This window comes from Pimephales promelas, chromosome 4 (assembly GCF_988280905.1).
Source record: "Pimephales promelas chromosome 4, fPimPro1.hap1.1, whole genome shotgun sequence".
NCBI classification, from domain to species: Eukaryota; Metazoa; Chordata; class Actinopteri; order Cypriniformes; family Leuciscidae; genus Pimephales; species Pimephales promelas.
The window spans coordinates 24218534-24290622 of record NC_142772.1 but is presented as its reverse complement, the minus strand read 5'-3'; the positions used below and the strand labels follow the sequence as shown (position 1 = coordinate 24290622).

The following is a 72089-nucleotide window of genomic DNA, read 5'->3' as shown; positions in this document are numbered from 1 at the left end:
ATCTTCTCAAAACTCTGGATTCTGATAGAGGGCCATGAGACATACACCTGAGTGCAACAATGGAGGCTCTAAACCCTTCCAGAGCTGAGATATCGAAAATCAAAATTTCGACCCGTAAAAAAAAACGACAGTGTTACCCCTTACGTTTTTTTTTGGGGGGGGGGCGAAAAAATAAGTATCCCCAATCTTCTCAAAACTCTGGATTCTGATAGAGGGCCATGAGACATAGACCTGAGTGCAACAATGGAGGCTCTAGACCCTTCCAGAGCTGAGATATCAAAAATCAAAAATTCGACCCGTAAAAAACAACAACAGTGTTAACCCTTACGTTTTTTTGGGGGGGCGAAAAATTAAGAATCCCTAATCTTCTCAAAACTCTGGATTCTGATAGAGGGCCATGAGACTTAGACCTGAGTGCAAAAATGGAGGCTCTAGACCCTTCTGGAGCTGAGACATCGAAAATCAAAATTTCGACCAGGAAAAAAACCGACAGTGTTACCCCTTACGTTTTTTTTTTTTTTTGGGCGAAAAATTAAGTATCCCCAATCTTCTCAAAACTCTGGATTCTGATAGAGGGCCATGAGACATAGACCTGAGTGCAACAATGGAGGCTCTAGACCCTTCCAGAGCTGAGATGTCGAAACTCAAAATTTCGACCAGAAAAAAAAACGACAGTGTTACCCCTTACGTTTTTTTTTGGGCGAAAAATTAAGTATCCCCAATCTTCTCAAAACTCTAGATTCTGATAGAGGGCCATGAGACTTAGACCTGAGTGCAACAATGGAGGCTCTAGACCTTTCCAGAGCTGAGATATCGAAAATCAAAATTTCGACCAGAAAAAAAAAACGACAGTGTTACCCCTTACGTTTTTTTGGGGGGCGAAAAATTGAGTATCCCCAATCTTCTCAAAACTCTGGATTCTGATAGACAGCCATGAGACATAGACCTGAGTGCAACAATAGAGGCTCTAGACCCTTCCAGAGCTGAGATATCGAAATTCAAAATTTCGACCAGAAAAAAAAACGACAGTGTTACCCCTTACGTTTTTTTTTTGGGGCGAAAAATTAAGTATCCCCAAACTTCTCAAAACTCTGGATTCTGATAGAGGGCCGTGAGCCTTAGACCTGAGTGCAACAATGGAGGCTCTAGACCCTTCCAGAGCTGAGATATCGAAACTCAAAATTTCGACCCGAAAAAAAAAAACGACAGTGTTACCCCTTACGTTTTTTTTGGGGGGGGGTGAAAAATTAAGTATCCCCAATCTTCTCAAAACTCTGGATTCTGATAGAGGGCCATGAGACTTAGACCTGAGTGCAACAATGGAGGCTCTAGACCCTTCCAGAGCTGAGATATCAAAAATCAAAATTTCGACCAGAAAAAAAACGACACTGTTACCCCTTACGTTTTTTTGTTTTGGGCGAAAAATGAAGTATCCCCAATCTTCTCAAAACTCTGGATTCTGATAGAGGGCCGTGAGCCTTAGACCTGAGTGCAACAATGGAGGCTCTAAACCCTTCCAGAGCTGAGATATCGAAAATCAAAATTTCGACCCGTAAAAAAAACGACAGTTTTACCCCTAACGTTTTTTTTGGGGGGGGCGAAAAATTAAGTATCCCGAATCTTCTCAAAACTCTGGATTCTGTTAGAGGGCCATGAGACTTAGACCTGAGTGCAACAATGGAGGCTCTAGACCCTTCCAGAGCTGAGATATCGAAATTCAAAATTTCGACCAGAAAAAAAAACGACAGTGTTACCCCTTACGTTTTTTTTTTTTTGGGCGAAAAATTTAATATCCCCAATCTTCTCAAAACTCTGGATTCTGATAGAGGGCCATGAGACATAGACCTGAGTGCAACAATGGAGGCTCTAGACCCTTCCAGAGCTGAGATATCGAAATTCAAAATTTCGACCAGAAAAAAAAACGACAGTGTAACCCCTTACGTTTTTTTTTTTGGGGGGCGAAAAATTAAGTATCCCCAATCTTCTCAAAACTCTGGATTCTGATAGAGGGCCATGAGACTTAAACCTGAGTGCAAAAATGGAGGCTCTAGACCCTTCTAGAGCTGAGATATCGAAAATCAAAATTTCGACCAAAAAAAAAAAACCGACAGTGTTACCCCTTACGTTTTTTTTTTTTTTGGGCGAAAAATTAAGTATCCCCAATCTTCTCAAAACTCTGGATTCTGATAGAGGGCCATGACACATAGACCTGAGTGCAACAATGGAGGCTCTCTAGACCCTTCCAGAGCTGAGATATCGAAACTTAAAAATATAATTTGACACAAGAGGGCAGTATAGCCCTATTTATGGTTTTGTTAAACTGTGACATCTACACGTTTTCCAAAGTGGACCAACGTGATTATTTCATGTCTTGTCGTGATACCGGGTGCGGCTGGCTTGACCGTGTATTTTCCATGTGCGGCCCACTTGACCGCAGTCTCAGAACAGCGCATCAGCAGTGAACGCAAACATGTTTAACCGGCAAGGCTTTAAGCATATGCAAATTAACTTTTGTGAACTCGCTGAACTGATGTAACGTTAGCCGTTCCTCTGCGTTAATATTGCGAGTATTTGTCGCGTTGTAAGTTACACTAATGGCAGTGCTGTTGAGACGGAGGTGTCAGAACTGCAACTGACAGAATGCACGATATTTCTACAAAAGCAGTCAGCAGCTTGATTGGAGCAAGAATCATAGCGCAAATTTGAACTATATCGATATATCGCCCAGCCCTGGTGACCTGTGATGTTCTTGTCAACTGACGACGATACTCAGCGCGAGAGCGACTGATACGAAATTGAGCAGGTGAACAAGCTGAACCAATTAGACATTCTCTCTATAGACATTTCACAAGATGTAAACAACACTGGTCCAGAAGCACTTCCTGTTTCAGTTTGTAACTGCTTTCTTTATTTCACATGTAAAGAAAACATCTTAAAAATGTTTGTTTAACTTTTTTATTCAGTTTTACATGTTCTGCTGGTTGTATTTTATCCCAGCTTTTATGTAGTGTTAAAAAACTGAAACAGGAGTGCTTCTGGACCAGTGTTGTTTACATCTTGTGAAATGGTCTATATACGTCCTTGTTGATACTTTGAAAGGAACTTTCTGTACGTCAGTCAGCCAGTTATGGGTTATGTGCTCTTATTCTCTCCTTTTCAGTCCGGCTGCCGACACCAGTCCCCCTCCTCTTTTTTTTTTTTTTTAACAGATCTGCATGATTCACGTAGGCCACAATTTTAGGTCGGAAAATCCGGAATTCCGGATTAATCCGGAAAAATCACATCCCTGATCAATAAAATAGTAAATTAAAATCCGCTGGGGGTGGATGGGACTAAACGTGATAAACAATCAGCCAAGGTCCAATATTCAAGCAATGTCTGCCTGTGCGTTGACTGCCTCGGAGAATGGAAAATTAGAATAACTTGTGCAAAGTGTCCATAGCAAAGGATGGGGCTGGTGATTGATTTCTGGTAATTAAAGGGATAGTTTACTTTGAAATTAATTTTTGATATGTTTTAGCTTACCTCAAGGGCATCCAAGATGTAGGTGTCTTTGTTTCCACAGTATTTTCAATTTTGACATTTTGCCATCATCATTCTGCCAGTCATATAATGGAGGTCTATGGTCACCACCTCAAAGAGCATGCACAGAGAAGTCCAAATTAAACATGATTTAATGACTCGTAAATGTAAGTACACATTGATGGCCTAAGACACGAAATGAGCGGTTTGTGAGAGAAAACAAACAGTATTTATATCGTTTTTACCTCGTGTAGCCACAGCCATGTCCAACTGAACCGAACTGAACCGTGTCCAACGTCCCGCCGGAAGTGATTGCTTTCGTGTGTACGTCACTCATTGTTTACACAAAGATTTCGGAAGTTTTACCTTTCACTGTGAAGATCTAAACATATTTAGATGTACAGAAAATCGCAATGGAAGACGATTTTGATATATTTAAATATGTTTAGTGAAAGGTAAAACTCCTGAAATCTCTGTGTAAACAATGAGTGACATACACACGCAAACGATCACTTCTGGCGGGACATTGGACACGGTTCAGTTCAGTTCAGTTGGACATGGCTGTATTATATGACTGATAGACAACAACGGTTTGACCGAAAAATATTAAAATTTAAACTACTGTGGAAACAAAGACACCTACATCTCGGATGCCCTTGAGGTAAGCTAAAACATATCAAAAATTAATTTTAAAGTGAAATATCCCTTTAACAATTACAAAATAACAGGACAGAGATGGGAGTGAGGGAATGGTTAATTTATTTGTATGCACTGCAAGTTGTACTCACATCAGACATAAGCATCCAGAACCTTCCCCACTCCTGGTGTCTTCTGCTGTTGGAAGTACTATGATGTTCTGACTCCTGTTGTCTACGGCATCTGGCAGCTTCTCCTGGATAGGAATTCGGTCAGCTCACTGAAATGCGAGAACAGGCCCATGACGCGCTTTACGTCAATAACAGGACAAATACATACAAAGAGCCATAACTACTTGTATAGGTAGTTTATTTAAGTTCAAACCTATTTGACAACATATTACCACAAAAATAAATAAATCAACAGACCACACAGAGCAGACCTCGCTCGCTCGCTCGCACTCACTCTTTTTCTCTCGTGTTCACCCTCATCACTCTCTGCATAACGGTTTAAACAAACAACAACAATAAATAAATGTTGTGTGCCGATCAAGAGTTTTGTGCAAGCAATTTAAGGTCGCGACGCTTGTCCCATAACGTTACCCAGACAGCAAACTGACATTGAATCAACGTGGAAACGACGTCTCTCATGACATTGAAACAACGTTGATTTTGCTCATCGAATTAACGTTGAACCAACGTCAGACGCGGCATTCTTCAAAGCTAAATGAAAATCAAAAATTGGTTTGCTTTCATAACGTTGAAACAACGCGTTGATTTCAAGTTGATTTTCCGTTAGTTTTGAAAGAATGACGCGTCTGACGTTGGTTCAACGTTAATTCGATGAGCAAAACAATGTCAGATCAACGTTGTTTCAATGTCATATTTCCACGTTGATTCAATGTCTGTTTGCTATCTGGGTAGCTGGCTTCATTCGGTGATTGAAATAAATATTATTAACATTAATTCAAGTTTTGCAGTATAGAGAAACGATATTGAACGCTCCGAGCGAGCTTGTAACTTTTTCTTGGCATGAAACAGTAAATAACCAAACCAGTGGAAGCCTGCAGTGCATGAAACTGTTGTAACTAACTTAATCAAACCTATCATGCAATAACTAAGTTATACCCAGTCTATGGTTATACCAGGCAACAGCGCGCCGCGCCCAGTCGGAAAGCAGACAGCCGCGCTACCGCGGGGGTGTTTTTCCACATTCGAATATTCATTTTCAGTTTTTAAAACTTTTTGAATATATATTCGGATTTAGAACATTCTTTGACAGCCCTAAATGAGATTCGAGCTAGCTAGCCAATCCATCCAAACAGTGAAATAAACATATGGACATTAACGTTACTTCAGGCAGATTAAAATAGCATCAATTTGTGAAGAACAAGGTTGCAAATGTTAGCAATTACCAGTAACGTTACGTACCCGATTTCAACCCAGATAGCAAACTGACATTGAATCAACGTGGAAATATGACATCGAAACAACGTTGATCTGACATTGTTTTGCTCATCGAATTAACGTTGAACCAACATCAGACGCGTCATTCTTTCGAAACTAACGGAAAATCAACTTGAAATCAACGCGTTGTTTCAACGTTATGAAAGCAAACCAATTTTCGATTTTCATTTAGCTTTGAAGAATGCCGCGTCTGACGTTGGTTCAACGTTAATTCGATGAGCAAAATCAACATTGTTTCAATGTCATGAGAGACGTTTCAACATTGATTCAATGTCAGTTTGCTGTCTGGGAATGGACTGATGGAAGAATAATTGTTATCTAATCAAAGCAGACGAAACCGTCCATCCACTCAGATAACGAGAACTAATAACGTTGTATTTACGCTATAAAAATACATGTGTAACGGTAACAGTAAATTACATAACGTGAAGATAACTTACCTTCGTCCCAGAATTGCTTCTTTTCCGTCTTCTTGAATGACGGCTTACTCCCAGAATGTACGTTTAGAACTAACTGCCTAAAAATTAAAAATTCAGACCGCGAAGATCCCATGATGCAACGCGGTGGCTGTAAAACCATTGTAAAACTCCGTGAATACAGTGAAATTACAATAATAATACAGGACTGTCCATTAATTTCCCATGGTGCATTGCCTTTTACAGGTAAAACGCAAATACAATACATTGTTGTAAAATTTCCTGTAAAAATTACATCAATTGCTAACAGTGTGCAGTTAAAGAAGTTTGAGATCAGTTGAAGCAATAGTTTATGAACTATTAACTGATGTAAGCAAGTTGATAGTCTCTTCACATCCTGATAATTACTAAGTTAATTGGTCTAAAAGTATGCATGTGTATGATCTGTGGAAGGCGTAGGACCACAAAATGTTAGACTCAATCCCAATTCACCCCTTGGCCCTACCCCTTAGTGTCCCGATTCTACATAGCCCTACATAGCCCTCAAAACTGAGATTTTTCAGAGGCACACTCCAAACGGAGGGCTAAGAGAAAAGTTCACGGAATGCATCGGAAATCACCGGCGAGATGGATCGTAAACGGTTAAACATTTAAATTTAGCGCCAGATGATTCCACCACGCACTTTATTTACTCTTATAATAACACTATAGTCGTTTAAATTAAGAAATGGTATAATAAATTACCTTTCCGATCAGAAAAGACATACATTTCGAGGAAGGGATGTTATAATCATCATGTTTGTTCACAGTTAAGAGCAGTTGAGCTGTTTGTCAGTTGTTGTCATGGAGAAATCCTGTACAAACTCTGTAACGGCAGAGCCATCGCCGACGACTGATGACGTATCGGGTTCATGAAGGGTTGTTCCATTTCGTAGGGGAATATTTCAACCCCTTTGGGATTGAATTGGGATTCAGCCTTAGTCCAATCATTGCATGTGATGTTCAACCTGCCTGTTAACATAATTATTTCCATACCTCCATGAACCTGGCTGGCGCAGACATCACACATCTTCAGTGCGTTTCATGCTATTCGGAGTTAGACAGACCTCAGTCAATGAGTCCTGCAACTGAAACAGCAGCCATCTTTTACAGTTCGTCCTGAACCAAAAACATTGAGCTTATGCTGCGTTCACATCATAACTACTGTAATTTAGAAGAAAGCTAACTCGCTATTGTTTACCCTATACCTTTAAATCAGATTTACAAAAATGTGCAGCACATTATTACTATTTAAAGGAGCTTTATGCAAGAAATGTATTTCAATTAATCATAAATATTCCCTGATATGTCACTAGACATAAAGTATGTTCATTTCAAATACTTATTTCACTGACAACAGTTAGTCCGGCCAGTATATTGTCATTTAAAAAGGGAAGTTGCAGCCCTCAACTGATGTTGATGTTGTCAAGTTGTGTTTTGTTCTGATGCACCTCTCTCCACTGATCTACCAATCACAGACTCAGTAGTGTTGTGGCATTTGGGTTGCCTGCTCTTCTCTAGTTAGAAGAATTTGAAGACGGATGTCAACGTTGCTAATTTTCTGCTGGACAGGATGTTTGGCTGACTTGTAGTTGATGTAAATAGACATTTCAAATATTCATGACAGTCAAACAAAGTTATGCATGTTCATGCAAAGTAACATTACGTTAGCTCATATGGAGGATGTGGGTCATCTAATTGAAAAGGTAAGGAATTGTTTGGGTAATAAAAACGGTGAGTCTGTTATGTCCGTTCAGGACAAATCAATCTGTGTTTATTTGGTAACACCTTGATGCATGTTGAGTATGCAGCTGTTTTGGTCTGAAAAGAGAGTTCCGAAAAGTAAAGTGAGTTGTGTGCATTAACCTCTTGTCCAGCGTCCTTTTTTATATACAACATTTTGGCGATGAGGATGGCTGAATTTTCTTTTCCTCCTCCACCCCCTTTCCTTGCACTTCCCAGTGAGCCCACAATACCGTGGAATCGCTGGTATCATGCTTTTAAAACGTACTTTCAAGCTATGGGACTAGCCGACATGAGTGCAGTTCGGAAAACAGCTTTGCTGAGGCACTGTTTAGGAGTCAAGGGACAACACGAACTGGAGACATTAACAGGCAACGGAATAGATAGAGACTATGCAGAGACAGTACAACTTGTAAAAGACCAGTTTGCTGCCCCACAGAGTGCCTTATTGAGACGGTTTATGTTTCAACATAGCATGACTTTTGCGCAAACATACACGCCACTTTCAAGACAAGTGGCGTGTTATCTATACGTATTTTGAGCTATCCGCTCAATGCGTGTATGTACTCGCCGTTAAATGTCTGAGCGAAACGAAGCAAAATGTACATCTACATCTGGGGAGCGATATTTTTTTTCTAGGATGGTAGGGGAAGACTCATAAATGGTATTAACCCCAGTGACAGGTAGGTTTAGGGATGGGGTTGGGGTAGGTGATAAATAACATTAATGTTATATATTTACCTTTATGATGTGGTGGTGGTACATGGTGCTACTACTGCTAAGTGTGTTCGAAGCCCTAGCCAAGAACAGGTTAACCCTCAATGGTAGCATATGTGTTTTTTGCGGTGACGGCCATTGAATATGTAGGCTTCCGACTTTCCACTGAAGTCATCTCTCCCCTTCAATCTAATGTGGAGGCCATCCTCTCCGTTCCTGAACCGACCTCGGCTGTCCAGCTCGCTTCATTTCTGGATATGATGAGCTACTACATGAAGTTCATGCCCCAGTATTCAGCCATAACAGCCTCACTGCGCCAGCTGCTTCGGAGAGATGAGCCGTGGGTCTGGTCTCTAGAATGCACCAAGGCAGTGCAAACTCTTGAAGCTCAAATTACCTCACCTCCAGTGTTGACACATTTTGACATATCTAGTCACACCCTAGTCACATGTGACGCCTCGGCCTTGGCAATGGGTGCCGTACTATCACAAGTACAGAATGGCGTGGAGAGGCCTGTGGCATTCGCCTCCCGGGCTCTGAACCAAACTGAACAAAGCTACTCAGTTGGTGTGAGTGAGATTATTCACATGCTACACAGTCCACTCGAGTCCACGGTCACTCTAGAGGAACTGAAAGCAGCCTCAGAACAGGATCCAGTCATCTCCCAGCTCTGCACCTATATTCATCAGGGATGGTCAAGAGAACTACCAGGAGCTGTTGGCGTTTTCTTGGGTCAAGCAGGAGCTCTCTTGTTGGAATGAGACAAGTGTGGCACGTGGGTTTTGCACTGTGATTCCACGGGCTCTTCGCACCCGCGTGCTGGCCATGGCACACGAGGGCCACCTGGGCATGGTAAAGCTTAAACAGAGATGCTGCGACCTGGTGTGGTGGCCAGGCATAGACAAAGAAATTGAGACTCTCGTTAAAGAATGCCCAGCATGCGTTGTGAGTGGAAAAATCATGCGCCGACCCCCACCACCCCCGCAACCACTGACCTGGCCCTCAAAGCCATGGGAGCATCTGCAATTAGACATATGCGGTGAAATCCACAGTGCCCCCCACTATCAGCGGTTCTTGGTCGTAGTGTATGACTGACACTACCGGCTCTGTCACTTCCCAGGTCATTGTGGACTTTCTGGAGTCCCTTTTCCCGCTGGGGCCTTCCACAGACCATTACCACTGACAATGGTCCACAGTTTGTATCTTTGGAGTTTACTTAATACCTAGAGAACAGGGGCATTCGACACATCCACACGGCCCTGTATCATCCACTATATTGTACTGTCAAATACAAGAGTACATCTTTACGATTATATTTAGCTAATCGCTAGTACATTTTTGCGATATATAATTACTTTTCAAACCATCTCTCATTTGAAGCATAAACCTAATTAACAGAAACAAAAAAACAAACGGTTACCTAACGTAACCTCGGTTCTCTCTAGATGAGGGAACGAATATTGCGTAAGCTAGCTAACGCTACGGGAAAGATTAATCTTTTCTGAGCTATTGAAGCCCAAAAATTATCCTTAATTTTTGTATCCATTGTCAACGCAGTGCAGCAGCTGCAGACCATGAGGGGGCTAGCTAGCGAACTCATTGGTTGCTATGCAGCAAACTGCTGCAGGTCATAGACGAACTTGAGTGAACTCACTTCCAATGAGAGGCATTTTTGCCGTCATTGAATCATAGCCCGCCAGAAGGGGCATGGCTGGAGTGTATATAAGCGCGGTTCACAGGCTGCATCCCTGGTTTTCATTGAATGAAGCGAAAGTCGCTTGTGGCGCGAGCACGGCCGGCTACGCAATACTCATTCCCTCATCTAGAGAGGCCGAGGTTACATTAGGTTACCAATTCGTTCTCTTACGAGAGGTTCTCTCGTATTGCGTAAGCTAGCTTACGCTACGGGAACCCATTGTCAACGCCGTGCGCGCCAAGCATCCACTCTATCCTGAGTCCTGAGGGGGTGGGGGACCCCGGGGAGCCCTTATGAGTGGGGAATAATAATATATGTAGCCGGCAAGAGTGTGGGCCAGTGTGTGTAATACATAAGCACATAGTGGGAAGGGAAAAACAGAGCGGCGGTGCCGGTCTTTGTGGAATGTGTCCCATCAGTGCAGCTCACTAGGAAAGCTGTAGCGTACTAGACCGCTAGTAATTTTGCCTGCAGGGCGGGCACTTCCAGATTGTAAAATCTGACAAAGGTGGAGGGGGAAGCCCATTCCGCCGCATGGCAGGTCTTTTGATGCGTATTGAGCAGCAATAGCTTCCACTATCCATCTAGACAGTGTCTGTTTCGAGGCGGCGAGACCTTTAGTGTGCCCTCCGAACGAAACGAAAAGCTGCTCAGTGTGTCTGAAAGGGGCAGAGCACGCAGTATACAATCTCAGTGCTTTAAATGGGCAGAGGAGATTGGTGTTGCGTTCGCTATCGGATACTGGCAGAGCCGATAGGGAAATGATCTGAGCCCTGAAAGGTTTTTTTCGGAACATAACCGTGTCTAGGCTTTAAAATGACCTTGGAGTCATTTGGTCCAAACTTAAGACATGCAGCACTGACAGACAGCGCGTGAAGGTCTCCCACACATTTAACTGATGACAGGGCAGTCAGAAAAACGGTTTTATTTCAAGTCCATGGAATGAAGTGGTTCGAAAGGAGGGGATTTCATTGCTACGAGTACTATAGAAAGATCCCAGATAGGAGCCGATGGGGGGCACGCAGGGTTCATCCTTCTAGCTCCTCTGAGGAAGCGGATGACCAGCTTGTTTTTCCCAGCGACTGGCCGTGCAGGGGTTCAGCGAACGCTGCGACGGCCGCCACGTAAACTTTGAGAGTGGATGGGGACCTGCCCTTATCCAGCAGCTCTTGTAAAAACACAAGCGGTGACGACACACTACAAGTCCGTGGTTTCAGATCTTTGTCGGTGCACCATTTAGAAAACACAGACCATTCGGATGCGTAGAGCCTTCTTGTGGAAGGAGCTCTAGCATTTATGATAGCAGATGGCACTGGGACTAACTCAGTATGCGTTCTGTCAAATGGAAGAGGTTACCTCCCCTCAGTTCAAAAATATGAGATCTAAAATCGGTTGTGCCGTGGCGCTGTGAGGGGGCTCGTGCAGGAGGCTGGTCACGTGGACGGCCTGCAGAGGAGCTAGCGCGATGAGGCAGGAAGAGGTTCATGGCTTGAGTGGCTTTCTGGACTTCGGAGAAATGGTCAACAATGCCACTCATTGTGGAGCCGAAAAGACCGGAAGGAGAGAGTGGCACATTCAGATTCTCCCATGTCGGCTAGCGTTAGCCACAGATGTCTCTCGGGGGTGGGGGGTGCTGGTGAAGATACACCGCTTTAAACTCTAATTTATAAGTAATTACATTGCCAGTTTTGGCCACAATCTTGCATACAGCTCCTTTAAATAGTTAATTCAATCAGTGCATATTTGTTTGTGTGTTTAGACATTATAGTATATATCTTCCTCGTTCTTCATTATGACAGGATGGGCCAAGTTGCTGGCATGTGTACATTAAAAAAGTAAGAAAATGAACTGGGAAGTGTCAACCTGATTTAATGGGAAAACAGCTATTTTGGCAATATCATATGAATTTGTACGATGTGAAGCTTGTGCATTTATACTGACTCGCTACTTACAGTGCTCCCTTCTCTAGGTTTCAAAATGCAATGACTTGAGACTTTTGTCCTCATTTGTTTTCTTCAGTGCTTTAAAATGTCTGTATATTTTGTCTGCTTTCAGCTACAGAGCAAAACAGTTGAAAACATGATGCTTTACTGAGAATTTTGCCATCTATTACAAAATCAGCTGCACTGTAAGTGGCTCATCACTCTAGGAGGGTTACTATTGTCATAAAAAGCAGGTTTTTCTGTTCCACATATCCTCAAACAAGGTCAATAATTTGTGTGGATATGGCACCTCAAGGCTGGTCTTGAATTTTAATCAGAGTTATGAGATGCAGTGTATTTTCACTGTGCACCCAAGAACCCTTCTTACAAAACCAAAGATGTCAATCCTTTACTTCACCCTTTACTTCTGAGCACAAGGACATGCTGTTTCCACCTTGGCTATAAATGGTACAGGGTTATAGAACCTTATTTTATATTTTATAATGTGAATTGCTGTTGTGAGGATGGACTTTGACAAGAACACACATCTTTCAAAATTATTTTATTGTTGCCTTTTTTAGTCTGAGTATTATCACATTGTCTCCTTTAAAAACATTCTCATTCACTAACTGAGCATATGCAAGTATCTGAGCTTAAAATCATCATTCATTAATTAGTCTGCACAAAAATCTACAATGTGTTATAATTTGAATTTGTAATTTTTAAATATAATTTTTATATTATTATTACAAAAATAACTAGGTAACTTATAATAATAAAGTAATAATAAACCAAACATAAAATGCACAAATAAAAAATGAGAGGTCTGAAACACAATCACGTGTAACTATTTATTGTCCAACTGATTGTGTTTTAAAGTTGCCATGAAACAATAATGATCATCTTTTTTTTTTTTTTTTTTTTTTGGTTTCGTCCATTGGGAATAGATCAGATCATTGTGCAGCAACACAGTGTCATTAGAAGTTATTTATTCATACAATATGCACAAGTGTACACATTTCTACAAGCTGTAATGCATGTGTTGGAATGCAGCTCAGTGCTGAAGTGCTACTCTTCCTAGCATGTTTATTTTTGTTGAACATAAACATATTGAAAAATGATTGAAAATATCATTCACCAAAATGCTATATGTCTTTTAGAGTAACAAATAACATTATTTGAATCAAATCTAGTCTCCTTTGTCTTTAGCTGTGACCTTGATGTGCTGTGAAAATCACTCAAGAGTGGAAGGTATGCCAGTAATATTGAATGAATAAAAATGGCTCAGAATTTTTTCTTGCACAAAGAGAAAACAGCTCAAATCAGTCAATTCACACAAAGGGTTGTGAGAAAAGGGAGAAGGTTGACCTGAGTAGACTAAACTTTTACTTTACCTGTGTATTTTTCTCATTAATAAAATGTCATGGAAAATAGAGCTTATGTGACATGCAATTTTGTTCATCTTTCAGAGCCCCTGTCAGATTCTTATTGGGAGTGAAGAATGACATTGGCTGGCCTCAGAGTGATAATTGCAGAAAGCACAGGGGGTAGACAGATGTTATTTTCTTCCTGGAACAACAGCACAGTGACATAAAAAAAAAAAAAAAGTTTTGCTTGAATTCTTTTCAAGACAAGCAAGACTGCAACTCCCCGTAAACAATTCAGCATAAGAGCATAGTAATCTCTCTCAATGGAAAGATGAGAATTGTGACAATGATCAGACACTAACTTTTACTGTGGGTTTCCTGTAATTAAGAATCCTCCGGCTCCAAATAAAAAAAAGAGCATCAGATAAGGTTTTAGTTAATTTAGCTGAGCTTTCATCAACAGTTATTTTAAAATGACATAGACATAATGTTCTAGAACACTTATATATATATATATATATGAAGAGTTCAGATGCAAAAGCCTTTAAATGCCATTTGAAATTTTCTTCTTTAATGATGATTTTTATCAAACTTGTATATTTCAGTTCAGTAATTTCACTTAAATAACAATTAATAGGTAATTATCATTGCCATTTAAGTGAAATCACTGAACTTAAACATACAAGCTTGATAAAAAATGGTCATTCTAGAAGAAAATTTCAAATGGCATTTAGAGGCTTTTGCATTTGAACTCTTCATATATATAAATAAAAAAAAAATGTACCAGCCCAAAAATGCATTTCCCCGCCTAAATGTGTACAATTTGAAATTAGTATAATTTAAAATGATGGGATACAAAACACCTTGATGGTGAGCAGTGACTAGATTAACTGCATGAGAAGTTTTGATGAGAAGTGCATGAAAAGATTGCCACAACAGCAACACAGATTGGCTGGGGATAGCTTACAGAGAGCAAAATGAAAAACGTCTCGGTTACGGATGTAACCCTCGTTCCCTGAGTAGGGAATGGAGACGTTACGTCGGATGACAACGAATGGGGAATTTGCAAGGCGTAACTCCTCCCCATCGCATGGGTATAAAAGCAGAACGCCGGCAATATGCAGATATGTTTCTTCACTGAGGAGCCAAGACTGAACTCCGTTGTTCCAGTGGCATAGCGGAAGTGGCAGGAAGACGTAATGTCTCTGTTCCCCACTCAGGGAACAAGGGTTACATCCATAACCGAGACGTTCCCTTTCTTTGTCACTCTGAGTTTCGTCGGATGACGATGAATGGGGTTACCAGTCTAATCACGCCACCTTCACAGCTGTCTTCCAGTGCCCTGTGTAAATCTGAGATCCCTGTCGTGAGACCAGTATGGACAATGGACTCCTATTTAGCACAGGAATACCATGTTACACTGGGGAGCAGTGCTGGAGGAACTCAGGGCTTGAGGAGGAAGCTTACCTGAGGAAAATTTCGCACATATCCAGTTCGTGTGGTGGAATGGCAAGCAAGCGAAGACACCTGAGCGGGTCCATTACTAGCAGGTTGAAGCGAGTACATGAGACAACACAAGCTCCACTCAGAAATTGTAGAATCTGGCGAAAGCCTTGGGTGTCGCCCAGCCGGCCTCTCTGCAGATGTCTGTTAGCGAGGAGCCATGCGCTAAAGCCCAAGATGATGCCACACTCCAGGTGGAGTGGCAGTTAGTGTTGCTTTCGTCAACGAATACTAATACTAAATATTATCGTCAACGAATCTTTATCACGTGACGAAAACGAGACGAGACGCAACGTAAATGCTGGTCGTGTGACGATGACTATAACTAAATGTATAATGCAATATCGTTGACGAATAAAAACGAGACTAAATGTGGTTTACAAAAATAAAAACTATGCTAAAATGTCTCTTTATTTTCGTTGACCAAAACGAGACGAGACGAAATGTTAACGTTATCTCGTCTCGCTTAGCCTACTTGCATTATTAGTATGCAGCATTTCTGTTTCCTGTGTCACTTCAGGGGCTGCATTAGATCGCACTGTGCAAACGCATGCGACTTCAGATCCTCAAGCCCCACTCGCGGCATTATTTAGAAGAAGCATTTGCGTGAGTTACAGCTGTTTCACACACACTCCGTGTGTAGCGTGTATGCGGTGCGTGTTGCAGTGTGTATGCAGGAGCAGCGCACGTTATTGCTTTCACATGTGCTGCGTTTGCAGTGCGCAACTGATCTACTGCTGTACCATAATCACAACATGTATCCTCTATGTTTTATTTCAAATCAGTATTTTAAATTAGCCTACATCCATTTTGTCGCGTTGTTGAGGTAGTGTGTAGATCTCTGCTCTGCTGTTATGCACGCACCGCTCCAAGAGCGCGCGGTATGAGCGCTAATCATAACTGTAACATGGGTGCGGGAAAAATACGCACTGCAAATGGGTATGTGTGAAACAGGCTTTAGCATAAATGACAACAAACAAAGTTAAGTCTGTTACAGAGAAAGGGATTCGTCTTTGGGAGAAAAAGAAAAAATGACATTTGGAAAAACTTTAATTTCATCATGTGTGTAGGCTACTAACATGTTTGGTTGGTAAAATAAATATGTAGTAAATTCAATTCAGAGCATCTTCCTGGATGCATTCTTGAGTCTATAAGGTAACAATAATATAAGAAGATAACTATAAGAAGATAAGATTGTTTGAAATGGGTTTGGCTAAAAGAAAAAAATTGGTTTCGTCTATAGGCTAGCCTACTACTAGGTAGGCTTCTTATATATTGACTGGGTTAAATAGAATTGCCTACGAAAAAGAGACTAAAATACAATTTTCATTGACTAAAACTAGACTATGTCTTTCGTTGACTAAAACTAGACTAAAATGTCATCGGTTTTCGTCGACTAAAACTAGACTAAAATGTCATCAGTTTTCGTCGACTAAAACTAGACTAGACTAAAAAGAGTATGAACATGACTAAAACTAACAAAAACTAAAATGTCAGCTTGACACAAAGACTAGACTAAAACTAAAATTAAAACAGGCCGCCAAAAACAACACTAGTGGCAGTCACGTGGCACGGTAGACCATGCTGCTGGTAAGCCAAAACAATGGCGTCCGCTATCCAGTGAGACAGCCTTTGCTTGGAGAGCCTTCTCTCATGTGAGAGTTAGCCGGCCTGAACTCCAGGCATGCTTTGTCAACAGAGAATACGTGCAAGACAAGTCCCATGCCCTCTTGATGGAGGCCAGTGCAACAAGCAGAACTGTCTTCAAAGACAGGAAATTAATCTCCACTGATTGCAGAGGCTCAAAGGGAGAACTCTGCAGGGCAGTTAGAACAACTGAGAGGTCCCAAGAGGGAACGAGAGGAGGGCGAGGAGGATTCAGTCTCCTCGCTCCTCTCAGGAACCTGACAATCAGGTCGTGCTTCCCTACTGACTTACCTACGGAGACAGCCTTCACTCCAACCCATCTTGAAGGAAGAAAAGTACGACACTGATCGAACACCTCCGGGATCTTCTCGGCGAGAAGAGCACCAGTTGATGAAGAAGTTCCACTTCAACGCGTTGGCGTGTCTCGTGGACAATGCTCTAGAAGAAGTGATATAAGTCAACACAGCAGGTGGTACTGTAGGGTACTCAAACATCAAACCTGAGGGTGTCATAGGGTGCCCCGTCCCTGAGAAAGGAGGTCCTTCCTTAGAAAAATTGGCCAGGGGGGGGGGGAGGAACTGTCGCGAGGAGTATGAATTCGGAGAACCGCAGGTCCGGGTGGGCCAGTGCGGCACGACGAGAATGACCTGCTCCTCGTCCTTCCTGGTCTTACACAGTCTGCGTCTGCGCAAGAAGGCCCCAGCCTGTGGTGGAGTCATCTGATGAGACAACAAGATGCCGGAAAGCTTGTTCCAGGGGCACTACAGCCCATAGAAAATTGAGGTCTGACCACGGGAGGAAGGTCTGATTGCAGGTCGGAGTAACTGGTACTCGACTACTCCATTTCTTCCTTGTAGGCCTGAGACGAGAGTTCAAGAGATTTCCACGACGCATGCGTGAGAATTGCGATCTTCTTCAACTCTACTTCAGTTCAGTTCTTGCGCATGCGTCGTGGAAATCTCTTGAACTCTCGTCTCAGACCTACAAGGAAGAACAGGAATATTTGAATAAAGTTGTTATTTTTGTTTGTTTTTTCGCACAAAAAGTATTCTCGTCGCTTGATAAACTTATACTTGAGCCACTTTTGTCACATGGAATATTTAAACATTTTCTTCATTGACTTTCTGGGCCGTCAAGTTTCGCTTAGGCAGCTTATGTGGTAGTGATCAACCTCTCAAATTTAATCAAAAATATCTTCATTTGTGTTCTGAAGATGAATGAAGGTCTTACGGGGTTGGTACAGCCTGACGGCGAGTAAATAATGACTAAATTTTGATTTTTTGGGTGAACTAAAATTTTAAGTTTGGCCCATGGCATCAATCCTCAGCGTGTGCCCGACAATTTCATAAATTCGTAATAATTCATTGAGGCTGCATGAACCCCTCCTACTCTCCAACATCCTTATCACAGCATCCATGTCTCCCAGAAATGCCTTCATTGGTGACAGCCAGGTAACAAACTTTTACCCTAAACTTTGGCACCATTTGTCACAGCTGTGAAATTAAACCACTATTAAATGCACAGAAAAATGTTTTTCATTGAAATTTCCTTTGTTCTTTCACAATAAAGACTTCTCTATGGGAGTCAATTATTTCACTCAGGCAAACATTTTATTGCAACATTAAATTACTTGAGAGCACTACCCTGCTGCTGCATATAGTATTCATATAAAAGTATAACCTGTGCTCCCAATTCATTTTCTAGCTCCACAATTTGTACATTCAGGCTACAAATTGCTATATTGTGGGAGGCTTTCATTTCTAAGACACATTTAGATTAATGAGCCAAAATTTTATTTAATGTCATGCCAGAATCATGCTAGAAAGGTGATGATACACAGGGCAACTTTTCGAGCGATTGCTGCTTGGGCACTTTCCCATTGAAAATGGTTAATAAATGTAGGCTATATCTGGATAATTTAGATCGGTAGTGGGCCCTGCGTCTCATCTGGTTGCCCGCTGATAGCAACATTAATTGCCCAGCAACATTGCTCAAAAAGTTGCCCTGTGTATCATCACCTTAAGATCACTTAAAAAAATGTAAAAGGACATTCTAAATAAAATGCATAGCATCTCATAGCATAATTGCAAAATGTGATATTAATTTTATGCTACAGTTAAATAAACAATAAGCTGATTGTATGAATTGACAATTTTTAGATACAAAATGATCAATTCTCATTCTGCTGACTAGAATAGTTCTAAACTGTCACAGTCTGTCGTCCTCACCTGTTTTGTCCCGTCATCTGCACCACACTTCCCCGGATCCTTTTGTTCCTCGCCCGGACTCACTCCCCAATCAGCCACCTGTTCCTCGTCCTGTCTTCATCATTCTCACCTGTTTGCACCTCGTTTAGTTTGATTCTTGCTTGTATTTAGTTCTCCCTCTGTCAGCCTGTGTTTGTCGGTCAATGTTTAATGTTACTGGGTGAATCCCGTCTTCCTGCCTGAATTTATTTAATAAATCGATGTTCTTCGTGATTTTGGACTCAGCCTGTCCTTCTGCCCGAACCCGCACCGTGACAGATTGACCGACCCAAAAAACTACATGGACGCCGTGATCTTCCGGGGGATCCCCTACCCGGTCCTGCGACCCCGGTTACGGCTTGTTCCCCGGAAGTCTGCGCTCACCGTCAGCCCTGCCGAGCCCGCACTCACCGTCAGCCCTGTCGAGTCTGCGCCCACCGTCAGCCCTGCTGAGTCAGCGCTCACCGACAGCCCTGTCGAGCCCGCGCTCACCGTCAGCCCTGCCGAGCCCGCGCTCACCGTCCGTCCTTTTGAGCCTGAATGCTCTTCACCGCTGGTTCCGTCCAGCTCTCCAGAGACTGTATGCTCTTCACTGCTGGTTACGCCCAGCCCTCCAGAGACTGTATGCTCTTTACAGCTGGTTCCGTCCAGCCCTCCAGAGACTGTATGCTCTTCACCGCTGGTTCCGTCCAGCCCTCCAGACAACAGGGACGTCGTGATCTTCCGGGGGATCCCCTACCCGCTCCTACGACCCCGGTTACGTCTCGTTCCCCGGAAGTCTGCGCTCACTGTCAGCCCTGCCGAGCCCGCGCTCACCGTCAGCCCTGCCGAGCCCGCGCTCACCGTCAGCCCTGCCGAGCCCGCGCTCACCGTCAGCCCTGCCGAGCCCGCGCTCACCATCAGTCCTTTTGAGCCCGAACGCTCTTCACTGCTGGTTCTGTCCAGCCCTCCAGAGACTGTATGCTCTTCTCTGCTGGTTCCGTCCAGCCCTCCAGAGACTGTATGCTCCTCACTGCTGGTTCCGTCCAGCTCTCCAGAGACCGTCCAGCCAGCACTAGAGACCGTCCAGCCAGCGCCAGAGACCGTCCAGCCAGCGCCAGAGACCGTCCAGCCTGCGCCAGAGACCGTCCAGCCTGCGCCAGAGATCGTCCAGCCAGCGCCAGAGACCGTCCAGCCAGCGCCAGAGACCGTCCAGCCAGCGCCAGAGACCGTCCAGCCAGCGCCAGGGACCGTCCAGCCAGCGCCAGGGACCGTCCAGCCAGCGCCAGAGACCGTCCAGCCAGCGCCAGGGACCGTCCAGCCAGCGCCAGGGACCGTCCAGCCAGCGCCAGAGACCGTCCAGCCAGCGCCAGAGACCGTCCAGCCAGCGCCAGAGACCGTCCAGACCGTCCGGCCAGAGACCGTCCGGCCAGAGACCGTCCAGACCGTCCGGCCAGAGACCGTCCAGACCGTCCGGCCAGAGACCGTCCAACCAGAGACCGGGATCCCACCCAGCCTCCCTCTCCCGCCTCCTCTCATCTGTCCTCCCTCTGCTCTCCTGCCCTTCAGCTCCCCGAAACCAGCCTGGTCTGTGTATCCCCGGTCTTCGCCTCACACCTCCTCCTCTGAGACACTTCCTCGGCCCCCGGTCCCATCGGCTCCCCCGTGGCTGCTACCTCCCTTAGCTCCTCCATGGTCCCACAGTCCACCAGCTCGGCCAGGCTCCCTCGTCCCTCCAAATTCCCTGCACTCCCTCGTCATCCTCCCCTCACCTATGGACTTCCTTACTTTGGCTCCGCCCCGTTTTGTCACCCCTTCGGTTCAGTTGGACTCCTCACTCCCTCCAGTCACCCGTCAGCCCTCACGCCCTCTGACCTCACCGTGTCCCTCTGTGCCCCTGTCAGCACTTCAGTCACCAGAGCCTACAGTGTCCCCATGTTCCCTCGGCCCCTCCTCAGCACCCATTGTCGTCTGTCCCTCAGCTGCACCCTGGTCTCCTCTCCCATCCGCTCCGCCCCTGTCAGTCGGCCCCCTGGTGTGGTCAGCCCCACTACCATCGGCTCCACCAGGGGTCCTCCCTCCAGCTGCTCCCCCCTGGTCTCGCCCTCAGCCTGCGCCACCCTGGTCTCGCCCTCAGCCTGCGCCGCCCTGGTCTCGCCCTCAGTCTGCTCCGCCCTGGCCACGCCCTCAGTCTGCTCCGCCCTGGCCACGCCCTCAGCCTGCTCCGCCCTGGCCTCGCCCTCATCCTGCTCCGCCCTGGGGGGCTGTCTCCTCCTGACCACGCCCTCCACAGCCTCCAGGGTGCCCACCCCCCCTCCCCATTGATGTTATGGCGTGAGGCCACGCCTTCCGGGAGGGGGGAGTAATGTCACAGTCTGTCGTCCTCACCTGTTTTGTCCCGTCATCTGCACCACACTTCCCCGGATCCTTTTGTTCCTCGCCCTGACTCACTCCCCAATCAGCCACCTGTTCCTCGTCCTGTCTTCATCATTCTCACCTGTTTGCACCTCGTTTAGTTTGATTCTTGCTTGTATTTAGTTCTCCCTCTGTCAGCCTGTGTTTGTCGGTCAATGTTTAATGTTACTGGGTGAATCCCGTCTTCCTGCCTGAATTTATTTAATAAATCTATGTTCTTCGTGATTTTGGACTCAGCCTGTCCTTCTGCCCGAACCCGCACCGTGACATAAACTAAGCAGAAGAGCTGCTTCTTCCAGCAGTTTTTTGTTCTTGGAAATTCATATTTTTTTAACGAATCTGTTGAGTCTATGATTCAGTGACCTAATCATAAAGTCAATGAACACTTGCTTTCTTCACGAATGAAACGGGCAGTTTTTCAGTTGAATTAAATATTTTATGATTCACTTTATTACTTGCCATTATGTAAATTTAAATTTACTTAAATAATTACAAGAGGGTGCCCTTTTTTCCACCTGAGCACCTGCCCCCCAAAAGGTCTGTGCATGGCCCTGTAGTAACCTCAAAATCAATCTAAATGATAAATGTGTAGAGAGTAGTACAAGTTCAGCACCATCTTGCCCTGTATTTATGTAGGCCAGTCAGGTTTTCAGTTGTTTATGCTGAATCACCCTTTTTAGTTGTAAAATTGTATCACAAAAATAAATAAATAAAAAGTGATACTGCTTTACAGTGAAATGAAAGAAAAGTCATGTCATTTACACACCCACATAATATCATGTTGCCAAACCCATATGAATTTTTATTTTTTATTTTTTTTTGGATGAGAGATTATTGTCATTGTAACTGTCAAGCTAAATATACTCCATATAATTTGTGTGCTATTCCTAGTCCTGGAAGGCAAAATATCCATAGAACTTCTGCACTGCCCTGTCAATTTTCTTTTTGTTTAAAACCATAAATATTTAGATCACCTCTCAAAAGAAGAAAAACAAATGTTTTGGCCACTTGATATCCAATTATTGGGACAATATGAAATTTTTACCTTGAAAAAGGTTAAACAAGGGGCAATTAGTTTTAGAGCAGCATGTTTGCAACAATACATAACACAATCAAACACAATATTCACAACATACAGTCAGTCAGTTATGTGCACATTTAAAAAAAACCTCAAAAACCCTACCTAGAGTAGTTGATCCGCAGAAGGGATGACATACTGTATTTGGTGTGTAGTGGTTCGTCTTACACACAGGAAGCGCATAACGAAGCCCAGAAGGCAACAGAGAAAATTCCCCTGCCACAGCGTGTCCCGGAGCGGCTAGGATACTCGCTGCCTTCCGAACTATTTGTTGGTTGCAGTAAACAGTATGGTCTCTCTGTTTCACACCAATGATTTTAGAACAGATATTCACAATGTAGTTCGGGCTATTCCTGTCTTTAACTGTCAGGTTGTGAAACCAACAGATAAAAGAGAAACTTAAGAGACCCTCAATATAAGACTGATAAAATCTGCACAGGATGACCGGCGTGACAGAGAAGGATTTTAATTTGCAGAGAAGATAAATTCTCTGTTGCCCTCTCTTCACAATGGCAGCACTGTTTATATCAAACTTAAAGTAACACCAGGGAACTTTTCAACCTTCATAATATATTTCCAAATCTCTTGTGATGGTACATCGACTTACAATAGGTTGAATGACACGTCTGCCATAGCCTGACGGGGTCTGTAGCGTTTTTAATCGTACTTTTAAACTTCGGGTTTCGGGTAGTAACCCCGCGAACAAAGAACTAGAATATTCGACTGGTTGACGGCACATACGTAACTTCCACTACCACCCCCACTTACTTAAAATCGGACGTGCAAGCCAAATGTTATAGTCAACGGCTCTGTCATGACCGAAGCAGCACAAAAAAAACAAACAAGAAAGCAAGGTTTTATCGTAGCAAAGCAAAAAGCCGACCGATGCGTATTTGGCTGTCATGCTTTTAGTAAGTACGTTATGTTGCTTGCATACTATCTCTTTGTTTTTTTAGTTGTTTTTTTTGTCTGCATTACTGTGTTACGGAAGCTATCTTATCCTCCGTTTATCTTCAAAATAAAGTTAACTGGTGTTTTAACTTCTAAACGGCGTGTACAAGTTTGGTAGGAGCTACATTCTTGCGAGTAAATATATAAGATGTTCCAAATCATATTTTAGGATACCTAACAGGTCTGTGAATGCAAATCGATTCGTAAAATTAGCAGATTTATTTATGGTTGCTTGATATTATAATTTTGAATATATATAGTTATTATCTACCTCTCAAACATTGCATTGCATTCTTATAGATAAAACGGTAACCAATAGACTAGGCTACAATGACGCTGGCTTGTAAACGTGAGCATCGCGATCATTTGTCGTTAGAAAAAAAAAAAAAAACCCTTGAAATTATATTCATATGACATAGTGAAATATATGCCACTGTACCTGGGATGAAGACATTTCACACGCGACACAAGCAGAACAGCTGCATGTGACATCCTCCTTCTGTGTTCAGGGCAATAAAGGTTGTCAACAAATGCACGTGCATGTAAGATGACAGAGTTTACGACAGTAGTAGAGGACAATACTGTTTCCCAACTGCCTGGTGTTACTTTAAAATGTTTAATAAAATGTCACTGAATCAAATGAAATATATATGGATGAATGAATAAAATGCCTTTGAATCATGTCAGGAAGCCTTTAAAAATTCACGTTGAGACTACTTAAATTGGGTAATTTAAAATTACTTAATTCCATTATGTTGAAGTTACAAGAACAAATTGTTTGTTTAACGTTATCCAGTTATGTGGAACCTGTTGACAAATAAAAATTAATCAAAGCCAACATATAATTTTGTTGAGTGTATACGCAAGTGCGGAATTACTCACACAGGTCAGTTTATTAGAGGAATTAAACTTGAGGTAAAGCAGCAGTTTTACTCGCTCAGTTACACTATCACACTAAACGGCATGTGTTGAATGTTGTTAGGATGTTTGTTGGCTTTATGAGACAAACCTAGATTAATATTAGAGAATAACATACAGTTCACATTCTAACTTTTCATCATGTCGAACTACATAACATTTATTCGTTTTATGTACATTTGCTCAATTGTCTAATAAAGTGACATGCAACACTTCGGTCTCTGTCAAGTCGAAATTAGTCGCAGACGTCGAGCTCTCTGCATCTCGAAAGATGTTGTTTTTCTTTTTGTAGTCCTCCTTTTGTCTCAAAGTCTGCTTGCCATGGTCCATAATGTTTGAACAAAACAACAATAGTATGAGCATCCTTTCAGGCATAAGGGGCATTACCGGCATAACCCAGTTGTCAACTTCTGTCGACATGGTTACTATTGCAGTACAAAACCTGGCGGAAACCGGGGGTAACGTGGATATGACGCCATTGACTGGCGACTCCTCACCCCTGCTCACACGCCCCATTTCCTTGGTTAAAATTGCAATAGGCTTTATGCCGAGCGTCACGTGACCAAACCGGAAAACGGGTCTCATCGCATCTGCTTGTCAGAGAAAGTGTTAACGACCGTAAGAACTGACTTCGATATCTATGGATTTTTAAGATAATCAGCTAACCTACCTAGTTCACTTTGTTATTGGCGTTCTATTCCATTTAAATATCTAAACGTTACTGTGAAGAAGAAAAAATATATATAACTTTTAAATATCAGTATACAGTATTCTAAAGTGTTACCATATCAGGTTGAAAGAGATTGCACTTTTTAACAGCACAGCACTTTTTCAGGTTTTACCATGTCTCAAGATCCTCAATGAGCTCTGTTTAGTTTGTGAGGCAGCACTTCACAGACAGGGATGAATAACCGAAAGCAGATTCCACAAGTTTAATCAACTGCCACCTCTGAAATTGAAAACATAGGTCTCATTAATCATGGCCCACAACAAACCTTGCACTTTGATATATTCTTTTTTGGGTATTTTACAGTTTTTTCTTTTGACTGCAAATAGAAGTCAAAAGCAAGCTGATTAGTCTGCAGTATGTGAATGATAAATGGTACCCTTCCAGCCTCAGTGTGATTGTGAAGAAATTCCCATTTCACTATTAGATTGATCGATGTGGCCTGATGCACTGATTGCAGCACAGAGTCATTCCCAATATCTAACCAGTTTTAGAGATTTACAAGACATGTTTATTTTGTATCTCACTGTGTTCATATCATAAGGCACATCTAAGATGGAAAATATATCTTTGTAGGGCTTTCTGATGTAAAATAGTTTTTCTTGTAAATGTAATACTTTTATGGATGTTCAGAGCTAGAGACGACTTATTTGTTGAAGGCTTCTTATTCTTTTCCATGAACAGCATTGCACTTGTGGGTTTACCATTTGCTAAAAAAAAAAAAATCACCCTCCAGTCATGTCTGGATGGTATTTGTTGTCATGGTTACCCGTAAAGAGAACACTTTTGACCTACAACCATTTGAAACTGAATTTTTGTCCACAACAGTTTTGCGATTTTCTGTATCTGTATTTTTTCTATACCTTTAGACATGTTACTTTATGTCGAGAGCCTAATTGTATTGTGATGTCATGATCATTGTGAACCAGAGGATGCGGTCTGAATTTGGTCCCTGTAACCATGACTACAATTCTGAGATCACTTCAGTCCAAGGCTTTGGGGTTTGTCAGATCAACGGCTGGCTGACGTCCTGCATTCCCTGAAGTTCATGGTAAGGACAGCATGCTCATGATTCTTCTTCATGATGATGCAATTCCAAAGGAATGATGGAGATCCAAAAACAATGACAACAATAAAACTGACAGACAAGAACTGACTTTTGAAGGTTCTGGAAACCTTTGGGATAATTTCTTTCAAGCTCTTTGAATACATGACTGCAATTATTAGTTTGCTGTGTTCCTTATATTTTCAGATTAAAAGCAGCAGTAGGCCAGTGGTGTCTTACTCATTCCAGCGAGTGCTTATCCATTTTTGACTTCTCTCTATAATTGAAGTGGAGGTAGACTTTTTGGTGTGTTTTTTTTTTTTTTTTTTGTTAATGCTGGGGGCCCTGTAAGTGAGAGATTACTATTTTGCACCTCTGGAGACTGATATCATGCTTTTAATACATCTGGTCAAAATGCCGGCGCTATCAGAACATCTCTTCAGATATAATGGAGCTCCAAGCCTGGAGCTCTATATCTACAGGGGTTGGAAAATGAAACTGAAACACCTGGTCTTACAACACAATAATTTGTTAGAATGGTAAGGGCCTCATTTTGCATCCAAATACAGCACCAATTGACAGATAGAAGTCCTTCACAGTGACCAGAGGGATTATGTGCCGTTCCTCTTCCAGAACAGTGTCCAGGTCACTATATGATGCTGGTGGACTCGCTCCTCCAAAACACCTCAATAATATTCAGATCTGGTGACTGTCAGACCATGGGAGATGTTCAACATCACTTTCATCTTCATCAAACCCTTCTGTCACAAGTCTTGCTGTGTGTGTTGGTGCATGATCATGCTGATACACGGTTTGAGCATCAGGTGCTCATGATCCTCCAGAAGGGTTTGGTAGTCCTCGGCAGTGTCGTGTCCATCAAATACAATCAGGATTGTCATGATATTGGAGCTCAAACCATCACTGATCCATCCATGCTTCACTCTGAAGATTGGCCACCAGGCATATAGATGTGAAACCTCCAACATTGGCCAGTGTTTCAGTTTCATTGTCCAACCCCTGTAGTTGTGCTTGCTGATTCTGTTGTTACTGTGAGGTAATAGTTACATAGTAAAACAATGTGTAGAGCCAAAAACTCAATTTTATCGCAACCTCGCATTTAGGTAAGGTTTAGTTAAAATGAGCAGTAGTTCGCAAGATTTACTTATGATGGTGTTCACTTTATCTATTTCTATCAGGTGTTTAGTGTTTGTGTGAATGAAACTGTGCAGCCTCTCTCTCTCTCTCTCTCTCTCTCTCCCTCTCTCTCTCTCTCTCTCTTTCTCTCTCTCTCTCTCTATATATATATATATATATACACTCACCGGCCACTTTATTAGGTACACCTGTCCAACTGCGCGTTAACACTTAATTTCTAAGCAGCCAATCACATGGCGGCAACTCAGTGCATTTAGGCATGTAGACATGGTCAAGACAATCTCCTGCAGTTCAAACCGAGCATCAGTATGGGGAAGAAAGGTGATTTGAGTGACTTTGAACGTGGCATGATTGTTGGTGCCAGAAGGGCTGGTCTGAGTATTTCAGAAACTGCTAATCTACTGGGATTTTCACGCACAACCATCTCTAGGGTTTACAGAGAATGGTCCGAAAAAGAAAAAACATCCAGTGAGCGGCAGTTCTGTGGGCGGAAATGCCTTGTTGATGCCAGAGGTCAGAGGAGAATGGCCAGACTGGTTCGAGCTGATAGAAGGGCAACAGTGACTCAAATAACCACCCGTTACAACCAAGGTGGGCAGAAGAGCATCTCTGAACGCACAGTACGTCGAACTTTGAGGCAGATGGGCTACAGCAGCAGAAGACCACACCGGGTGCCACTCCTTTCAGCTAAGAACAGGAAACTGAGGCTACAATTTGCACAAGCTCATCGAAATTGGACAATAGAAGATTTGAAAAACGTTGCCTGGTCTGATGAGTCTCGATTTCTGCTGCAACATTCGGATGGTAGGGTCAGAATTTGGCGTCTACAACATGAAAGCATGGATCCATCCTGCCTTGTATCAACGGTTCAGGCTGGTGGTGGTGGTGTCATGGTGTGGGAATATTTTCTTGGCACTCTTTGGGCCCCTTGGTACCAATTGAGCATCGTTGCAACGCCACAGCCTACCTGAGTATTGTTGCTGACCATGTCCATCCCTTTATGACCACAATGTACCCAACTTCTGATGGCTACTTTCAGCAGGATAATGTGCCATGTCATAAAGCTGGAATCATCTCAGACTGGTTTCTTGAACATGACAATGAGTTCGCTGTACTCAAATGGCCTCCACAGTCACCAGATCTCAATCCAATAGAGCATCTTTGGGATGTGGTGGAACGGGAGATTCGCATCATGGATGTGCAGCCGACAAATCTGCGGCAACTGTGTGATGCCATCATGTCAATATGGACCAAACTCCCTGAGGAATGCTTCCAGCACCTTGTTGAATCTATGCCACGAAGAATTGAGGTAGTTCTGAAGGCAAAAGGGGGTCCAACCCGTTACTAGAATGGGGTACCTAATAAAGTGGCCGGTGAGTGTATATATATATATACAGTGCACCCACATTTGTATTATAAATTCAGTAGAGCAATGTTAAGACCTGTGTTCACCGAGCAGTTTCTAGTGCCACAATTTTATCAGGTGTGTAATGATAGAAGATAACTTGACCTCCTCCTCTGCTGCCCTTTATATTATGCAGGCTCTTAAGATAAACCGAGATGATTAATTTACTCTGAATCATAGGATGAACCTCTAATGTTTATCCAAACAGTTACGTGAGGGGCATTTCAAACCTTTGTGTTAGATGCATGTAAAATTTATAGCTAAAATTTAAAGTTCATAGCTTTTGGGGAGTTAAAAATGATCCAAAATCATGTAGGCCTACTCACCTTCTAGTTATTCCACACCTATATCCACTGAACACACACACATGTTGGGTTTTCAAGTTTTATTCAATGACTATCTATTGACAAAATGATTTTTATTCTGTACAAACTGTATATTCAAACTAATAACCCTACCCATAAACCTAACCATAAACAAAAACTTTCTGTATTTTTTTAATTAATTTTCTTATTTAAAAAGAAAATGTCTTCATAAACAACAAACACACATACACACTCTCTCTCTCTCTCTGTTGAAAAATTATTCGCTGCCGTTTCTGCCGTTGCCAGCTAGAGATATAACACTTCCATAAAAATGAAAAAAAAAAAAAAAAAAAAAAACAGAATTACTGCACCGTATATAAATCATATCTATGAAATGTCCCCATAACCCATTTTTCTTCACTTCTAAATCTTGTTAGGGGATTTTTTTTTTATTTTGAAAATGAAATATGAAATTATCTGTTCTTAAAATTTCATTAAATGCTTTAAGTTAACACAATATCTGGTGTCGCCCTGATGAGATTGGCTTTCCCAGATCAGAGGCGGACAGAGTGCACAGCTTTATTACTTGAGTAAAAGTGCAGATACCCCTTGCTACATTTTAAAAGTACTACAGTCAGATGTCTACTTAAGTAAAAGTACTGAAGTACTTCTTTTTAATAGTACTTGAGTATCTAGAGTACAAGAGTACATTTTCTAAATATTGCATTAGTACTGCCCACAGTGCTTACATTTATGGTCAGAAACATTCGACATGGAGTTATGAAAAATGTCAATGCCTTGGAGAATGTAAAAGGAATTGAAAGTAAAATCAAGTTATTTTAATCTTTTTACCATGTTGCTTTTTCTGACAATTAAGAAAATTTCAGAAAATTCAGAAAATTTAAATAGTCTGGTGAGGTGGGGCCACGGGTTGGCACATTCCCGGGATGGACCTGTTGTGTCTTCATCCATTGTTTCGTCCATGGTTTCGTCTCTTTTCTAAATCTGACCAAGGACTAGACTTTGGCGGAAAGCTGAAGGTGATTGCTGATATGCTGTCCCAATCAGTGGCTCCTGCATCCAATCACGTTTGTGAGGAAACAACAAATTGAGGTTCCCGAATAAATATGTATTTATTCCAGTACTCACGGTTATGGATTGAAATGTAGTGGAGTAAAGAGTACAATATTTCCCTCTTAAATGTACTTAAGTAAAATCATGAGTACTCCCCAAAAATTATCCTTGAGTAAAGTACGGATCCCTCAAAATTGTACTCAAGTACTGTACTCAAGTAAATGTATTCTGTTACTGTCCGGCTTTGCCCCAGATTAGTCTCACCTCCGTGCAAGGTTTCTTCCTCGTCTGCCTTAAAGCTCCTATCCTGGAGTTCTTCCCTGCCACAGTTGCCATTGAGTGGGGGTTGTAAGGCACCTTTTTCTTATTATTTTCTTTCCTTACTGTAATGCTGTCCAAACTTGTGTGCTCAAGCCAAATGATGCAGTAGCTTTGTGTGAGGAATAGATTTAAATGTAAGTTATTAACCTAAATATCTTTTCTGACAGCCGTGGTCACATATGGAAAAGAGCATAATAGACATTCTGCTATAAATAACTTTTCATGGAAGGAAGAGGATCATAAAGGTTTCAGAAAACATGAAGGATAGTAAATAATAACAGAACTATGCCTCTGAAGCCTGAATCTCACGCTAAACAAATGAACTCCATTGTTGTCGTATAGCTTGAATAAAACTTTTGAGGCTTCAGAGATGATGTAGTAGAATAGAATGAGAATCAGATGGTAATGTATCTTTTCAGAACTGAACAATAACTGTGCTCATGCTCATCTGTCTGCGCCTCAATGTAATATACCTCATGATCCAATTAAAAACATTCAGTGAAAGCCACTGTCTCTTTACTCTTCTTTTTACAATTTTACAAATGAGAATTTGAACTGTTATGAACTAAATTTTTCTTTCTTCTAATTCCATAACGAATTACTCTGTCAAGGTTTGAATGATCTCATAAGAGATCAGTGGAGCAGCCTGCAGAGGAAATGTTTGATGGATGTCATGGCCACTTACTCCTGCAGCTATTCAGCAGAACAAACGATCCAAGTCCAAGGCCAAGATTTCAGAGAGTTGGTTTCTTTGTTGTCTAAATGACCACGTCCAGAACCCTAATAGGCTTTGACACTCTGCAACCAAGTGGGACAAAGGCAGAGGATAACCCTTTTCATGCTGGATTTAGACTACGGAAATGGAATTTCAGCTGTAAAAGATAATGCATGCTTTAGGCTTCTTGTGGCCAAAAAAAACATTCAGAGTGCTGTTTAGAAGAAAAAGTCCAATCAATAAATCATACTTAATGAAAACATTCATTATGAGTTATTTGGGTTTGTTTGATTTCCATAATACGTGGAGTCTTGGAAGTGTAGATTGCAAGTAATTTGAAGGCAACTTTCAGCAAAGACTTGAACAATGAATTTCAAAGGTGACTGTAAAAAATACTTGGACATAAATTTGGGGTCGCGTAACATCACTGAGAACAGTTTACAATGAATGAGTGTGGCTTTGAATCTTTTGTGTATTTTTATTGTGTATGTTGTATTTTTTATGTAGAAATCCTTTGACATCCTACAAACTCAAAAACCTAGAACTGGCCTTTTATGATGATTCATATTTCAGTTATCTCATTTAATACTAAAGTTTATCTTTTTACAAGAGTCTGTGACATACTGTATGTAAGTATTTATAGGTGACATGTGTAAGAATTGAGGTAAAAATATCCAAAAAAAAAAATGTGCTACTGTCACGCTGTGGGTTCATGTCTTTTTCCTGTCTTTCTTGTGTCCCCCCCATTATTGTGTATTTGGTTCAGTCCTGTTCCATTTTTTTTTTCCGCTCATCGTTTGTGTTCATGTTTTCCACCTGTGTTCTTAGTTAATTTGCCCAGCTGCGGCACCCGTTCCTCTGTATTTCAGGCCCTGTTTACACGAGAACGCTTGCGGGTGAAAACGTAAAAATATTTTATCGGATGTGCCTTTCGTTTAAACGGCGACGGCGTTTTTGGGGCTTAAAAACGCAAAAAAGTGAAACCACCCTCCAGAGTGGAAATCTTAAAAACGCTCCATGTTTACCCTTCCCGTGTAAAGGGTAAAAACGCAAAAGTCTCCTTGACAGTAAAGGTTGTACGCAGCGGCGCGGACTTGGTGTTGTTGTAGTATGCATTCCTAGCCGTCTGGAGTGCATACTACATTGAATTTCACACACTTTTGCGTCATCATATGCACGTGGATTTGCCACCCAAAACGCTCGTCTAAATGCAGAATAAAAAGTGATAACGCAACGCCACTTTTGCATTTTCTCTTCAGAATCGTTTCCGTGTAAACATAGCCTAAACCCTGTGTTTTAGTTCAGTCCTTGTGAGTTCTTGATGTTGTTATGTTGCCTGTTGCTGTCTTCTTTTTCCTGTCCTATGTTCCTGTTCTGAGTTTCTGTCCTGAGTTTCTGTCGATTACCCTGCATTATCTTTTTGTTTAATTAAATTTGTGCTTGCATAGCTCATAGAGGAGTACGTTAGAGACTTTATTAAACTGGCAAATGTAACATCAATGGATTCTTTGTGCCTCAAGATATCTTTTTATCAGGTTAGCCATACCATTGCTCAATCTTCAATGGACTCAAGAATTATGTTACTGTGCGGCTCAACTTTTACTGTTGGTTTGGCGGACTAGGAGCCCTGTAAGTTGTAACCCCACAGTACCTGCAGAGTCTGAGCTTCACGTCAGCCCTGCCACACAAGAGACCGTCCCACCAGAGACCGTTCCGCCAGAGACCGTCCAGCCAGAGGCCGTCTGCTCAAAGCCCTTTTCACCGCTGGTTCCGTCCAGCGCAGCCGAGTATAACGAATCTACATGTATAATATACAATAATATGCATTTAAGGGGGCCAGAAGGCCAGTTTAGCTCAAAAGGAATTATTCATTGATTTATAGGGAATCTTAACAGAATCAATTAATACGGTCAAGCAAATGACTCGTTCAGCGTTCATTTGAACGGGCTGCAACTATAATCTTTGCAATGGATATAAATATCCAATCTATAGTGAAACACTATGTATTAGCAAGGTAACTCTTAGATTGACAGTTTAAGACATCTGTAAGCACATAACACAAGAACAAGTATCTGTCAAATATAAACAAGACTTTATTGGTTATTCTAAACTCATAAAACTAATGTCTAACACAATCACACGCGCATACACATTCATACAAGTTGCAGAAAGGAAGAGAGTGAGAAAGAATGAGTTTTCAGTTTTTATATGCACTTATAAGACATGACTTGAACGAACCATCAATCACTGCTGATCCAGAGACTGTTCACGACGCGTCTGCCGATCCAGAGACTGTTCACATCGCGTCTGCCGATCTAGAGACAAAACACGTCACGTCTGCCGAACCAAAGACTGTTCCTGAGACTGTTCCTGTTTCCGAGCCGGTGTGTGTGTCGTCTGTTCCTGTGCCTGAGGCAGCGTTTGTTTTTGTGTCTGTCCTTGTGGCCGTTACTGTTCTAGTATCTGCTGTTTCTGAGCCGGGGTCTGCTGTTCCTAATCCTGTTACGCCCAAAGTTTCGTCTCCGTCCTGGCCGCCCGATGGACTGTTCGCCTCGTCCTGGCCAACCAAGGGGTCTTCTCCGCCGTGGCCACCCGAGGGTTCTTCCCAGCCGTGGCCGCCCGAGGGTTCTTCCCAGCCGTAGCCGCCCGAGGGTTCTTCCCTGCCGTGGCCGCCCGAGGGTTCTTCCCAGCCGTGGCCGCCCGAGGGTTCTTCCCAGCCGTGGCCGCCCGAGGGTTCTTCCCTGCCGTGGCCGCCCGAGGGCTCTTCTCCGCCCTGACCGCCTCCTGTGTGTCCTCCTCCGCCCACATTCCATGGCCCATGGTCCGTTCCCTGAGCGGACCTGGCCCCAAGACCGCCTCCACTTCACCACCCTCCTGAACTTTTTTTTTATGGGCGTCGGGAGCTGCCCATAGGGTAAGGGCTATGTCACGGCGTGGGTTCATGTATTGTTCCTGTCTGTCTTGTGTTCCCCCAATTGCTGTGTATTTGGTTCAGCCCTGTTCCAGTTTTCCCGCTCCTCGTTTGTGTTCATGTTTTCCACCTATGTAATTTGCCCAGCTGTATCTGTTTCACTCAACCGTTCCTCTGTATTTAAGCCCTGTGTTTTAGTTCAGTCCCTGTGAGTTCTTGATGTTGTCATGTTACCTGTTGCTATCCTCTTGTTCCTTTCGTATGTTCCTGTTCTGAGTTTCTGTCGATTACTCTGGATTATTTTTTGTTCAACTAAATTTGTGCTTGTATTTGGGTCCTGCTTCCTCCTTCTCTGCTGATTTGTAGCAACTACATCAAAAGAATGAGAAGAAATAAGGGCGATGATGTCCTTAAAAAAATTACAAGTTACATTATAGTCCTGCTGACAGTATCAACAGTTATAGTATCAACCTGAATTAGCATGCTAAATTACTAGCCACAGCCCGACAGGTGTCACAATACCAGTTTCGGCCATGGGAGGTGGTATGGGGACAACATAATCACCAGCCAAACAGCAGTAGACGAATAACTCGCATGGCTTGTGGGCGTACTTGAACCTGATGACAATCACGTGAAAAGTACAGCCCACTACTACATTTCAGTTCAGGGAAGAGAGCAGAAGAATGGCTTAAGCCCTTGGCAAGAGACCCTTACCACCTCTACAACCACCCGCTGCAATAAAAAAAAAAAAAAAAAAACACGCTCAGAATCACAGATAAATTTGGATTTCTTTAAAAAAAGAACAGAACCAGAATAAACACTGGCACTGCTTTCCAACACTGGAGACAACAGGACATGAAAGAAATAAGGTTCGACTCCGAACTTACAACATTTCTTTTGGATTGGTAAGTAATATGCTGTTAATATTTCGCTATAAGTTTTTTCGGGAAGTTATAACATGGAAATATATCGAAGGCTGTTCGATAAAAGTGCTAATGTTAGTGATGGCTAACCGTATCTGTTAGCATTTGATAGTTTGATAGTAGATATATCTGCGTGTGTCTCACGGTGAATTTGTGAGAGTTGGGAGCTCAGAATGGCGCTATCTTGGTCAACATCAGCAAATGCTGTTTGTCAAATTAGTGTGATTCAAACTAACATTAGAAATTTAATATGAGCAAAACGAATATAAACATATTTACTGGTAAATGTGAAGGGGAGTAGCTTGAAGATGTCATATTTAAAAATCATTTGACATCAACCAACGTTCCTCTGGAGTCAAAATGTCCTCTATTAGGAGTTGGCTTGGCTTTGGCTATGGCAGGGTCATTGTGAAAATAGGGGCAGAGCATAGAGACTATGCCGTTTCGCGTTTGTTACTCTAGAGTAGACCAACTCACTTTCTTGAGGTATACTGCCCCCATCTGGTATGGAATGTGGAGTATGATTTGATTTTTTTTTTTTTTTTTTTTTTGGTGGACATTACATAAGGCACCTTTAAGGTAAAGAAAAATTACAACATGTTTTGACAGCATTTTTTTCGATCTTATGAAAGTTTCAGCATTAACTAGTATGTTATTAAAATGATAGTTGTATTTGTTAACAGTTAATTCACTGTGAACAAACATAAACAAACAACTGTATCTTTATCATTAACAACGATTAATATTGTAACAATACTTTTTGTCAAGAATTTAATCTTTTTAAATTATTTTTCAAAATAATGACTTTAGAACAGTTGACATATTGTATTCTACTTTATGGCCCCCAAATTCTGAATTTGAATTCAGAAATTAAAAACATGTTAATTATAGAATATATATGTATTAAAGTCATTGTACAGTATGTATGAATGGCATTTTGGTAACACTTTATTTGAAGGGGTGTGCATAAGACTGACATGACACTGTCATAAACATGACATAACACCTGTCATGAACATGAAGAAGTCTTTATGAATGTTTATGACTTTTGTCATTAAGTGTCATTCGGTAAATTATGACACTTTTATTGCAAAGTTGACATTGTTTAAAATGTCTTTGTTATGACAACTTGACATTAACCAAGACAAAAATGTCTGATTATGACAACTTGACATTAACCAAGACAGAAATGTCTTTGTTATGACAACTTGACATTAACCAAAAAATCATAACCTATCACAAATATGTCATAACAGGTCTAATTATCAAACTTAAAGAAGTTATTTAGCTTTGAGTTAACATTACATTACCATGTCATATGTGGTTGGTTTTGACTTTGGCCATCATGACACCATTGTAACTTTGTTATGAATATTTTACTTGGCCTCAAGTAAAGTGGAACACATTGTACTAGTTATAAAGATGTCATTAAGGGTTATTACACTGTCAAATGCTTTAACAACAGTGTCATTAATATTTCCCCTTACCTCAAGTAAAGAGGAACACGTTGGACTGGTTATAAAGATTGAGAGGTTATGATTTCTTGTCAAGTTGTCATAACAAAGACATTTCTGTCTTTGATAATGTCAAGTTGTCATAACCAAGACATTTTTTGTCTTTGTTAATGTCAAGTTGTCATAACAAATACATTTTAAACAATGTCAACTTTGCATTAAAAGTGTCATAATTTACACTTGACACTTAATGACAAAAGTCATAAACATTCATAAAGACACCTTCATATTCATGGTTGTTATGTCATGTTTATGACAGTGTCATGTCAGTCTTATGCACACCCCTTCAAATAAAGTGTTACCGGCATTTTTTATATATTAATATAGAATATATATTAATATCCAGACAAAATGAGTCACAGTGACGCTCGATCAGCACCCAGAGGCAAATGAAGAAGAGATTTGTATTCAAGCCCTTTCACATTGATTTATTACCCTGAGCACATTTGTTTTACATAATTCTGAAACTCACAAGCCTTGGACTGCATTCTGACAAATGACAACGATCACTGGAAACAAACGTATAATATAAATACAGTCATTATCATTTATTCACTTTCCTCAATTTTAAAATGTTGCCACATATAACAGGTCTGTATGATTGATGTCCTTTTCAACACTGTCATCAATTCGGCCAACATGTTTTGCTATCGTTTTGCACATGATGAATGTTTACACATGTAGTTAAGGTCAGTGACCGGATCATGACAAATGACCTGCCTCAATGGCACTCGGCGTTGTGACCACATCACGTCTGCATCACAAACACATTACATTAAAATCTTAAGGAGTCATTTCTCAAGTTCCCCAGCAGTGACTTGAATAAATTCATCATTCACTTGTCTCCTCTATACTCTCTGATTTGACTCTTTGACAGTTTTTGTCTTGCTACTTGGAACATCGTACTCACCCACACCACTAGATTTTCACCAGTGGTATGCATTCATTCATTGAGAACTGAAAGCACAGCAGGTTGAATCATGGCCAGGATTGTTCTGTTTCCAGCGACGTCAGAGGCACTGAGCCATGCAACGCCTGATTACATTTTCCAAGAGCAGATCACAGCTCCTTCATTGGTTACAGCAGAAAATTCAGTTTGAATAGATCAGCAATGAATCACATGGCAGTTTGATCAGACACTCTTGCTTTACATTGAAATGCACGCCAACACAAAAGTCTGGAGGCTTATGACAAGTATCTTGCAAATATAAGGAATGATTTACATTCCTTCAGCAAAAGGAAACGGTGACAGAATCATTGATGATTTTAATGTGTCAAGAGTCAAGACAACAACTGATGCACAAAAATCATTTTCTTTTTTTTTTTGTCATTTTTGTCTTATTTTCCAGTACAAATATCTAAGCATTCCTAAATCAAAATCCAATTACTTGAGAAGAAAAAAAAATTACATAAGATTTTCATTATGAAAAAAAATTATCTAAATTAAGTGAGTTAAACGCTTAAAACAAGAACAAATGTGGGATCAGATTTATTATTATTATTATTATTTGCAGTTTAATAAAATAATTGAAAACAAGAAAACAATTAAATCAAAAAAGCAATTGCGTAACACTGCTTTATTAATCTACACCATAATGGCATCTCCACAATGTAAAAAGCCCTCTGAAGGATAGACCGTTTTAGTCCATATCCAGAAGGTAACTCTGAACAAAGATTGCTTTACTCCTTGTTGAAAAGTGCATTTATAAAATCAAAATTAGTCAGTCACAATTACTTTTGAAACAATTGTACTCACTATTATCATGTAGCCAACACTAACAATAACAATATTCACGAAGCCTGAAATATTGACAGTTTACAGCACTGCTTTTGCAAATACATCATTAGAAATACACATCTTAACAATTTTACAGTAAGTACTCATTTTTTCATGTTCAGTTAACAGTGAGATAAAAATGACTCTTTCCTTGAGACATTTTTCTTCACGAAATGTGTAATTGGCAAACCTTGAAATAATATGTGACTGACCAAGAGAGTAGTCAGAGTCACCTTGCAATCACAGATGTTTTTGTCTTTTTTTCTATCACACATTCCTTTGGTTAATTTTCAATCTCACTACAGTGCTGATGCTGACTTAATCATGTTGAGATTGTATTGGTTTATGTGTTGTCTGCTGTCAAGAAGAGGGCAGGATTAACATATTCATTTCCCATCTGCTATGATAATCAAAACAAAATTACTGCCGATAGATTTAATCAACTGTTGACAACAGACTCTAGAATTACTTGAAGACAAATCCTCTGTATGTTGGTATTTTTGAACGCCTTTAATGGTTCAAATAAGTAACCCAACAAACTCCTGTCACAGAATTTGAATGAAAAATACTATAGTCTAGGAAATGGAAATATTTTGCAGAGAAAATACTTTTCTGCTGACATTCACATTGAATTTAGGACATTCATTCATTCAGGTTGAAAGAAAAAAAAACTGAGATAAACACTGGCATTTATTCTGGAAATTCAAAAAGTAAACTGGAGTTGGGGAGTAAATAAGTAAAAAGATACAAAATAAGTAAAAAGTCTCACTGAAACTTTCAGAACATTCTTACCAATTTGAATATACACTCACCTAAAGGATTATTACTGTAGGAACATCATACTAATACCGTGTTCGACCCCTTTTCGGCTTCAAAACTGCCTTAATTCTACGTGGCATTGATTCAACAAGGTGCTGAAAGGATTCTTTAGAAATGTTGGCCTATATAGATAGGATAGCATCTTTCAGTTGATGGAGATTTGTGGGATGCACACCCAGGGCACAAAGCTCCCGTTCCACCACATCCCAAAGATGCTCTATTGGGTTGCGATCTGGTGACTGTGGGGGCCATTTTAGTACAGTCAACTCATAGTCATGTTCGAGAAACCAATTTGAAATGATTCGAGCTTTGTGACATGGTGCATTATCCTGCTGGAAGTAGCCATCAGAGGATGGGTACATAGGGGCCATAAAGGGATGGACATGGTCAGAAACAATGCTCAGGTAGGCCGTGGCATTTAAACAATGCCCAATTGACACTAAGGGGCCTAAAGTGTGCCAAGAAAACATCCTCCACACCATTACACCACCACCAGCAGCAGCCTTTACAGTGGTGACAAGGCATGATGGATCCATCTTCTCATATGGTTTACACCAAATTCTGACTCTAATGTCTCAACAGAAATCAAGACTCATCAGACCAGGCAACATTTTTCCAATCTTGTTCAAAACTGTCCAATTTTGGTGAGCTCTTGCAAATTGTAGCACCTTTTTCTTATTTGTAGTGGAGATGAGTGGTACCCAGTGGGGTCTTCTGCTGTTGTAGTCCATCCACCTCAAGGTTGTGCGTGTTTTGCTGCATACCTCGGTTGTAACGAGTGGTTATTTCAGTCAAAGTTGCTATTCTATCAGCTTGAATCAGTCAGCCCATTCTCCTCTGACCTCTAGCATCAACAGGACTGCCGCATTCTGGATATTTTTTATTTATAGCATTCTTTGTAAACCCTAGAAATGGTTGTGCGTGAAAATCCCAGTAACTGAGCATATTGTGAAATACCCAGACCCGCCCATCTGACATGAACAACCATCCCACTCAAAATTGCTTAAATCACCTTTCTTTCCCATTCCCATTTAGTTTGGATTTCAGGAGAATGTCTTGACCAGGACCACACCCCTAAATGCATTGAAACAACTGTCATGTGATTGGTTGATTAGATAATTGTATTAATAAGAAATTAAAGAGGTGTTCCCATTAATCCTTTAGGTGAGCGTGTGCTTACTAAACCCATTTATTAAAACTGATCTGCAAAAACAGCTTGTTCTGTTCTTCTAAATCACTGTGAATAAAGAGTACAAAGTACAGGCAGAAACAATTATACACAAACTTTGTGTTTGTCCTGGCTTTTGCTCCGCATGTGAGGTTTATCTTTAAAAGATTCCAGTCTGACTAACAGTTTCACTACAGAATAATTTCTGAAGCTGTCACAAGATAACGAAGGCTGGAGGAAGGGGTAGTAAAACTACACTAAAAAACCCGAAAGGAAAGTAAGTGGTTTATTCCACATGCAAACAGAGAGAGTTGAAAATGGTAATGGAAAATTAAAAGATGGTTTTGGCACATACAGTAAAAAGCATGCTTGAAGAGTAAACTAGCTTTAGACCAGTGAATCACAGTGCTACATACATCCAGCCTCATGAGCATCAAATAATTTTGCCTAAAACCTACTTCAGTCTGTCAAACAATTTGACAAAAGTCAACACTGATGAACAGGGAAACTAGTGTGAGTTAAAAGGCTCAATTTACCCCGTTTGGCACAAATAAAAAAATAAAAAAAAAGTATGGTATTAAAAAAAGAACTCTCTTCGAAATTTATTTCAGCATTAAGAGGGATTTGTCACACATGAGGTATGTTTAATTTTAGTATTATGATGTGCCTGTGCTGTTCTTAAAATCCCAGATTGTAATCCAGAAACAAATAATTATTTTAGATTGTGTAGTTGTAAAATTATATAAACTTAAAATTATGTAGTGTTAAATCCCAGATGTTTACATCAGTATACAGTAGTGAATACACAACATGATTCTGTTTATACATAATTTTACATCTTAGTTTAACTAAATATGTCTTTACAAATTGCAGTTTACAAGACTACAGATGATAAACTCCCAGATGTGCCAGAAAGTACATTCATGTTAACAGCAAATGACTGTTCAAAACATAATTGTGTATAAAATGGATTTTACTCACATTTATAATCTTAACATTGTTTTTTTTTATTGTTTTTAATTTTTTTTTAATGAAATAATAGTCTTTATTTTAAGAGGTAATGAGCCTGTTATTTAGCCTACATCATTGTCATCTAAAAACTGGCAGCCCATTATTATTCACTTAAAGAGAAGCTCCTTCCATGCTGCATTCAGACACTTTCTCTAAATCTTCCATCACTAAGTCTTGTTCGTTGACGTGGTTCATCCTCCTCGAGCTGTTGTTCTCCAAGCTATTAAGAGAGATGGGCTCTGTAGAGGGTTGCAGGTTTACTGGCTGCACAGAATTACCCTGCACCCTGTGAGAATAGGTCCGATGTTGACCACCGACAGGACACAGGCCAAACTTAAAGATGGCCTGAAATCCACGGCGGAAGTTCTCGTTGAAGAACCCGTAAATTATCGGGTTGACACTGCTGTTGAAAAAGGCTAGCCAGTGGGCGAAGGGATAGATGTAGATGTTAATAAGCCTGTACTGATGTTCAGTAAGTTTAACATAGTCTGTTAGCATCATCAGCGTCCAGAGAGGCAACCAGGACAAGATGAAGAGCAAGGCCACGATGAGAAGCATTTTGATCACTCTTTGTTTTTTCTTCGACACAGAGTGACGGTTATCGTGGCCAGGTTTGGACCCTGCTGGCATAGCCGTTTTAAACAGAGTGATCCCAATCCTTGCGTACATGATCACTATGAGGGACAGAGGAGCTAGGTAAATGTTGGCAAACAGGACGGTTGTGTAGATCTTCCTCATCTCCTGGTTGGGCCAGTTTTCCCTGCACCAGTAGAAAGGACTCGTTCGGTTGCCATCTCCCAGGAACACACGGATGGTTTGTTCTTTAGTCACTTGAAGCATGACGCCAGAGGGGCACATGATGGACACTGCCAAGACCCAGATTATCACAATAATGAAGGTGGCTGTTGATATTGTCAGTTTCTGCTTAAAGGGATATACAATACATCTGAATCTGCAAAAGAAAGCAACACGTTAAACATGCAACAGCTCGATGAAGAAACATCTGTGTTTTTATCATGCAGTCACACTAATGACTCTAATGGCTATTAGAGTCATTAGTGTGAACAGGATGACAGTTTTTCAAAAGATCAAAATGAGTGTTTTGCCGTGAAATTGATGCATCAATGCATTACAGGCATACGTGGTTACAAAATTGCAGTGCCGGATAATAAGATGTAGTTGAGCTGTGATGTGTGGGCCTGCAATGATTTGAATTGTAACAGCTATGTAACTACGTATTAGTGGTGACCCACGATCTGCGTGATTTTCAGCTTATATATTTTTGCATTCTCAATGAATGGTGCTAGATTATATTATGCCTCATACTGTTGTTTTTGTGATCTTCAGATATGACTGTGTAAGCTGTGCAAGCGGTTGAAGGTTACTCCTCTTCAAGTCTGAACCAAATGGATTTGCTCAAATAAAGGCAGTAAATAAAGAGTATGGTCTCCAGTGTAGTAATTTCCACATAAAACTTTATATTGTGTTAAATAAATGTTAACTCTAAGAAGTGTTAAAGCTGCACTCGGCAAGTCTGGCAGATTGAGTGGACTTAGGCAAAATTTTGAATGTTTACAACTCGTATGGCCCTCCGCCACTCAACGAATACCTTCCCACAGAGTTTGTGCTCGAGTGCGTGCGCACCAGGTTATCTGTGAACGCGACCGTCTCACCAGCATCCATCAACACCATGGATTATTTGGAGGTATGCTGCCCTGGCTAATGTACCAATATATTGCAATTGCTGACGTCATTTATACTCTAAATGAGCTTACTTGTTACTTGTTCCGCCATTACTCATCCTTACTGCGTGAACTTCAGGCGTGTGCATGTGATTGTAACGTGCGCGAGGGGTGGCGTGTGCCCGATCTGTGATTGACAGTCAGATCTCACACCCCCCTGCGCTGATTGCACCCGAGGATCTGGGAGCGCTGGATTTTTGCAAAACAAATAACACGCTCCAGATGGAGTTAAAAGCTCGGGTTTTTTCTAAAACCACTTTATTTATGTTGCTCTGTCGGATTATAGTGTCGATTTCACTGAATATGATCAAAAAAATGTTGCCGACGGAAGCTTTAAACGAAATTTTTTTAAGTGTTACTTTTTAACACTGGTAATGAGTACATACACTGTAAATGATTTCTGTTGTTTTCACAGGATTATACTGTTTTTCTCAACAGTTTCTTACTGTATAATCTATGTACAGTAAGTTACAGTAGATTTAGTTGTTTTCACAGTATTAAATTGTTTTTTTAACAGTTATGTACTGTGCACACAGTTGACAGTATGTTACTGTAGAATTGCAATGCATTCTGGGAAACTATCAGTTACTGTTAATCTAAATACAGCAGTGCATTGACCGCGAAAAACACCACACACAGTTCCACGGGTAAAATTGCTAGCCTACTAATGTTATTCTTACATTTAAAATAAAAATGTAGCACTGGTTGACCATTAACAGTCATAATTTATGACATAATTTATGTCAGTGGGGTGTGCTTGAGAGCATATTTGACTTTGGAAGAGTTTCTCTGTCGTGTCAGTGGTGCTGCTGTCTTTTCTGCCGACCTGCAACTTCTTCATCTGGTAAGTAATAATTCTTATAATGTGTATGCATACGGATTCTAGCTAATAACTTTAAAGTTATTTAGAATAGCTGACCACGATTTCTATATTCAATTTAATATATTCTAGACATTTTAATAGGCTACTCTTCAATGTAGTCATTTGGGATGTTACTGTAAATTCAAATACATTAGTACGAAATGACCGCGAAAAATATAACCACAACAAGCTGCCATTTTATGAAGAACTCGACTCTTCAGTTCCCTTCCCTCTGTAAGAACACGCAGGCCGTGCATCCCGTCGCTGTCGGTCGGCAACGTTTTCGCCATACATCTGGTTAGTAATTCATATTTTTATGCAAACCATATGAGTTACTTACGTTAACAGATTAACGTTAGAAAGAAGTGGCCGCGGAATGTTCTATAACGTCTGTATGTATAAGTCAGACGCGGATTTCTTTTATGTTGATAGCCTTACTTGATTAAATGTGATTTTATTAACATATATTTCATATGTAACCTCTTATACGGTCAAAATGGTCTAATCATTTTGTTATTTACCACGTTAAGTCGGTGGAAGCGCCTGCACGTTCATTATTTTATGACTTACAGGGTTTAGGAATTGATAATCGATAAATGTATCCTGAAATCGGACATCCAAGGTTAGGATTCGGATTTATTGTTATAAAATTAAAGTGCCGATTCCTCTTATTGATTTTTTTCACGCTTATTTTCGTGTAAATCCTGACCTGGCGTTCAACGTTAACTTAACGTTACCTCAGTGATAAAGTTGGACCGCGGAAAGGTGTATTTTTGTCCAAAATACAAAGCTATGTGTGACATTTACAGTATTTGTTGTGGTCTTTGTTAATCTTTGGTTATCATTAACGACACATACACGAGGGAGTTAGCCTGGTGTTGAACACTTTACTAGCGAACTTACTGTAGAATCAACAACAACAAAAAAAACCCGGGTCATACCAACTACACAAACTGCCTGGGGGTGTTCCGGTAGGAACCATTCACTGCATATACTACAGTATTGTCGGCTATAATATCATTGTTTTTTTTTTACTATGTGTAAACTGACATGTACTCATTTGAAGGGAACGATGCCTTGTCAAGCTTTTTTTAAGTCATGTAACTTAGTATCACACAAGCAAGATTTAGCCTACGTTTTCACGTGATCGTAAATGAACTGATTTTAAACAACAGTCCAACAAACAAGATTTTAGTATTAAGTGAATTACACTTTAGACATCATTTTGTCTGTTTTTGCTGTTTAGCCAAAACAACAACAAAAACGTACTATATTTTAACTGTCTTGTCTGTTCTCCTTTTCCACAGGTGTGAGCTGTGCATGTTAAGAAGACCCCTATCCATCTTGACGACCGATGAATTGTAAATCTAATCTAATTTAATTATTCTATTTATCTAACTACTAACGTTTACCTTGGTCCAGTACTGACCCACTGAGAACATTTTAAACGGATTTTTATCCATCTGTGAATTTTGTCTATCTGCAAGTTGTTTAGAATTGTTGTGTGAAAATACATGTTACTGTACAGTTTAAGGTTTAATTGCATAAAAGCTTGGATAGAAAACTTCTTATTTCAAAAGTTAGAACATAAGTCTGCATATAAATAATTATTGATACCGTAATGCAAGTTTTTCATGGCACATGTGCATGATGAGGTTGTTTTGTGTTTAGTTTTTTTTTTTTAAAGGACACTGGATAACTTGTCATTTTGTAATACTCATCTGGATTGGTGGTTTACTCGTCAAAGCTTTTAAAGTTTATAAGTTTATATGTGTCTCCCAGCCCTGCAAATCTGGTCCCTTAGATAGAAAGCAGCCAAAAACCCTTTAAAATCAGCAACTGTGACCAGTTAGACAGTCTATCTCAAACCAATAGACAATCTTAGACTAGTTTAAGCTGTTTTACCCCAGCAGGGAATGGGTGGATGAGTTGTTATGAACTATCTTTCTAATAGATTGATCAGATAGCACCCCTTTAATCTTTTCTATTTTACCTGTTCATGATAATTTTTGCATGTATTTATGCATAATTGTTCATGATTGTCATGCATGATTTTTATTGTATTATATTACATTTTTATTATTAATGTATTTAATTGTATTAATGTATTTACATGTATATTATGTAAATGTACTAATGTGTTTGAAAATACACAATAAACCTTGTGCAGTTAAAGCTTCAATTGTTCTTTTTTCTATTTCCCATTAACAGTTAAAATAATATTTCTACGGATTTTCTACAGGTTACACAGTAGCACTATAAAATAAATACAATAACATTTCATACTATACAGTATTATTAAAAATTAACAGTGTAATTCTGTACTTTAATATGGTAAGAAATTACAGTAAAATAATGTTATTTAATTTGCAGTATGCTTAACAGTACTGTAGTTAGTGTTACGGTAATTTTACTGTTAAATGAAATACAGCAAGTACTGGATAATTGTTGCCAGTAAGTTACTGTTAATTTGACAAGAAATTTTTTACAGTGTATAATTAATTTTAGAGTTACATTTACTCTCCATAGGATTAGTATTTTAACTCCATAAAGAGTTACATTTTAACTTTGAAAAAGTGTTGAAAATTCAACTCCAAGAGCAGAGTTATTTTATCACTTAGTTGATTTTAACAGGGATTTGCTGTATGCGTACCGGAAGCACTGTGATGCTTGAACCGCTCCCCGGGTTTCACATTCACCCTCTGCATGCGTAATTGCACGTCAAGGCGGATAAATAAATGAAGTATAAATGCAGAAGTATAAATGAAAATCAACACATAGTCAATAGCGTAAGAGTAGAGGCTCCAGCGTAGGTCCGACGCAGAAGTATAAATCAGCCTTTACTGCTAGTGTTGCAGAGTGGGCGTGTTACAGATATGTGGTTTAACTTATTTTATTTTTTTTGTAATCAAAAATGAACAAAAAAAATTACATGTCTTAATTAATTGAAATCATGTATTATGAATAATTAACTTATACAAAATTTTTTTTTAAAAAAATGTTTTTTTTTTGTCAACAGGTTCCACGTAACTGGGTTACGTTAAACAATTTGTTCATGTAACTTCAACATCATGGAAAGTCATTTTAAGAGGCCCAATTTAAGTAGTTTCAACATTGTTTTTTAAAGGCTTCCTGATATATTCAGGTATTTTTAATATTCATTCATCCAGTAATATTTCATTTATTTTAGTGACACATAATTAAATTGATAGACTATAGCTTTTTCAAAAAGCCTTTTTGCTATAGCAGTCGAACATATTAGCATCTTAAATGCTAATATTTACATGCTCCTTCACCCAAAAATTACATTTCTTTTATAAAAAAAAAAAACTTTTTGTCAAATAACTTGCTGCACAAAGAGCTTTACTTTAAAAATTTTACATTTACATTTCAATAAAACATGGAAGGAAAAAAAATAGTATTCCTTAAAAATATAAGTTTTTAAGATAATTTATTTGGATTAATGTTAGTATTTTTACATTGGGGCATATCTAAATTCTAAAATATCTAAAAATCAAACACTTGCATGTTCCAACAGGCACTCTTTCATGTGAATTGAACTGGACCTTTTTCTTCGTGAACTGGACTGCGAGAACTGAAACAAAATATAGACTATAAGACAAACCTTGAAATGTATACTTTAAAACAAACAAATTTGAATCAAAAGCTAATACCTTCTGATTATCCCCTTTCTGTAGGCTGTGGTTATGGCTCTTCTCATTCAACACTGTGGGAAAAATATAATTCCCAGGTTCTAATTTTGCCTTAGAAAACCAGTAAAATCTTTTTTTTTTTTTTTTCACATTAATTTAAAATCACCCTGGGCAAAAGGGGCAAAAGTCAAACAAATATCTGAAAATTTGTCGATATATAAATGTATTTATTTATTATTATTACAATTTTTCTTTTTTCCGCAGCATTTGGTCTACAGGTCAAACTAAAAGTAGGTGTTCAACTTTGCGTAAAAATACAACAACCGTTCATTTTCGTTTTGCAATTACGGGTTAAATAAGGGAAAACGAATGCAAGTACACTAACCGTTTGGACATAATACGAGACAGAGTTCTTTATTAAATTCATAAAAGAAACAATAGTTACAGGAATAGCCTACTGGACTCTAAACCTCAAAGAAATGCCACAATCAATACCTCTGAGCAGAAATGAAAGAGAAACACCCAGGAACTCCGTGTCTTTCCCTGCCAATTATGCTTGGATAACACACAACATCTCCTTCCATTAATAATAATAATAATAATAATAATAATAAAGTATAGTGCTGTGGCTGTGATATAAGCTAGGCTATAAACCTACCAATGTCCGTCGCCATGAAACAAAGACAGAGTGCCGTAACTCAATATGAGCGTTTCAAAACAAAGCCAAAGAGCGGTAACTGCTGTTAAGGTGTTCTGCCTTGGTTTATCATGGGCTTTCGGAAGTTACGGTTAAGACAACCCATAATTTTCTCGAAAAAACAACGGAGCTGACTCAAGATACTTATCCACACGATAAAGGAGGTCTTATATGTGCCAAAAATATCAATAACTCATTTTTGATCAAAAACGAAGTTAAGGTCTTTTGCCTTTGCATGTCAGTATTGATATGCCTGGCCCTCAAAGGCAAATCTCAAGAATCGCCTGTGACGTGACGGTTTTTGAATTTGGAAATATGTGTCCTTCCGATCTATTGACATAAACCAGTCCTCTTGGCAAAAATCTGCGCGAGGATTTTCCTGGTTCTGAGCATTCTGAACTGGCATTTTCAAAAGCACTTCTGTCTTAGATATAGAATGGGTCTGAGACGCCCGTCTTTTTTCGGTACCAGAAAATATGTGCTGTATAGACCCCCTTTGCTCTGAGCTTGAGATAAAGACTCTATGGCCCCTTTGCTCAATAGTTTCACTATTTCGGCTCGAAGTAGATGAGCTACTTCAGTTTTTACAGTAGTTTCGACCCGCACCATGTAGCAGGGAACAGTGAATAGCCTCCTTTTATAATGTTCATCACCCATTCTGGTACCCTGGGAAGCTTTGCCCACGCATTTGCAGCTAGCATACAGCTCAACAAACGTGATCATTATAAAGATGTTTAAAGAGACACTATGCAGTTATTTTAGCTTAATTTAACAGCTTCAGAGTTATTGAAATGGTTATATGACTTCTTTCGGGTTGAATGGTGGGCGTCTTGGAAAAATCTCACTTGCAGCTTCAGTGCAGCGGCCGCCGGCCTCAGCATCAGGAAGTATCGCGTGATATCAGCTCTCGCGATGTAACATATTCCTTTACGGCAACCCTGCACATATCCAGGAACAAGGTCGAGAGGGATGGAGTTTGTCACACTATCGTCATGACTGAGCCGGCATATAATATACCAGCCCATTCTCACCCCCAAGGCGTCACTTAACTGACGCCTTGGGAAGCATTTGGACATGCTTCAATATCTGACGCTTTAGGCGCCCTTTAGCGTCAGGAAAATGACGCCCTAGGATCGCGTGTACCCTACCCCCACCCCACACCTAAACCTAACCGCGTCCTCTAACAGACGCTTTCCTTTAGCGTCAGTTAGATGACGCCGTAGGATCGCGTCATGTAAGTGACGCTAAAGGGCGCCTAAAACGTCAAATATTGAAGCATGGTCAAAGGTGACGCCTTGGGGTGAGAATGCGTTGAATATACAGAAAGCTAGGAAAGCATTGTCGGAGGAACAGAGAAAGAGGAAAGAGCAGACTGACCGAGCGAGGAGTCAAAACAAGCATAGGCGCGGGTGTGATATGTCCCCATTGAAACATCTCGCGGGGGCAGATGTACCATTACAAACAAATAAAACATCTCCAGGTAACTCTAGTAGAGCATTAATTTAATTCGTTTGTTAAATAAGAGGCGATCTGAAATGTAAATCTGAAATGCGCTCGTTGCCGCTGCGATCAGTTTCAGTGATTCAGTGGTCTGTTGTGACGCGCACTGTCTTCAAACGGACACACGCTCAATCTGTTGCGGGGACTGAGAGACTCATTACGGTGAAATCACAAAACCCAATGCACAAAAAACATGTCCATGCTTGAAATACAGCTACTAATAAACAATCGGTTTTGATGAGGAAAATAAACTATACTATTAGTTGGGATTAGAACCCAGAACCTGTGACACATGGCAAAAGTTCTTCATCTGGACCATTAAAGTTCATGGGGATATGTATTTAATCACGTGAAAATTCTCACCACTAACACCATATATTAGATCTCATTAAACGACAAATTAAATCACAATGTACTATTATATACTGTGTAGCATGTCACGCTCTCCGTGAGTGGTATTTACGACAGTAACATTAAAAACAAGTACTCCACAGTTACTCTAGGGTCTGTTTGACAAAAACAGCATTCCTGCCTGGTGTCCCTTTAAACAAAAAAAAAAACAAAAAAAAAAACAAAAAAACATCCATTTGCACATATTTGACATATCGGAATCAGTGTTTCATGCTATAGTTAATACATTTGTGAATATTTTTAATAAAAAAGGAAAAATGACAAAAGCAGATCATCATTCAAGCAGCTCTGTCACGTGACAAGCAATGACGCCTCACCATGAAAACATTAAAGTGACAAGTTCTAAATAACAGTCGCCTTGAAAAACTCATGCTGGGGGGTCAGTTAGAATATTTTAAACTTACGTGTGAAAGGGTTAACATGTCTGAGAGTGAATGTGGGTGCAGGACAGTGGGCACATTTACTGCACTGAAAACACCGTCGGCCTGAGCAGACTATATGAGTGTTGGTTTCGTTTTTACTGAAACCGTGGGAAATGCAGTGTGTAGTGTTTGTGGGCACTGGGTTGTGGGCACATTCACTACATTTAGTGCACAATCAGCATGAGTCAATTTTATTTGTGCAAGCCCTGTAGTGTGGTGGGCTGTGCTTGTGTGTTGGAATGAACCCTGGGTCGTTGGCATTTTTATTACACTCATAACACCATCGGCCGTGGCCGCAATACCAGAAAATACATTATGTGATTTATCTGGGTCGCCGTGAAAGCGGCATTTGTGTGCAGGCAAGCGGCCCGTGGTCCCGGCTTGTTTACTGCAAAATATAAACTGGAACAGTTTATTGGTGGAAGTCTGGCCGCGGCAAGCAAACACCTTCCTTTTCCTAGGAGGGCTAGGATGACTTTGAGGCCTCTGGCTTTATCTTAATCTTTTGTCAGGGCCCACGCGGAGGAGGGTGGCGGCGGAGAGAGAGCATGGTCTTTAGTTCCGGGCTTGCATAAGATATTACGCAGTACGAGAGAACCTCTCATAAAAGAACTTTTGACACTATCAGAATTTCGTCTGATGTAAAATTGTATTGCAACGGTCATTAATGTGGGTGAACATTTCAAACTAACAATCAAAGACTTCAGATTTTAGGCAAATATCAGAGGATTCTTTTAGGATTTGGACAATTGGTCTCTGATGGCCAAAACGTGGCAAAACTAAATAAACAATAAAATATTCACACAGTGTGCACTCGGCTTTTGTTGACAGTTGCATTCCCTTTATGCATACTCATTTATACCCATAATGTACTCCGATTTCTGACATGAAGTTTTGACTTTTTAACCTTCAAAGAAATCAATTTTGGCCCATTGTATATTTACTGTATTATTTTTACAGCATATTAAAGCACATTGGCCATGCATTACTATTATTTTTTTTTTTTTTTTTGAGGGGGTCAATGACTTATCCATACATCCTTCACATTTCATATGAATGGTCAGAATAATAAAAAAAAAACATACTTGAAAACTGACGTCAGACTAAAATGTTTACCTTAATGAGTATATAATTGATTAGTTCAGCTTTGTGGTGTATGAAGTATTTGGTATAAAGCCTTAGTCAATAAATAGATATCCACACAACAGTATACTGATGGTCAGAACAATCAATTACAAACTACAGACAGGCACTATGCTGCAGTGAAGGAATCATACAGACAGGAAACATACAACAAAACTGTAAAACATGACCTCAGATGACTACTTAACACAATTAAATGTGATTCCATGTGTAAAAATGTAAGAGGAGATGAGGGTTAATTTAACACTCTGATTCACCCCGTCTGGTAGTATTGAGCAGGAACAGATGCACTACAGTGATGACACACACACACACACACACACACACACATTTATATAGACACCCAATCCAGCTGTGATCGTTTTTATTTCATTGCTTCCCCCAAAGGCCCCATGTCGTGATGATATAACAATGACATCAGGTGGGTGTGGAAGCCCAGCTGTCCAATCCAGTGGTCTAACGTCTGTTTCACACGTACTCAATTTGGAGTGTGTATGTGGTGTGAATTTTTTCCGTATCCATGTTGGCAGATTAGAGCTTTCCCACTGCAAGCGGATGTGGTCGGGCAATGCGCTCAAGGAACGGTGCATGTACAGTGCAGCAATTGTTTCCTGTGCTACATACTCTAATGGGGTAAAAGTTGCACCCCTGGTGGGCAGGAGCAGCCTAAAATTTTCCCCATTGAAATTTTTCTAGTATTAAATTCTTACTATTCCTGGAAAAAGTTTGGCGCACTCCTCCTCCCACAGCTTTTGTCACAGACCCATGAATGAGGAGTCATATGGTGCGGCCTATTGAGGAGAAGTTTCATATGAGTTTTACAAGGGATCAGGGGTACGGTGTTCGCCCCAGGGGCGAACAAACAGCCGGAAAGTCGGAAACAACAAACAACCAGCCGGAAACAACCAATCAAAGCCAGGAGGAGTTTCTTAGCAGTGTTTTAGCAGTGTCTCTAACAGAGGAGCGGAGGCATAAAGGAACGACGGCATAAAGGAGCGACCACAGTGGAGAAAGGAACAGGCCGGATTTTACATTGTGATTTTATGATCCGTTTTGGGTGTTGTCCGTGAGGGGCTTCTGGCTTATACTTAAATTTTTTATTTGTTTATTTATTATTAAAGTTGTTGAACGTTCGCCCGTTCCCACCTCCTTTGTCCCCATAACAACTGAAACCCGTTACAAATGTACAAGCAAACCTTATCAAGCATTATTTGAATTATATCACATAAGTTACGTGATCGTTATATTATCTTACTAGCTATTTAAAAATTCTAGAAAGGGTGCAACGTTATACATTTACATTACAATGTATTACAAAATACGTAATGATTTGTGGACCAATAGCCTGGTTAAAACCAGACCATTCTCAGTTGTAACTGTCTGGAAAAGCATCATAGACAAGTCATTTCCAGAGGGGATTTACCAACGGACGTCGCGAATAGACCTAAAACCATTTAGAGCGATGAAGGAGATGGCGTATGCAGAGTGGCGGTCAGCGGAGAAACATCTCCAAAGTGTTGTTGTTTGCTCGATAAAGAACAAGGAAACATTCAAATTGCTTAAAACAGACGCGATAGCTGATTTGAACGAGTGATGTCCGACGGTGGCATCCATCTTTGTAATAATGTAGGCTACAAAATCTGCTTCAAAATCCCAGCGCTGTCGTCATCATGTAAAGCCCGCCCCAATGTTTCTGATTGTTGCCACGATTTCGACGGATTGGGCTTGAATGTGCTCTTTGCAAGACTAACTTTCAGAGCAAATCTAAATTTGCCAGAAGTTGTCTGGGTTTTCCCAGGCTAGTGGACCAAGTTTGTAGTCAAAATATGGGCAGGCCATAGTCAATATAAAGCATATTGTTGATGTTTAGTCAGTACTAGTGAATGTGCTGCAGTCATTGGTGTCCCTGTGCTTACTAGCCTGGATGTTCACGGCAGGCTCCACTGTGGGGGAGGAGCTGTGGAGGGATGGCTGTAGCGCAGCAGGCAGCAAGGGTTGGGACCTGTAAGTTGTGCTTGTTAAAACTTTTAGGCTAAGGGCGTTTTCACACCTGAAAGTCTGCACCAAGGTCCGAACCAAAATTCACGTTTTGATACATTTTATACTTTCAGAAGGAAAAGCAGTTTTGGTTTGGTTTTACACTGTGAGCACACTAAAGAACTTTACACGACATACTTGCGTCCTGTCGTCATCATCTATGTGGGCTGCATCTTGACATTGATTGGTTTAGTAAATGGACATGCGTCTGACGTGTGCGTGTTGTCAATTCGGCGGCTAACTTTGACAACATGAACGAACAGACGCATATCGTTGCAACTATATTGTTATTTTTTATGGCATAATTAAAAACCTGCAGCAACAACTATACACAAGGCTAGTTCAAATTCGCTTTATCGTGCGAAAATTTATTGTCACCGGCAGGAAAGGAAGAGAAGACTGGAAGTTGACTTCTTATTATGTCATCAGACCATCCGTCAATTAAAAACCTTGGGCTAACCCAACACTACACCACAACTTTTGCATTCAGCGAAGTTTGTCATCCATAACTCCAAAGTCAGCCAGGAACCTTGGAGTTGTGATTGATGATCAATTGAACTTTACAGACCACATTGCTAGAACTGCCCGATCCTTCAGATTTACCTTATACAACATTAGGAGGATCAGGCCCTTCCTATCAGAGCATCCTACACAACTCCTTGTCCAATCACGAGCTCAATCCAGACTGGACTATTGCAATGCTCTCCTAGTAGGAGAAAACAACATTAGCGTCTGAAAAACTATTAAAGGTGCCAAATGTAACTTTCTTAAAATGATTACAATGATCCACTTGTAAGGTTTTGCTATTACCTCTGAAGGCCAGTATTCCTATTTCTCTGTGAAGTCTCCGGGTCGGGTTTTCTGCAAAATCCATCAGATGTGACTTGCACAAATGTAATGTTATAATGGTACGAGCATGGAGCATTAGTTCAATGTCAAACTGATAAAACTAGTCTTTTATTGTAACATTGCAGTGGGAGTTTACATGAGTTTCCAGCATGTTGGGTGATGTTTTCTCTGGTGTGTTAAAAGTCTCAGTGTGGCCGGCATGTACCATAAGTGCTTGCTTTTGTGTTCGAGCACGAGCAAGAGCACAAGCGCTCTTGTAAAAATTGGTTGCAATCTGAAACATCACCAATAGATGCCGCTAAAACATACATATAGCACCTTTAAAACTACATTTCGTGACACAATAACAGTAGTATTTTAAAATTTTCCGGCTTGTCTCGTCTGTGCGCGAAAGCACCAAAGTGATTGATTGCCGTAAAGCAGGTCTCTGGTCATACAATGTGTATAAAGTCTTTTAAAATGTCAATGATGTCAAAGCAAATAAGTGACTCTAAAAAAATATAACACCCAGTAATTTCTTTGCATCTCCTTTTGAATACAACATTCAAATGACAAAAAAATTATATCCTGAGAAAAGTCGATTTTTAGGGGTATAGCTCCATAGACTTCCATTCATTCTGCACACATCCTGTGAACGCCTTCATATGGACACAGAGTGGAACTGGAACCAGTTCAGAACCCAGAACATACGTTACACCAAGAGGGTAGCAGGATAACTTTAAGTATTTAAATTAAGACAATATTAACATATCCAAAGAATTTAACACTAATCTTAATTAAAATGTATGTATGTATGTATATATATATATATATATATATTTAAATCAATTCATAGTTATTTTATTTAACACATCAATACTCACAGTTTGTTAATAAAAGAAAAGTTTGAAAAAAAGCAGCTTTGTCATTTTTCATTACTGCAGAAATGCCAGAATGTCATTCTATGTCATTTGTTCTTTTCAGAGTGCATCATTAATGCCTTAGCTAAGGGACAAGGTGATATTACCATGACATTACCTGTCAACCGCTATGGCAACCAAGGTGAAAACTGAGGCCGAGACTGATATGCCCTGGACCATACCGCTCATTTTGCAGACCATGCTCCCAAATGGCCAACCTGTGGAGAAGAGTGAGATCACATACTAAGAGATTCTGGCTAAATTATACAGGCATATACATATTAATTGGATAACATTAATATCTGCAAAAATGATTGTAAATGGTGTCCAATATGCACTGCTGAACTTTCATAGCATTTTCAATGATGCAGTTTATGTGTCATTTGACATGCATCTATCTGGCACGCATTGAGTCACCCAAGCACCTGTGGGACTATATTTCATGTACAGTGGATGGTATTTTGTTGATTGACAAATTGCCACTTTATTTAGGAAAATCAGAAATACAGATAATTTAGAAATCCATTTTTGACTGAGATAATGATTAACATTCTGTGTGGAAACTATGACTGATTGAAAAACCTTATAAACCTAAAACAATAATCTAATTCATGGTTAACATTACTGAATATCATTTCAATTTATTTGGCAAGTTTTGACTTTTAAATTGACTGTGGTTTTGTTGTGTGCCAGAACAGCAAGATGCCTTTAATCTTGCCTCAATATACAGCATGTGGGTCAGTTGCTGCAATCACACTTACCATCTGTTGGGATTTGATGTATTTTGTGTATGATTGGAAGAGGTGAATTTGGCTTAGGGAAAGGCTTAACTATATTTCCCCTGTGGGGGTGGGGAGTGTGTAGAAATAACACATTTGTATTTTATAGTGACCGTTCAAACAGGCTATTTATTCATTAGATACTAGTTCTTATTTATTAGATATTAGTACCTATTAAAATACACTAGTACGTATTCATTAGATTATAGTGCCTATTAAATTGGTACTAGTACTTGGTCATTAGATGCTAGTATTATTTGTTAGATACTAGTGTAGAATTTATTCCAAATTTTCTGTATCTGTAAAAAAAAAATCTAGTAAAAAATAAGGGTAACACTTTATTTGAAGGGGTGTGCATAAGACTTTAAACAATGTCAACTTTGCATTAAAAGTGTCAGTAGGCGCGTTTCCATTACAGATTTGAGCAAAAAAATTGCGATATTTTCCAAATTTCGATAAAAAACTATTGCAAAATGACGGTGTTTCCATTGACCGATATTATACGACTAAAACGCCTTTTTTTAATCTCGCGATAAGTCATTCCAAAAATCAACGGACTTTGGTAGGTTTATAACTTATTTCACAGCCATGCACCGCACTGGACATTATTATTATTATTAATGGAAGGAGACATGATGTGTTATCCAAGCATTAATAGCAGGGAAACATACAGAGTTCCTGGTGTTTCTCCCTTATTTCTGCTTCGATGTCTTCATGGCATTTCTTTGAGGTTTAGAGAGGCTATTCCTGTGATTATTGTTTCTTTTTTTAAATGAATTTAATAAAGAACCCTATCTCGTATTATGTCCAAACGTCGTTGCAAAACGAAAAATGAACGGTTGTTGTATTTTTAAAACGCAAAGTTGAACACCATCATTTTAGTTTGACCACACCAATTCTGCGCTACTGTATATAGACTAGGCTACATCTCAATGAAATTTCAGATATTTGTCAGCCCATTCTCACCCCCAAGGCGTCACCTAACTGACTTAGATGACGCCCTAGGATCGCGTGTACCCTACCCCCACCCCAGACCTAAACCTAACCGCGTCCTCTAACTGATGCTTTCCTTTAGCGTCAGTTAGATGACGCCGTAGGATCGTCAAAACGTCAAATATTGAAGCATGGTCAAAGGTGACGCCTTGGGGTGAGAATGCGTTGTATTTGTTTATGAGTTTTTGCTCCCTTTAAAACATTTAAAATATTCACAAATTAATATGGGGGAAAAAAATGTAAATTTCACTGGTGTTCTAAGGCCAAATTAGAACATGGATAGGCTATTTATGATATTTTTCCTCGCAGTGCTTTATAGGTGAGTTATTATAAATGCGTCTGAAAAAATAATGAGCTAAAAACATAATCTCCGGATGCACCTTTAGGGAGAACTGCACCTTTCATACGGATTACATAATCAGAGGGTATTAGTTTACGTTTTGGAATTTGTTCTTTTTAAAGTGGACATTTAAAGCTTTAGTCTATAAAGGCTATTGGTTCAGTTCTCGCGCTCCAGTTCACGAAGATCATAAAGCGCGCCTGATTGTTTTATGTTATTTTACAAAAGAACAATGTTTTCTTGTTATTGTGACATTACGCAAATAAAAGTAGTTACGAATAATGTATTATTATTTTCTTTATAACCAGAAATCATTTTCTTTTATTTATTTATTTTAAGTTGATTCCACTGTTGATGGGAAAATGAAAGTGTTCACGGCACGCCCGCGTCTGTCTGCCATCCAGTTCGTGCTCCAAACTCCGCACACACTCTTGGATATTGGTCAAAATTGAGTGTTTATTTGTGATAATCTTAGCCCTATTATTGTCCAACCTGTACTATGAATGAGATGTGACGAATTGCTTTGTTGCTTTTTTGGATAAAAGCGTCTTCTAGGCTACATATGTAGCCTAATAAATGTTATAATAGGCTAATGATGATCATTATTATTTGCGGACACGGACCTAAAACACACTCCGTCTTCTAAGTCAGGTGACTGTAAATGCGCAAAATCCGTTTCCATTGCAGTTCTGCGAAAAAATCCTTTTTCGAATTGCCTGAAAAACCTCCTCATGCGAGCGTAAAAACTTTTTTGCGATAAACGTTTTTACGAAATTTACGTGTTTCCATTGAGCATATTTTCATTTCACAATTTCAATTTGCGCAAATTGAAGGGTAATGGAAACGCGGCTATTAAGTGTCATTCAGTAAATTATGACACTTTTAATGCAAAGTTGACTTTGTTTAAAATGTCTTTGTAAAGACAACTTGACATTAACAAAGACAAAAATGTCTTGATGACAACTTGACATTAACCAAGTCAAAAATGTCAAGTACAATGTTATCCACTTTACTTGAGGACAAGTAAAATATTCATGTCACAGTTATAATGGTGTCATGACAACCAAAGTTAAAACCAACCATAACATATGACAGGGTAATATAATGTTAACACAAAGCTAAAGCTAAAAGTTTGATAAATAGACTTGTTATGACATACTTGTGACAGGTTGACAGGTTATGATTTCTTGGTTAATGTCACAATGTCATAACAAAGCCATTTTTGTCTTGGTTAATGTCAAGTTGTCCTAACAAAGACATTTTAAACAATGTCAACTTTGTATTAAAAGTGTCATAATTTACTGAATGACACTTCACAACATTCATAAAGACTCCTTCATGTTCATGACAGGTGTTATGTCATGTTTATGACAGTGTCATGTCAGTCTTATGCACACCCTTTCAAATAAAGTGTTACCAAAATAAGTACTAGTACCAAATGAATAACTACAAGTTTCTAATATATGTTGGTCTAATAATCACAACTGTAATACACAATAGTCAGAAACAAATAGTTGATATCTGAATGACAGAACTCTATAGAAGACAATGGAAAAAAATAATAATTTTGTTACTATTAACAAAATAATAGTTACTAGTCACTATCGAAATAAGTTCTTGTATCTAATGAATACGTTCTAGTATCTAATTAATAAGTACTAGTACCAATTTAATAAGCACTAGAACTTAATAACTAAGTACTAGTAACCAATAAATACGCAAAAATAATGCATTAGCAAAAAAAAAAAAAATAGAATTAACAAAAGTTCCCTTTCAAGGGAACTTCGAGCTGCGTCAAATGCTGTGGGAATGCCCCTGCGTTATGAAGCACGTATGGAATCAGACCAATGGAGAGACGGAATGTCATAGGCGGGTGACGTCATTGATCAGGAACCTATAAAACACCCCAAAAACACAAAAGCATCAGCTATATGCTATATGTGAATCTGTCTGAGTGTAAACAAGGTGTCTGTCTTTAGTATTTGCTAGGCAGGAGTTACCACATTTACACCACACAAACAATTTTGTATGAGAGACTATGGCATGCGAACAGCATTTAAGAAGTGTGTTATTTCCTGCTCGCGCTATCCAACAGGCGGGGATACACATGTTCTTTATGTTGTTTGTTTGGGAGTGCAGCATGCCCAGTCAGCCCTCGAGGTGGCTGGCTGCGAGCATCTGCCTTTATGGACGCTCCGCTCCCGCCGAGTGCTGAGGAGAGTGCTCAGTGCGCGCTTCCCGCGGTTCGAGTCCCGCTTCTGCAGCGGCGACGCTTATTGTGGGGATCGCAAATGGATCTTTCAGCAAGGTTTTAGACGGGCTCTGCCTTATCTCTGCCTTTACCTGTTAGATCCCGTGTCTCAGCCTCGGTTCGGAAGCATGCCCTCCGGTTTCTTCCACCTGGGCTGAGGCACCAGTACTGCAACTATCTAGTTATAAAAAACTGAGGAGATAAAAATAACAGTATTGACGAGGGAGGTGTGTAGGACTCGCCACCTCACACTCCCGAAAGTGAAGAGCTCATGGAGGTTCTCAAAACTAGCTGTATCAAAACTAAGCACTGAAAAAAAAAAAAAAAAAAACTAAGCACTGAGTGGCCAGTGGTTAGACAGAAGTCTGTTATTAAATCTAAGTTAGATGAAAGATTTCTCCCTTGCCGTGTGCAACGGCAGTGCTTGCCGTTTTTTCAAGATCTCCATACTGAGGTGTCGATTATGGAAGAAGCCGGCTTCTAATAGAATATTTGGCCCCAATCATCTAAGAAAAGACGACGCTTTGCCCCGTGTAGAAGAGACGCTTGCGAGCTATCTCTCTTCCGAGGCACCTTCCAAGCCATTATGAAATATTTCGGCTTTATAAAGTGTATTAGGCAGCAGGTCAGGCTGCGTCGGGTCTGCATCCAATGTCTATATTGCAGGCATACCATGCTGATTTGCCAAAGGATGTGAGTTTGAGTGAGGGGGCAGTACTGACGTGGTTTGAGAACTGAGTCAGGCTGCCGATTTATGGTAAAATTTTTTTAACATGTTCAATAAGGAGAATAATAATAATAATAATCCCCTGTGGGGTTATTCAGTGACTTAGGTAATACTGTTGACAATTGCAGAAAAGCAGGCAGCAGCTTTTAACCCTTATGTGCTGTTGTGGCTTTTTTCAGCCACTAAGGGGTATTTTTTAGTCTTAATTTGGCCATAAATTTTTCCTTGTTTCAGCAAATGGAATGATATTTGGTGACAAATCTAATTTGACACATATTTTGGGAAAATGCTTTGAAATTTTTCAAAAACTCAATAGTACACTCTGGGCAAATTCACTACCCTTTCGTTATGTTCGTGGCTGAAAAAAGCCACCCAGATCCAGGATCCTCTGAATCCTCCTCGCCTTCAGTGGAAGCATGAGATGATGATGAGGGTGCCACATCCAAACCAGGATCTGACTGTCCTGAGTCTGCGGTCAGAGTGAGAAGACAATACCTCCTGCAGCTCGCTGGAGGGGTCAGACTGCATAATCATCTCTAAAACTTCACTACAAGTAAACCCCTTTCTCATGTTGCTTGCTGCTCTTCTCACCATCAAATGACAAGCGTTTATATCCACTTTCTTTGTTTTTGTTTAGTCTGCATTTCTCACCATCAAAAGGCAGCAGATGCATAAATACACTTACTTTGTTTTTGTTTACTCCATGTAGTTTTGAGAGCTGAAGTGTATATTTTTATTTTCTCAGACGGATCAAGGTGAGTTATCACACTCTCTCACACACTCACGCACACACACACATACTGTATACACACTGTAATATGCTATTATACTCCATATAACTCCATGTAAAAGCCAGAAACTAAGCTTTTTTTTGCACAGGCCTGTCTAAAGGGTTAAATGGTTCCACCTGGTTATCAACAGTAAAAATTACAAATTTTACCTCTTCCCAACAGGGAAAACCATCAACAATCAAAAATGCATGATTTTATGGTGTCATGGCTTTGCAATCAAAAAATGTGGTTATAATGGAAGTCAATGGGGCAAAAACAGCCACGAACAGTAAATGAGGGAGAAAAAGTTAAAATCTGATGCTACACAAAAACTAACAATGCATCAAAACCAATGTTGTTTCTAATCTTTGACATGTCCAAGACTGTGATAAAAGGTAAAAAAAAAATCCAGTCCACAATCATATTTTATATTTTTTTTATGATTATTTATTTATTGCAAAGTTTAACATGGTCCACAAGTGCTTGTAGGTTTGCTTGTACTAAAAACAAATAAAATACACATAGACATGTATATTAATAAGTAAGGGGTGGAATAACAATACCAGCACAGCTCCAGGATTACCACTGCTCCTCCTTAAAAATGCTCAGAAGTAATCAGTACGGGTGACCTATTGAATTATGATAGAAGATAGCTTTGTAACAAATTCAGTCCAGGCCTTAAGTGTTTTTGGTTTGGCTTTGTTAATTCTTGCTGTAGTAAGTTCTAATAGTGCAATGTATTTAATTTCTATGAGCCACAATTTGCCTGCTGGAATTGTAGGCTCATGCCAAATCTTGAAGATAATCTTTTTGGCTGCAGTTAGAGCAGTGTGAAGAATCCTACGCTGGCTAAAATCATATTTTATATTGAAAATAAGTCATTTTGTGTGTTTTTTTCCCCCAAATCAGTGACATCATTTATGAATTTGGCAATTAAAGAGTTAAAATACTGAATTTTTTTTAAAAAAATTAGTAGTTTTGATCAGGACTGAGGTCGGTTAATAGATTTATGCAAAACAATTTGAAAAAAATATTTATCTGATACATTTTTACAGCAGTTTAAAGTAGTGGCTTTTTTCAGCCACGAACACAACGAAAGGGTAGTGAATTTGAACAATGCACAAGAGTTAAAAGGTTTCTTCTATTAAAAGTTCAAGTTCCCGGCTCAGTCAAAGCTTTTGAGAAAAAAAAAAAAAAAAAAAAAACAATAGGACTGATTTGAAGTCATTGACTATTACTTATATTGACTTAAGTTCTACCCCTGGGGCACAGGTGCTCTCATCTTCTGTGCGCTAGTTCTCACATGATGGTCACTTGGTCCTATGGCGACGTGGGTTTTCACGTTCCCACAGCGTTTGACGCAGCTCGAAGTTCCCTTGAAAGGGAATGTCTCGGTTACGTATGTAACCCTAGTTCCCTGATAGGGAATGAGATGCTGTGTCAGTCCGCCATACTCCTGGCCTATCAGAAGCTGATGCGCTTGTGTTTTTGGGGTGCTTTTTAGTTTCTTGGCCGATGACGTTACCCGCCTATGACGTTCCTTCTCTCCATTGGGCTGATTCCATACGTACTTCATGACACCCAACGCAGGGGCGTTCCCACAGTGTTTGATGCAGCGTCTCGTTCCCTATCAGGGAAATAGATTTACATACGTAACCGAGACGATTTCTTGTCCTTGCTGGAGTGCTTTGGTTTAAATCAATTTGTTAACTGTACTCCACATAGCATAGGACATATTTAAGATTGAGTGAGATCAAATGGGTCTTTTGTGTCTGGGTTGTGTATTATTTAGGACTGTATGATCATCTGGCATTTATGCTTTTTTTTTTTTTTTGATATGCATATTCCCATTGCTAAAACTGCCTCTCATATTTTGACTTATCGGAAGTGGAGATAAGTTGATCCTACTGATTTCTGTTTTTATTGACTCTTCATTAAATTGTTTTACTTCATTTGACCCCCTGGAGAAAAGGGTTTCTATGTTAAATTCGGTTCTCCTATCTGGATTGGTTTTATTTGCTCCTCAAAAGTCAGGCTCCATTTCAATTGTAAGTCCTGCTCCATGGTATATTGTGCAACTTTTAAAACAGCAACAATTACCCCAGTGCCTAAAAAGTCAAATATTGATTATGAGAACTTCACTAATTTTCGTCACATATCTAATCTCCCTTAAAACTTACAGCAGCATGATAAAAACTACCTAAAATGACAGAACTTATGGAAAATAAGTTGTGGTTGTCTCAAGAGAAGCCAGGTTATCCCAGTGTATTGTTCTGGTGATATGAAAAATTGAGATTTAGCAATATCGCTGGTAAAATGTGTATATTATGATGTCATGTTGAAATAAAAAAAATACCAAAATTAGAAGAAATTGTGCAAGTAAATTATGTTTCATTTCTTGAAAATGTTATACTCTATAGAAAGATGGATGTCCCTACCCATATCTTTATTTGGCAGAATAAATATCTTGAAAATGAATGTTTTGCCAAAATGTTTATTTATTCCAGAACATCCCTCTGCCTCCCCCTGAAACTCTTTTTCAAAGACTTATTCTCTAAATTCAGAATAAGTTTTTTTCAGAATAAGACGTTTTTGTTTTTGTTTTTTTTTTAATATGTTTGTAATACGTTTGAGAGGGGAATGATGCAGTGTCCTAATTTTCTTTGGTATTATTTGTCTGTTCAACTTACAATTACTGTATGTTTTATTTTCTATCTCAAGACTGCACACCATGGGTGGAAACAGAATCGTCTCCAATCAAATCGGATCTGCCTTTATATTTATATTCATCAGATTTTAAAGATCTAAAAATGTTTCCAATCCTATAGTTATAAACATGATTGCCGTATGGTATGATGTGAAGAAATTTGTAGGTCTCTCTTACCCTTTATCTTGTTTTGGTCCCATTTGGGGCAATACAAAGTTTAAACCAGGCAGTTTGGACACAGTTTATATATGTTAACACTCTTATGTCATTTGAGGAAATAGTCAATACATATAATATTCCTAAAAAACAAACAAAAAAATAATCATAAAAATTCTTAAATAATCTACAAATCCAAAATTTCATAGTCTAAAATTATCTATTTTAGAAAATGAAATTACAAAAAAATTGTTCAAGTAAAGGATTAATTGTCACAACATGCACACAAGGTAAGGTCCAAGAGTAGTTTAATTGCATAATAGCTTGTTTTCACGTGACGTCACGCCACTGCGTTTCCATGGCGCGAAATGCAGATGGAGGGCAGGAAGTGATTTTCTACATTTAGGAAGCACTATAACACACTCAAAATGCCTATGTTTTGCGTCGTTTATGGTTGCTCAAATTGACCAAACCACGAGGAGTTTTTATCGTGTGCCCAAAGTTGTTGTTCATAAGGGGGAGAAATACAAGAAATTGACAGAAAAACACCGGGAAAAATGCCTTGCAAACCTACGTCTGCGGTCGGGAGGAGCCGAATGGGAAAATGCCTGTGTGTGTGCGTGCAGTGATCACTTCGTCAAATGTAAGTTAATACATTATTTATGTGGCTTATAATTATTTTATTCAGGTGTTTAAATACACTTTTGTGGCTGTTCGTGTAACGTACCAGTTTTCGAACTTTGTAAAGTCAAAGTATGTCTGTAAGACGAGTTAGTTGCTGATATCTACAGCCTCGATGGCAGGCAAATCTCTCAATTCAGTTGAAAATCGGTCCTTTTCATAACGTAAGGATCACGTCCAACATATGTTTTGATTGTCTGTTTATATATTTCTCTTGTAATAGCATCTAAAGTAGTACAGTACGGATTTTCCTCCATCTCGTCCATTGTGCGCTTCACTCCTTGCCCTCCATCTGCATTCTGCGTGCAGTGTTGGGGAGTAGTTAACTACAAGACGCTACTAACTTAACTACATTTTTCAGTAGCTTGGCAGTAGCTCAGTTGCTTTTTAAACAGTGTAGCTTTTCCAGTAGCTAACTACTTTTTGCAGCAAGTAGCAGTGTAGCGCGAGCAAAAGCTACATTGCGTTTGTCGAGCCTGCGCGAATCAGCGTGATGCAAGGATATTCTTCTTCTCGTTAGATTACAAACTAATTTTTTTTGCCATTACCGCCACCTGTTGTTTAATCACACGTCTTGCGGCTAACGCTTCACTGACCTAAAGAAGTGGGTTGACAGTCAGTTACACACCCATATTATGATTATCCATGATGGAGCAAGAGGTGATGGCAGATTTGGATGATGGAGAAACAAATAACATTAATTACCCATGGTCTTATTTGTCCAAGTTCAATCGGTATTTTTGAGAAAATGTTCTAAATGCAATTTATGTTGAATGTATATTTTGTTCTTGCAATGTTTTAGGCTATTTGTTGCAACTTTGCACTTTTGACAAACAGTCTGAGATATTTGAGTGTTGTGTGTAATAAAACAATACTTTATGAAATCATAATTGTATTGCATTGTTTTAAACACTAAATATTTTAATTAAAACATTCATCAGACACTTATTCAGTTATTTATAATATATAATTTATAGCATGTTATAATAATAATAATATGTAATATAATAGTTATAATATGTTGTTCAAAAAGCAAAAGTAGTTTCAATGTAGCTAGCTTGATAGTAACTTGTAGTGTATCTAGCTACTTTTCCAAAAGGGTAACATGACTGTAGTTTAACTACTTTAACTTACAAGTAGCTTGTAGCTTGTCAAACTACAGTTTCAGAGTAGCTTCCCCAACACTGTCTGCGTGTCAACACAATCACGTGACTGCAAACCACCTATTCGTACTCATAATCCAGCCAGGCAAATGGTCAAAATCCATACAAGACAGTCCAAAAACCAAGAAACAACCAAGATGGGAATAGAGAAGTGCAAAATGACATTAAACAAGGAATCCACAACAATCACAAAAACAGACAGGGTATAAATAGACAAGGTACAAAAAAGGTGAGTGGGAACTGTGTGCAATGATCAGTGATGAGTTCAGACCAAGATAATAGACCTTATTCAGAGCAGCGAGGGTGCCATTGGAAACACGGTAAGTCTATCCCTCACAGCCTCGCTTTCATTCTCATTAAAATAAGGTGTATGGGAAATGCAGATCATGATGAGGTGGTGACGGTATGGGGAAGAGGACTCTAGTGAACACCCAGGGAACACCAACCAGACATTGTGACTAATTTCATCATTATACAATATGCTGGTATCAGGATCTAAGGACTCCTTCAAACTACACACTGGAAGCCTGGAGATTGGATATTAACAGGGATATTCAGTTGGAGGACAGGAAACATGTAAAGAGGCTCCAAAACAATGAACCCACGTCTGAAACTGCTACAATATAAGTGGTTGATCCGGATGTATATGATTGCAGTTGTACTGCATAAATATAATGAAATTGTCCCTGACACTTGCCTAAGATGCAGTGAGTCTAAAGGTACATTATATTATTTCATATGGGAGTGCAAAGAAGTCAAAACATTTTGGAAAGGTTTGCAAATATTTGTGCACCAAGTATAGGACGTCAGCTAAAAGAAATGGTAACTTATATGTCAATGGAAAAGATTACTTTTATTTTAAGGGACAAATATAACATTTTGATGGAGTTTGGGGACCTTTCAGATCATTCTTAACATGTGGTAGACTTGGAAAGGTGTTAATAAAAGACTAAGAAAAGAGGAGGTATAGAATAGCAATGTAAAATACTAAGAGGCTATTTGGGGGTCGTTCTTGTTTTCTGTTATGGAAATGTACATGCATTTAGTTTAAAAGCAAAAAAACAATAATAAAAAAATAAAATCAATACAACACAGTGTCAAATCTCCTAAATTGCTGTCTTTCATATTATTTTAGTGCCAACTTTGTCAAACTGGATGTCACATTTTGACAAATAATCACACTGAAACAAACATGCAGCTTCAAAAGACAAGAAGCTGGGGATTCAGTGACATAGGTGTCCTTTTATGGTCTACCTCTGTCGGCTAATAGCACAGGCTTCACACACCAGCACACACTGAAAGCATTCCCATAATATCAACTCCATAACACAGCATTAAGCTCCCTTGAAAGGGGACTTAAATAATTTTCACAAAAGTGTTGTGATGTTAATTGAAAAATGCACTGAATTATTGCAGTTCTGATCTAATACATTTTAAATTTCAAATTTTTGAAAACTTAATTTACAACAACCTAAGGAACATAATTTGGGACTTTACAAAGACTGGCAAATAAAATTATTCATTTCGTATTTCCATAAATCCTCTTCCTCACAATATTTTAAAAGAAAGTAAATGAACTTTTTCAATATAAAAAATAGACCTTTAAGGAAAAAGCTGCTGGATTGGGTAATTTTCTAATCACCACTTCCCACAAATGACAAGATACTGTAGGTTTTAATCTGTAGTGTAATTCACATTCTCTTTTGCTGTTTGTCAGAAAAAAATGTTACTACAGTATATCAACAGTTACTATATCATCTCCAACAGAGGTGATTTTGCAGGGGCAGACTGTATAAAATGGATCAAACAACAAATGTTGATTATTAACGAGCTGTAGTTTTATCATATATCTACATCACGCACTGACATAGATGCACATAATGACATTGGTCACCAATAAGTGCATACTTAATTTGATCCGACAATTTCAGTACATTGAGTGATGGTATTTTTTTCCCCCATTAAGCATTTTAGAATGTCCCACACACCTTTTCCAAAGAACGCATTTCACGCTCATAATAATCTCATCAAAAGTAAACAGGCTAGACTGCTGCAGGATGCATGTGAGTGGCAGACATGGCAGTGCAGATTGCGCTTGTCTCCACATTTCCCATACCGAGCCTACAACGTTTTAGACTTTTGGTTTGAGGAAGTTCCACTCAAAAAGATTAAACATTTTAGAACACTAATATATATATATATATATATATATATATATATATAGCTAATCATAAAATTCCTGTAACCAAAATGGCATATTAAATAAAAATGTGTGATTATAGTTCTAGTAGGCAACATTCTTGACTGTGAGTGAATATAGTCGCCACCTTTATTTATATAGCGCTTTTTACAGATTGTATCAAAGCAGCTTCATGTGATGGCATGAAAATAATACAACAAAGTATGATTCTAGAAGAAAATTGCATCATCGTCACTCTGAAGTAGGCTAAGGCAGATCAATAATATTGTTGAATATTAAATGTCCCCAACTAAGCAAGCCAAAAGCCAAGGCAATATAGAGGCTGTGTTGTTACAAACATCAAGTGTATGACACTTGGGGTCCTTTCATTTTTTTGCTGGAGGTAAATTACCACGTCAACTTAATTTATATACACTCAAAATTGATTTACATAAAAGTAACTTTCACATAAATATAGTGGCAGTAGATGACAGAAATATAGATTGTCAATTATGATTTGGTATTATCCATTCGCATCTAATTAACTAACTTTTTATGGTTACTTCATACTCACCAGAGAAATTGGCAATTTGTGAGAAAAAAAATGTATAACTAGCAACAATCTCATTATCAAATTAACAATTTGTCAGAAAAAAAATGCATAACTAGCAACAATCCTCATTATCAAGATGCAATGGTATTTTATTTTAGATTCAGAGCTGAATCTTTTTTAAGCTTTTACAGATATACCTCATAAACACATCTGTAAGATTGCAGTCCATGGCACAGTCTTTTTGAAATAAACAGACTATGTAAAGAACCAACTTTATCTGTATATCACTTATTTATGTCAGCATGCATAATATGTAGCAGTTTTGTCTTGCGGCTACAGTTATGTGATACAAATACAAGAACACATGACTATATTTCAGAAACTGATGGTGACTCCCTATCACTAATGGGTGGCACCAAAAACCTTTTTTTTATAGTCGAGCAGCACTTAAGTGTAATTTTTATATGAAAATTTTGGTCCGGCTACTCATGAATAGCTTTTCATGTGGTCCTAACTTAAATCTGTCATTCCAGTGGAGAACAGCATCCTCTACTGCCACACACAACATGAACTTAGTGTTAACTGAAGCCTAGAATACTACTATAATACATGGTCACTTTTCTGGTCACGACAGCCCTACGGAGATTCATAAATGTCAGTTGAAAATTCAAGCATGTATAACCTTAGCTAGAACAAGGGACTTTAAAGAATATGCAAATAATTACATATATGGTTCCTGGCATTGCACTGACCTGTAATAATGTTGTCAAGAAGAGTTGTGGGCATGCAGAAAATCCCAACAAGAAGGTCACTGATGGCGAGGTTGAGGATGAAAAGGTTGGTGACAGTGCGCATGTTTTTGCTCCGCAAGACAATGAAGCACACCACTCCATTTCCGACCATGCAGACCAGGAAAATGAGAAGGTAGGAGACTATAAAGACTGCTGCTACTGATGACTGATGCAGGTAATATCCAACATATGTAATGTTGTTCTGAGGTAAGAAGAATTCACCAGTGCCATTGAGAAAAGTCCAGTTACCATCATCCACAAGGGTAAAGTTCAGGTCCAGTGTTTCATTCATTTTAGATCTGAGGATAATAGAATAGAGTTGAGAGATGCGTTTTATTCCCACAGTTATCCTCAAACAATATCAAGCCTTTATCTTTCTGGTATTGTCTCCTTTTTTTGCTTTCAGCCTCTCTCACATGCAGTTACTACTGAACAAATCTGTTTATCTATTTGTCTCTCCGACTTCCAGCTGTATAATTAAGTATGCATATTGTAAGTGATAGATTATTGACAAATAACGCCCTACCATAACAGCCTTGGCAAATATTATATAATCTACACTGGGCAAACACATTTGCCTCTCTAATCAATCAACAATTATAAGAATACAGACACATCAACACTTCAGATGACCTTGAGTCTGGTTACATGTAATCTGAAATATGTTAGTGGCTACTTCATTTGTATCAGAATTCATGTGTGAGAAAGTCAGAAATCATCAAGTTGTGAGATACAGTCTGGATCAAATAATCATCTGCACTCATTGTTTTTATAATGTATGCAACAGAATTAAAGTTTCTATTTATATTATTTCTCAATTAAATAATTGTCACACATCTCACATAGGATAAATAAAATGGAATAAAGCTTTAAAGTGCTAATAGTCCGTTTTATACCAGAAGATTACAATGAGATGATTTATAAAGTAGCCTATGCATCAACTTACTGTAAACACTACAATGCACAGTAGCAACTAGTCTATTAATCATATGCATATCCCTACTGATATCATCTCATTTTTACCACAACATTGCACATTGTGTCATTTTTAAATATATTAACAAATAATAATATAAACACACACAGACAAGTGATGTAGCCAACCAAGCAATTAACAGTCTTTCTTACCTTTTTATATACCCAATTACCCCAAAGTACCACCTGTTCCCAGGTAAAAACGAACAACACGTTCGCCCGGTCCTCCACGGAGATACATAAATATTTTTTGAAAGCTTTTTAAACGAATAACATCTGGATTATTGTTTACGAATGAATTGCATTTCCTCTCAAAGAGAACTCCGACATATTGCGTGCCATGATTCGTAGTTTCAAGAAGTTTTACAAGCGAAGCAAAGCTGCCGGTGTAGTTCCACACTCTTCAGCGGACTGTCAGTGAACAATGCGCGGGCACGATGAAGATGGGGAGAGAGAGAGACCGGCGGAGTGATGATGCGCTTTTAAGCGTCACAGCGCGCATGGTGATGGACACAGCATTTAATTGTGCTCTTGGCTCTACTTGCGTCCAGTGTGATAGTATCAGCTTCGAACTACAGGACACATAAACAGTTCAGTACAAAGTGTTCTATTTATTTTGCACTTTGAACTTTTGCATTGAAGCTGAGATTTTTATTTAATCAAGCCGCGGTATTTGATGCAATTGATTTCAATTTAATTTACAATTGTATTAGTGCTTTTCAAAGTTCTACATAATCATGTTATCACCGTTCTGGGAACGTACTTATATCTAGGCTACATAGCTGTGTATCAGCAATAGGGGGCACCATTCACTAGTGTTTGTGAATAGGGCACCCATTCCAACTGGTTCCTTCCTACATAAAGGTATAATTCCCCCAAAAATGACATTTTGTTATTTACTTACCCTTATATTGTACCAAACCTGCATGAATTTCTTTATTTCATGGGTCACAAAATAAGATCCTTAGTAGAAAGTTGGGGATTGACAGATTCAGTCTCCATTCAATTTCACTGGATCTGTTTTCAGATAATGAAACTGAATGGTAACTTGGCCATTCCACCAAAGGGTGACATTTGCTTGTTGTAACTTTTTTTTTTCTTTTTAATCTTATTTTCAACACTGAATCTAATACTACACAACTATTCAAAATGTTGTGCATTGGTCAATCTCAGGCAACTTTATTTATTTTCTACAAGTTTTCTATGCAGAAGATGGATCCATGGTTTCTCAGTCCTGTTACCGAAATGTTTAAAAGCATGTCAATTAATTCCTTTATTTTCCCTGCAAGAATGTGTTTATTTTTAAAGAAATTGTTAATAATAAATAATTAAATAATTGATATTTGTTACAAAATTAAGGCAAGGTGTATTTTAATAAAAACACAAAGCCATTTTGTTAACGCTATACAGCCCGGAAAGTACTGTGATTGATTGATTGATTGATTGATTGATTGATTGATTGATTGATTGATTTATTAAAACGATTTTACAGCGTAACCTTTAGTAATAATAGTGTACCAATAACGGACTTACAATATAAGCATAAGGGAACAATATTTTAAGTTTGGGAAATAAAGGGGTAACCAGGAGAATTTAAAAAACGATTTATACTGTTAGTATTATAAAACTTAGGGGTACTTATTCTACTATTTATGATATAACAATCTTAAATTTAGGA

At 39.5% G+C, this 72089-nt stretch overlaps 1 protein-coding gene across 1 annotated transcript; it reads right to left on the bottom strand.

Annotated features, from left to right (window-relative positions):
- Nucleotides 1–40392: 40392 nt before the first annotated feature.
- Nucleotides 40393–70936, bottom strand: npffr2a (neuropeptide FF receptor 2a). The gene is made up of 4 exons (XM_039650190.2): nt 70565–70936; nt 69398–69735; nt 55465–55564; nt 40393–42083 (listed from the first exon to the last, which is right to left on the bottom strand). Exons 2-4 carry the CDS (start codon nt 69726–69728, stop codon nt 41243–41245), a joined length of 1272 nt encoding a protein of 423 aa, XP_039506124.1. The 5' UTR covers nt 69729–69735; nt 70565–70936; the 3' UTR covers nt 40393–41242.
- Between the last annotated feature and the right edge of the window lie 1153 nt (nt 70937–72089).

Coding starts and splice junctions, on each gene's coding strand:
- npffr2a (XM_039650190.2), bottom strand. CDS start 69,728: ATGAATGAAACACTGGACCTGAACTTTACCCTTGTGGATGATGGTAAC. Junction 55,565..69,397: donor TCTTGACAACATTATTACAG/GTCAGTGCAATG, acceptor TCTTCTCCACAG/GTTGGCCATTTGGGAGCATG. Junction 42,084..55,464: donor GTTGCCATAGCGGTTGACAG/GTAATGTCATGG, acceptor TTTCTTTTGCAG/ATTCAGATGTATTGTATATC.